The sequence below is a fragment of the Pantherophis guttatus genome, chromosome 2 (genome assembly GCF_059756535.1).
Source record: "Pantherophis guttatus breed Tessera chromosome 2, ASM5975653v1, whole genome shotgun sequence".
NCBI lineage: Eukaryota > Metazoa > Chordata > Lepidosauria > Squamata > Colubridae > Pantherophis > Pantherophis guttatus.
Window position 1 is genome coordinate 59,330,434 of NC_142064.1, and position 60,948 is coordinate 59,391,381.

Sequence of the window (60,948 nt, forward strand, 5' to 3'; positions counted from 1 at the left end):
TTCAGTACCAAATTGTAACATACACCTCTGCTCCAATAAAGCCATGATGATGGAATCAGTTCAGTGCAGACGCTTGAATGTAAAGTTTTGTTTTAATGCAAGTATTCAGGAGAAGGGAAGAGATATAACAAGGAGGCCGATAGAAGAGAATATTTGTTGTTCAGGATTGGCAGGGAGGAGGGTTAGAAATTGTCTCAAGGACACAGGTGTTATACAATCAGCATGTCATATGTAAGTTGTACATTAAGAAGCACTATTATAGTTCAAAATAATGTAACATCATCCCCCCCCCAGAAATTATTTGAAATTCCATTTGTTTCCCTCACTCCTCATTTTGGCCATTGTTTTTAAATTTCATTGTGCAAGCCTGCATGTGGAATGACCAGTGGTTCAAATATCATCCACTCTTTGCCAACACCTTGCCGTTAACAAAAGCAATGTTAAGGTCATCTTGTTCCATTAGGCAGCAACTAGAGAGTTTGTGTTTGCAGGAACTTCACAGGCTGCCAATTTAAACAACCTTTATGTCTCTACAAGAAACCCAAGAAGTCTATAATTTTATACAAATACTAAGAAATGTTATGTTCAAAAACTCCCCTGTTATTATAGAACAGTATAACCCCTACAGAGAAAAGACAGTTAAAGAGACTGAAGTCTTAACTAGGATGATGGTCAGTAAGGGTGTGCATATTTTGAAAACATTCTTGAAGAAGTGTTTCGGATCTCATTCCTGCATGTGCACAGCATCCCTTTACTATTTATTAATATAGTCTACTTTTGGAAGGGATCCACATGAATGTGAAAAAAAAGGGGCAGCTGCTTTAAAGTATTCCATTAGCTTTAATGAGTAAATTTCTTAAAGCATGGGCCCCTTTCAGGTTCAGGGAAGCATGCAAAAAACATGGGCAAGTTTTGTGGAGAGCAAAGGCGTATAGTTTAGCACTTCAAAATACTTCAAGAACTTCTCAAAGTCTATGGAGATTCTCAGTCATCCAGGTCATGGTTGTCCCAAAGGTACTTTTTCCCCCCAGGAGGCAACTGGATTTTCTTGGTTTTTTCTTTTGAAGATGTTTCAAATCCTTCCATTCCCCACCATCCAGTCAGAGGTGAAGAAGCTTCTTGGATGAGAAGCAAAACCACTTCAAAAGAAAAAACAAGAAAGTCCAGTTGACTCCTGAAGAGAGGGGAAAAAAAACCACTATGGGACTTCAAGAACTTCTTCCAAAGTATTTCTGAAGTAGATACAGCCCTAGTGGACAGGATAGCTTCATGTGATGCATGATTAATTCTACCACAGAAGAATTGAAAGAATATACTCAAATGTTGACAGTTTCTAATGAGGACCTAAAAGACTTCTATCAAAAGTGTTTAGACTATTGACAGTGAAACCACACAGAAACCAAGATATCAGATGAGTGTATAGGAGCAACCTATAATCTACAACTAAATGGAAAACTGGTTGATTTCAGCATCAGATAATGGTGAGTGTGAATGGTGAGAGAATGCTGTTACACAGGGAATCCAAAGTGTGTAGCAATGGAATAAGTCCCCTGCAATCAATTACATTTTTAAGACTGCTTTTCCAACTTCTGAGAAGGACATCAGATGTTTAAGGCCTGGGGCTCCTCAAAGTCTTAGTCAGTGAAGCCAGTCATTCAGAGCAGGTCAGTCTCAATCTATATGAGGATTCCAGTTTGGAAAAAAGCCATCTGAAAAGATGAGTCCTACTGCAGTCAGATATTACAGGCTATGATTCTCTGCATGAGTGCAACATTTCTGTATTGAATTTCAGAGGACATCATTATCCAAACCCATCCAATACAACGAACCCATCCACTACAGCAGTGGTGAAAGACTGGAGAGGAAAAAATGTGATGTCAATTTAAAATCAGGCCCGTTTAATTTCAAGCTCCAAGGAATCCAACTGAGCCATTATAATCAAAAGCAGTTCTCTATTCATCTCCATTTCAACAGTTATCACACGCATAGTAGCCTAAGCACAGAACACACACTTGTGAATATTATCAAAATGATGTTGATAAGATGGGGCATAAATATACAGAATATACTGTATACAGAAGTGTTTACAGTATTTTAAAATCATCTTGTGCTGTATGTTTTTGGAGATGTTAGTCACAGAAAAGGCAGAACCATATCTGTCCTTGTAGCAGCTGAAAATACAGAAATGGGAAGCTTTGAAATTGAAATTCACAACAACTAGACCTAGGCTGCGAAAACTCAGGTAACACCAGATGGCCACAACAGGAGTATTTTGCATCTATTTGCTGCCAAAAAGTGGTTTTCTGCGTCTTTCTAGTCCAGACATTGTAGCTCAACAATATCCTCTTTCACTGAATAGCTATTAAATAGTGCCTTCTTTACAATTCAGTTATTGAATCTTTCTAGTGATATAAGTTATCCTTCAGTAATGAAGAAAGAAATAATAAAGCAGTTATGCTTCAATGGTCTCGACTAAACCCAGAGAGAGTGTGACTGGCCCAAACTCACCCAGTTGGCTCCATGCTTAAGGTGGGACTAGAACTCCTGGTTTCTTTCTCAGTGCCTTTAATCACTATATGGAACTGGCTGTTGAAGTTGGAATGGCAACAAAGAAAGCATGCTACTTGGTGCTGGACCAAATCACCAGGAGGCAAAGTTGGATAATATGAACTCCAATAAACTCATCCACTCAGATTCAGTAATAAACATTGTTAGTCTTCTCATCTTCAAATTACACATGGAAATTGTCATATAATGGACTGACCTAGTATTTAAAAATAGCAGAGCAAGATCAGAAGATATACTGACCTGAACAGACTGCTTTACCCCTGAAAGGTAGGGGAGACACCAAAAATAAAATAGATGTCAAGCATCTACAATTTTTCCTTATTTTAAAAGCCCGTCCTTCAATAATGTGCCCATCCCTGCACAAAACACTTCAAGAGAGGCACCCCATTCTGTCTCTACATTCCCCACCCTCGTGCCTACAGCGAAACACTCAGTATAATCATGCATTCATAAAGCTAAATAGTACAATGACAAATGTCTGTAGAGATTCTCAGTCATCCGGGTCATGGTTGTTCACTTTCTTGTTTTTTCTTTGAAGATGTTTCGCTCCTCATCCAAGGGATTCCCATTATCCTGTCAAGAGCTGAAGAAGCTTCTTGGATAAGAAGCAAAACGTTTTCAAAGAAAAAACAAGAAAGTCCAGTTGCCTCCTGAAAAAGCACCTTTGGGACTACAATGTCAAATGTATTTAGAAACAAACCAATATGATCTGATGGGCCTTGCATTTAACTTGCCAAAGTGGCAACTCAGTTGGTACCAAGGGCACTGAGTGCTTTGCAATTCTTCCCCACAGGACCAATAAAAAAAAAAAGCAAATGGAAAAGGCCCAGTCACAACCCTTAACTTCTGAAGGAACGCTAGTAATTCCATGCTCTTCCCAACAGTCTTTCTTGCAAGCAAAGGAGCACTTAACAGTCCAAGTCGACGCTAACCATCCAAGGATTGATTCTTTTTCTTTCAAAGGTAGACTTCTATCTTCCTCCATGCAAGCTCTATTTATGTAGTATTATGCAAGCGGTTTGACTGATTTCTGAGTAAACATTTTTTTAGAACAGACTCTAATTGTGTTACCTTCTTATTCATTCTACTTAGAAGAAATGATAAAACTTTTGAAAGTTATTCTTTAAACAGGGAAGTGCGCAATCACCAACCTATCATACATTTTTATTCCATAGGTAGACAGGATAATAAGCAGGGAAAGTAATTTTATCTATGCCTTTTGACAGTCATGAGAGGAAGAGATTATTGATAAAATGGATGCACAAAGGATAATAGAAGATTTTCTGAAGACTTTACAAAGCCAAAATCAACCTAAACTCCATTTTTGGTATTTCTTCCCCTCTTCTGCTTTTCTCTTCTTTTTTACTTTTTTTCTGGACAAGCTTCATGTGATGTTATCTGTATAGTCTCCTCCGAGGCAGAGAAAAGATACATTATGTTCAGACATTTAAAATCAAACCACCCGAACTTTCTGTCAGCAAATGCAGCTCTGGAAACAAAATTCTTGTAACTGAAGGAGCACTCAGTAGTCTCAAAGACAAGTTATTGTCTCTGGTTTCTCTAATCTTCAGTGTTCACGCATTGACCCCATGGTAAAAAATTTCACATGTCAATTCAGGCTCCTTTATTTTGATATTATTTTCATTGATCATGATGGATGGGAGGAAGGAACGATTTGATGACTGTTCCAGAGTTATTAGGAAAGTACAGTAGTGTAATTTGGATTCTTGTTTGAAATCCCTATATGATGCAGTTATCTGTAGGATTAAAAACATTTAAAATCCTTTGAGGCTGAAAATCACTGCAGAAGAGCACGAAGAGCAGAGGGAAAGTTTTAAAAAATGCAACATGCAAAAGCAAAATACGTAGTTGAATATTCAAGGACATCTTTGGATGAACTAATTTGAAATTCATGGGGATGCATTCAAAATGAAAGTGAAAATATTTTCATTCTTTCATTCATACACACACTACACACACACACGTGTGTGTGTGTGTGTGTGTGTGATACTTGTGTGTGTGCATATGTATCAGAGGTGGGTTTCAGCAGGTTCGGACCAGTTCTGGAGAACCAGTAGCGGAAATTTTGAATAGTTCGGAGAACCGGTAGTAAACATTCTGACTGGCCCCGCCCCCATCTATTCACTGCCTCCCATTTCCCAGCTGATCAGGAGGAAATGGGGATTTTGCAGCCCCTGGAGTGGGCTGGGAATGGAGATTTTACAGTATCCTTCCCCTGCCACGCCCACCAAGCCATGCCCACCAAGCCATGCCACACCCACCAAGCCACACCCACAGAACCGGTAGTAAAAAAATTTGAAACCCACCACTGATATGTATGTATATATGTATGTATGTATTGTGAAATAACTTCAGATAACCCGTGATTCCCTGGAATAAAGAAAACCTCTCATAAAAACTTATTTTAGCCAGCTTCTCTGTATATCCCAGCAATTTATGATAAGGTAGCAGCAATATTTTTAAACCAGCCTTTCAAAACAATTCTGAATAGTCAGCTTTTCTGTGGGAATCCAGATTCGTCCTTCCACATTGCTGAAGCTCCCACACACACCGAGTTCTAATGTTAAAGCCTCCGCTTACTTGTTGCACATTGGAATGAGAATGGCATTGGGACTATGAAGATGGAAATGAATATGGCTTGCTTTCATACTTCACAGCATACCAGTTGCAGGCCTTCCTTTCTGAATGCTGACAACTGGTTAGAGGTGTCCATGAAAGGCTTCGGGAATAGAAATAACTGGGATTTATTATGGTTTGAATTTATGAACTAGATGCTGATCAGCTGAAGTAACTTCCCAGTGTTGATAAGGAAGCTTTCACAAAATTCTGAGTCAGCCTAATCACTCTGTTCAATATGGAAGAAAAACAAAAAGAGTATTCAAACAGATGTGGTAACTATCACAAGGGGGGAGTGAATGTATAAAAAAAGAAAAACAAGAAGAAGGTCATGAGGATGTCATCATTTCCCACCTCTCCTCTCTCTCCCCTTTTTTTTTTTGCAGGGATCAACACAACACATTTAAAACTGATTCAGAGTTTTGATCACATTTTGAATAGTTGCCTCTTTATACCTGTGTGTACACATGCCATTTCTAGGAATTAATTTACACATAATTCTTATAGCATGCGAACTTCTGTGAAGATGATTTCTGTCCAAGGTTAAGTACATCATTATTTATTGCTTCAGGAGGAGCAGGATCAAAGTACGTGAAGAAGTCAGCCCTCCCACTCGGTCATTCATGCTCTGACCAAAGAGTATATCCAGACACCTGCAAGGCCAACTCTCTCTTATGACTCAATGTTGCGTTTCAAAGGGAGTGAACTGCATGGAGAACATATGAGTAGGTCATTCCGCGTATTGATTAGTCTGTGTCCTTTGCAATTTGTGAACTCCCTCTAATACTGCCTGGCAAAATACTTTTGAAATCAATTTCTTAGTGAATAAGTTAGATAACTGTATGTTCTGTTTCATTTCAAAGCAACTTATCGTGTTTGAACTTCTTCATATTTGATTCATTAATAATCTTTCATAAATATAGTAGAATGGGCAACTACAACAGTCTAAGTAGCAGCAAAAAGATCCAGGCAATTCTACCTCTGCATCCATCCTGATTTTTGCAACCCAGATATGGCAGCTCTAGAGTTGAGATAGTTGGATTGCTAGCACCACACATTTACTTGTCCTTTAGATAATTAAAGAAAATTCAGGAGAATGGATCTATTATATAGAAGGCACGGTTTGCCCTGTCCAGTTGTGTCTGACTCTAGGGAATGGTGCTCATTTCCATTTCTTAGCCGAGGGAGCCAGCATTGTCCAAAGACATTTCTTTGGTTATCTGGCCACTTGACTATATGCCATGGTGCATGGAACACTGTTACCTTCCCACCAAAATGGTACCTATTTATCTACTCATATTTGCATGCTTTTGAACTGCTAAGTTGGCAGGATACATATAAACAATTATTCATAAGGTTTATAGCAACACTTCTTCCAAATAAGCAGATGCCTTAGAGCATATCCTATCTTTACAGGCTAAGGTACAGGTGCTCATCTATAATGTCCACTTATAACAATTTGATAAACAATTGAAACAACCGTTGACAGTTCTTGTTCAATGTGGAATCCGCCCAACAAGTGAGGATTTCCTAAGGGATTTAGATCCTACAGTGTGTTGTTTAGAGCAGACCAGGAGAAGAAGATCCTTTTCAGTCATCTCCCCCGCATCTAGAGGTATTATCCCCAGAAAAAAGAATAGCTTCATCCCTATTACTGTAAATCTCTGCCCCTTCTGTGGGGCTCTGGGAATGAATTGGGCATGTTATTTAGCTATTCCCAAAGCTGAGAGGAGGAATCCAGGTGCATTGATGGCCAGTGTTTATTTTTATGATGGATGTTGCTGCTGGTATTATTATGACATATTTAATTTTTTTATATTTTAATTTTAATTACTGGAAGTTGGAATTGTGATCAGGTTTAAGGATTAAAGCTGCATAAAACTGGAGAAAGGGGAGGGGACTCCCATAGCATAAAGCACTGAAAACAATCCCCTTCCCACAGATCTGCCATGGATATGTATAGGTGACAATATGTAACTCAATCAGATGTTCTCTGTTTCTAAGAAATAAGGGTGGAATATACATTGAGAAATGGAGACTTATAAATCAAACTACTCCCTTGTCATGAAATTAATCTGTTCAGTGCTAGACCTATCTAGAACAAATTGGGTGTGAACTCGTTGACCTTTCTAGGTAGAGCACAATGTATTTCTTTTATTTCTCAATAGCAAACTTGCACTTTAGTCAAGAATTAGCAAAACCTCCATTCAGACACCTTCCCCTTTGCCCTACATAGCTCACTGTATAAATAAAGCCAGAGTAACATTTCCAAGCAAGACCTTAAAATTCCTTCATTTCCTGCAATTTGGAAAGTTTACACTGTGTCTGTCTAAGTGGATGAACCATAAAATGACCCAAAAAGAAATCATATAATTTTTGCAATGAAAATGTTGTACAATCTTACCAGCTTCTAGAATAAAGATTTATGCAGTGAAAAATGAATACTGTACTGTGCAAAATTGGTCTCAGAAAGAATTAAAAATTTTCTTACCAGGCCTATATCTTACTCTATAGGATATCAGTCACAATGCCCCTAAAGTCTGCCCTCTGAAGTTTTGTTTGTTATTCCAGAAGAAACATGTGATGATGACAAATGTTGCAAGTGTTCATACTACCCTGAAAAATGATAGGACCTTGAATAACCTTCAATGCTATCATAGGAAGGAAACTTGACATTGTGATTAGCTACCAGCTGCTCTCTATTGAATTACCCGGTAGAGGGCTTCTTCAAAAGTTTTGTTTACAAACACTAAATTGAAGAGTATCTAGTACAATTCTTCCTGGTACGATTTCCATTTCACTGCAAAATAAAATGATGAAGATCATTATCCCTCCTAGTATTTCCATACAAAAGATTCAGATGTTGATGACAGCCAATTTCAGCAGTCACCACTTTGACACTTCCATGTTTCATTTTCAAAGCACAGAACTACTACAAACTATTACAAAATCTCCAATGGATTAAAGTTACTGGGTTAGAACAATAGCAGTAGCACTTAGACTTATATACCGCTTCCCAGTGCTTTACAGCTCCCTCTAAGTGGCTTACAGAGTCAGCATATTGCCCCCAACAATCTGGGTCCTCATTTTACCGACCTCGGAAGGATGCAAGACTGAGTCAACCTTGACCCGGTGAGAATCAAACTGTTGGCATGAAGCAGAATTAGCCTGCAGTACTACTGCATTCTAACCACTGCACCACCACAGCTCTTATTTTACACAACATAGATTGTCTTAAGTATGTCTAAGTCTGATCACAGTATGATGGTACCAATAAAGAAGAATATTTGTAGCTCAAAGTTGAAATGAGGGATCCTTGATGCTCTTTGAGCTTGGTTGTGTTCTTTCAGGCTTTCATTACCCAATTTAGGTAACATTATCACTGCTGGAACGAGTTGGATGTCTTCTCCGATTATATTCTAGTGACTTGTCCTATCAGTGTTGGTGTGAGTGATCTTGGAAGAATCTTAGTTCTTTAATTGGACTGTTTACTGTTAGTTTCCTTGGCAGTTCCTTGATCAGTGTATTGTTTATTTCTTGATTTTTAGTCTGATGTTAATCTTGGAGTTAATCTATACTCATCTGGGTGTTGATTGCTGGTGGGGAGGTTTTTTGTTCCCTTTTTGGCTTATTGATTGTCTCTTTTGCATAGTATGTAAATATTGTTTATGTCTATGTGTCTATTAATGGCTAATTTGCATGATGGTAGCTATCCTCAGGTTGGGTATACAAAGGGAATCCAAAGAAAATTAATTTATTAACCTATTCCTCCAATTGTTTGCTATATTTCATGTTATTGTTCTGTCTTTCAGTTGTGCTATTCATTGTAAAACATGCTTTCTATTACATTTGTACAAAGAACATTGCTATTGTCATGGGATAGGCTGGGTGCAAATTAATGAATGATGAGTTGTAAACAACTATGCCAATGAAAGTACTGTACAACATATGTACATAACAATGGTTATGTCTTTGTTAAACTTAAATGAAAGCTTTGAACATTTTATACGGAGAGTTCTAGTAAAGGAAATTGAAAACATCTTCTTCAAAACACTATTCCTCATATGTGCAGCCCTGAGTGGTATTATACCAACAGTTTATCCTTAGTATTCTAATCCTGGTGTCCTCTTAGTATGTTGGAATAGCAGGTCTTAGTTATTTTTTCAAATCACTTATCTGAAATAAATAAAACTTCTTTTTCTAACTGCTCACAAGTAAGCATTCACTTTCATTCTTAGGTCTCCAAATGGTCCAACTTCTTTATCTGTCTTGTCTCATTCTCAATTATTCATGGAGCTCAACAGAATATCTTTTCCCCCCCACATCACATCTTTCAGAATGTTGCACAATTTATCCCAAACTCTAATTACTCCACTATCGGCATTTACACAACAACGTGGTACAGTTATCACCTGCCTATGGATTCCTATTTTCATACCTATCCACAACACTGTAAATTCCTATTTTTGGATATAAGCTTTAGGATTTTTGTTTATAATCAAACCTACATCATCACTTTCCTGGATATTTTCATAAAATCCAGAACAGGCCATTTTCATTTAAATGAATTATATTCTTCTCCTTGCTCTTAGTTTCACAAATATGCAATATGTTTTTTATTTTACTTCCTAATTCATGCTGTTTATCACGTTCACCTCATACACTTCATGTTCCTCTTCCATATAACCCTTTTTTAAGATACAAGTTATCCTTGGCTTACTATCACAATTGGGACCAAAATTTCCATTTGTAAGCAAGGCTGTTGTGAAGTGAGTTGTGTCCAATTTTATTTTTATTGCCATGATTGTTGGTAAATCATGAAGTCATTAAGTGACTCTGCTTCTCCTATTGACTTTCCTGGATGGAAGCTGGCTGAAAAGGTCACAAATGGGGGATCACATCATCCTGAGACATTGCAATTCATGCTGATTGCCCAAGCACTGAATTTTGTTCATGTGACTGTGAAGATGCTGCATTGTAACTTCAAATGGTCACTAAATGAATGGTAATGGTTGTTAAGTCAAGGACTACCTATACAGAGTTGATCTTTGTCTATTATATAATAGAATTATACTCCAACAGGAATAAGGATCAGGACAAAAAGCCTTAAAGTACATGTACTGAATAGTTTTATTAGGCCATATTAAAAGATAATAATTCAGCAGAAGTATTCACAGAGGTTTTCGAGGCTCTAACAAAGATTTGGTGGGGGGGAGGAAACATATTGGAGGCCCTGGAGTTTCATATTATAATCCCTTAGTTTAAAATCACAGTAAAATGTGAATCTTTCAGTTGTAATTTTGCAACCCAAGATCTTATGGAACAATTGCCCATAAAAATCAGATGATTGTAATCAATGTGTCTTTATAGCTGAAGATGTGGGGTTCAGGTGATTATCACAATGCTGGTATAGCTGAGAGATGTTGTCACAAAAATCATGTTACCTAGTCAGGGAGAAGCTTTGTATAGGAGCCACCTGACTGAAAGTAGCCATAGATTACACATGTCCTTTGGATATTCCTGAAAAGCTATTTGTTCCTCTGTATGCAAGAGAAAAGAGGTTACTGTTGTCCTCCCAGATCCAAGAATAGTACTATAGCAAAATGGTTAGAAGAGAGGAGAAGATACCCAATGGGATTTTTTTCAATGCTCCAAAGTTATTCATGCCCAACAGAAACTCAGTTATATCTAGCATCTCTCTTCCTTTATATGAAGTGCTTGTCCTTATCCATAAAATAAGACAAGTCTGATGATGATAATGTTATCGATTCAGTTGTGTCCGACTCTTGGCGATTCAATGGGCAAGGTCTCTCCATATTTTCTAATCTTGCATGACTTCTTTGTCTTTTTCTATGCTCTGGCTGGTGTCAGGTTTGATGGTGTCCAGCCACCGTATTCTTTGGTGGCCTGGTTTCCTTTTACCACTAACTTTTCCAAATATAAATTTGTTTCTCCAGTGAAACAAATTCCCCTGAATTACATGGTCATGGTCAAAATGAGTGAGATGCAATTTTGTGATTTTAAGTCAAGTCTAACAGTTAATATAAGGCAGGAATGTGAAGAGCCATGTTTAAACCTACCGGGCAATTTTGACCAATGACTTATTTCCTGCCTATCCATCAGAGGTGAAATCCAGCGGGTTCTTACAGGTTTTGGAGAACTGGTAGCAGAAATTTTGAGCAGTTCGGAGAATCAGTAGCGGAAATTTTGAGTAGTTCGGAGAACTGGCAAATACCACCTCTGGCTGGCCCCAGAGTGGGGTGGGAATGGAGATTTTGCAATACCCTTCCCCCAGGAGTGGGGAGGGAATGGGGATTTTGCAGTATCCTTCCCCTGCCATGCCCACCAAGCCACACCCACCACCCCACGCCCACAGAACCGGTAGTAAAAAAATTTGGATTTCACCACTGCTATCCATGTATATACTTATAATTGGAATATACAGTAGGATAGCAGGAAAAATAATGCCTGCTGCTTTGAGTTTTTAATAGCAAAGATAAGATACAAATGTAATATAAACTCCTGCCCCAAAGCCTGAATAACTGTGGCTGGTCAGTGTAAAAAATATACTCTGCTACTTGAATCAGTGACTTGATCTTTTCCCTGAGGCAATTAAGGCAATTGCCCATGGTTTGAACTGTCTGCATCCTCTCTAGAAGGATTCCTGGCCTTTCTATAACAACAGTGAGCCAAATCTAATCATGCAGTGGGGTTGTGTTTTTTTTGTTCTCCAGGGCAGGAAAAGGTTCACTTGTAGAATTTCAGCCTGATAACCGCTGTTAAAGGCACAGGACTTCGATTAGAAGAAAGTTGCAACTGTATGACTCAGCAAGAGCTTTTGGTCTTTGGAAGGAGGAGGGGTAAACCCAGCGATTGCTAATGCTGAATTCACGACTTACAGAAGCCAGCTGAAATAATTATAGTAGCAAGAGTGGGCAGGTATCAAATATTCTTGGAGATGTTTGCATTTTTCTCCATGGTGGTTTGATATATATATATATATTTAAATTTGGAAAAATCAAAGTCAGGAATCAAATGCTCTCTGAACAAACAGATCTGTTGGCAGCTCTCGCTTGGAAGGAAGTTGTTTCTGACAGACAAATAGGCCCCAGAATTGCTCAGAGAAAGAGAAACTAAGAAATTTTAGTTTCTCTATTACTTGCTCCAGGAGTTGCCGGGAAGGGCAGGGAAAGCTTTCTCAGTGATTTATGTAAGTGTGTTTGGTAATCTGAATTTGTGGCTGCTGCCTGTTTATTTCTCTGAAAACAAGGTGGCTATGGTGAGTAAAACTTTAGGTGAATCAAGGGACTTTTTCTCAGCTAAAATAAGAGGCTAGGGTTTTTCCTGCTTTATTATTCTCCTGGGTTCATGAAGATTTCAAAGAACTGATATCTAAAGTATATATCCATCACTAAAGAAAACACACATATCACTTGAGCTAAATTAAAATACTCAGTTTTAGAAAAGAAATCTAGTTTCTAGGCTTCTGGATTAGGAGTATACAGAGGTGAGACGACCATGGGATGCAGAAAAACAATCTATTGTCATGAGTAATTCAGAAGTAGAGTACAACACTGGGGAGAAATAACCAGGTTTCTTGCCATTGTTGAGCGCCTGTTGATTTTACAAGAAAGAAGAACCTGAAGGATGGAAAAGCAAAGGTCTTAAAGAGAGCTACAAGGTGGGAAATTCTAGAGATCTATTTGCTGGAGACAGATTCTTGTCCAGGTGGTGCACTTGGAGTATAATACTACTGTATTGTTAGGCAAAGCAGCCCTTTTGGGAGGGACAACAGAGCTGGGAAAGTCTCTTGTTAAGGAGAATGGAATGTTGAGATCATCAGGTGACTGAGAATGGAATGTTAACATTTCTCACCTGATTACTATGCAATTCCCTTATTAGTGCTGCCCTTGGCCTCTGTTGGAGCTAATGAGCAAGGGTATTATTTTTTCCCATATAGATGGGTTTGTAGAGGGCTTTGTCTGAGGGCAGGAAGGATCAATTAGGGTCTGGTAGGGTTAGTCAAAGAAGAGCTGAGTTTGATTCTGGTCATGTCCAAAAAAACATGGAGGAGAAAGAATATAGCCTCCACTTTGTTAGATTTATTTTCTGTACCACATCTAGACATTCTTTGCTGCATTTCTGGATCTTTGTATGTCAGATTTAGGAACCCTAAGCTCTTTGTTTGTATCGCAGGCTACTTGGGTTAATGCTGTAATCAAAGTGAAAAGCCATTGCTTTTGCAAACAGTGGTTTCTACACAGGAACAGAAATCATAATTGTCCAAAGCTACAGCATCATGTGAATTTAAATAACGTACATAGCTTATTTGGCAATAAAGCTATTGCCAAAGAGATCCAGCAGAGATGAAGCTATGAAAGGATTTATGGTATTTATATGGCTGAACATGGTCCATAATAAATTTAAAGTTTTATGGGATTCTTGAAAAGCATCCTTGAGATGGAATGTGAAGAGCAGGTACAAAATCCAGTACTGGGTTTCTGATGTGAAATGTTAATCAGAGATGCCATATTTACATAACACACTTAATAATAACATATTTTCAGTAATGAATCATCAGTGAGCGAGAGCATGATGGAAGAGGTAACGTGATATCTCCAGATGTTTTGAATTTCAGTCCTGATAAGTTTGAGTTGCTATATCAGAACTACAAAAATCTGGAGACCATCGAACAGCAGAGACAAAAACTGGAAAATTCTAACACTTTTCTGCCATATAGTGATTGTCCAGATTTTTGTAGCCCAGATGTGGTAGGTCTATATTATCTTCACCAAAAAGACTAATGGAAAGAGATGATGTACATTGTACACCAAACCATAAAAGACAAGTACCTTGCACAGTCATATATTTCAATTAGGATGATTGTATTGCGCCTCCATCATATCCAACTGAATAGACATAAAAGTGGGATGGAGAGAGAATCATGCCCACCGCCCTGAGTTTCTTTGAGAAATCAATGATATTTGGGGGAGGGGAAGTAGAGAAGTCCTTAGAATGTACTGTATACCACTCAATGACATGTATACATTTATGAATTAGCCTTAAGAGTACAATTATAGTCCAATATGATCCATATTTTGCTGATCAGATCCCCTCACATACACACACACACACACACACACACACACATGCTTAAAACATTGCATGGTTTAAGCCTTTGACTTTAGCATGAAGAGTGGTGATTAGTAATTCTGAAAAGTATCATCTGTATTTTGGCTGGAAAAAAAATCTGGCCAACCAATTTTCTATCATGGTTTTCTTCTAGTGGACTTCCAGGTTTTTGCAGCCCAACCACGGTACATTTACTTTACTTTCTAACATGCTTCCGTAGTATAATAGCTTAATGTAAACCATGCACATGTAGATACTGGATTTGATCTTGCTATTAATTATCTGAAATAACATGTCCGTTCATGCAATTCAAAGCCAGGAAAAGAAAGCAAGCAGTCTTCTCATCTGGAGTTTCCTGTTTTATTCCTTATCAGTTAAAGGCAGCCTTTTCCATGTCAGTGCTTCCCAGATGTCCTAGACCACAGCTCCAAATTTTAGTGGCATTTACTAGAGAGGATGGGAGCTTTAGTCCAACACTCCTGGAGGGCACCAGCTGGTTTAAGGAAGGCTGATTTAGGGACTAGTTACAAAATATAATATCCATTGTGCAGACGTATGCTATTCTACATAGGGGGTGAATAGGGAGTGATGACTAAGTGGCCTGAAGACAAAGCAAACTCAAAGATGTCCACTTCCTGATCATTTGTGTGCTCCTTATGAATTTATTTCATTTTTAAAAAATCTGTATGCTGAACTTCAAAGCTAAGATACCATAGGGCATACTCACTTGATAAAATTTATAGTAAAGTAAAGGTAAAGGTTCCCCTCGCACATATGCACTAGTCGTTCCAAACTCTAGGGGTGGTGCTCATCTCCATTTCAAAGCCAAAGAGCCAGTGCTGTCCAAAGACGTCTCTGTGGTCATGTGGCTGGCATGACTAAACGCCAAAGGTGCACCAAACGCTGTTACCTTCCCACCAAAAGTGGTCCCTATTTTTTCTACTTGCATTTTTTACGTGCTTTCAAAAACTGCTAGGTTGGCAGAAGCTGGAATGAATAATGGGAGTTGACCCCATTACACAGCACTGAACTGGCAATCTTTCCATTGACAAGCTTAGTGTCACTGAGCTACCGTGTCTTGTAAAATTTATAGTAAGGTGTTTCAAATATGTAAGAAACTGAAGTAATTGAAGTACAAAAGATTAAAGTGATGAAACAAAAGCAGCACCCAAGTAATTTAAAGATTTATAAATAATAAATACAGTGAAAATCACCTTTATTAATTGATTAAAATATCTGGAGATGGGATGGAAATTGACTTTGGATACTTACCACATTAGATAGCCCCTAATAAGCCTAATGGAACCAATTAAAGTTAAATAACAATATACTCTCTTCTATGATGTGTTTGTTCCCTTTTGGGGTGCAATAAGGAATCGGATGCTTCATTGGCCTTATTAAAAAATGGAAAAATCATGGCACATAGAAGATGACCATATTAGACAACAAGGTAGTGAATTATATAAAGTCAGTAGAACTCCCTCACTTCCCTCTACCAACTTCCCCTCCCTATCTCTTTTCAGCAAGCAAAATCTTTGACTCTTCTGCAGTCAGATATGATACAACTGACCAAGAGCAGCTTCCCATTTGATTCTTAAGGACAATGGTATGCACAAAGCTAAATAAATGAACCAGTTCACTAGTATGGAATGCCTCTAAAGCCTTTGTCCAAGAGACAAAGTCTGCATGCCATTCTGATCAGCGGATTTAGATTTGGACTTTGCATACTGACTGGGGAATTCTGGAAGTTGAAGTCCACACATCTTAAAGTTGCCAAGATTGAAAACATTGGTCTGCTGCCTCTGACATTACTCTCTGCCTTAGCTTTGGTTTTGAAGAGATAAATAACTGAAAATAATATATCTAGAAGGTAAGGATAGGTAGCTGTTGCACAATCCTTTTGTGTTTTGCACAGTATGTCATTTCTATACATTGGTTTTATTTATTTCATGGTAATGTATTGCATATCCAAATATGTGTACACACATATCCCAGTTTTCCTTGAGCTAATTCCCAGTCTGTAAAATCAGATCCTGACATACCTGATTACACTTTGAGGGATAAAATAAAATATTGTGCAAGTGTATCAGAGATCAGTTCTTACTGGTTGTTACAATTGGCTGGGCTCCATGGGTCTAGATGATGTAAATCTTTGTATGGATGGATGCTTTTAGGGTCCATGTAATGAGCTGAGAAGGTAGATGCTATCCTTCCCATCTTATTACTGATCAGATAGGTCATAAGACACGCTTCTATTCAACGATATGAATCAAGACATTATGTAATTTGATAGCACTTTTGCTGCTGACATTTGTTGAGGATGATATTGATACTGATGGTATTGAGAACCCTGATGACCCTTTCCTACTCCTTTTATCTGATTAGGCATAGGCTCTAGAGCACATGTGGGAAGCAATCATTATCCTGAGAATCAAATCACAATTGATCTAACACACTTTGGAATCAATTGTGGAAGTCATGGGCATGCAGCGTTCCATGTATGCATACCTCACGTGCCCACATGTCATTGGATAAAATACATCTATAGGCATGTACTGTATGTTCTATTTGTACAATTTCCTTACATAAAGAAGCATGTAGATTGTGTAAATAAGTCCAGACAGTTTCTAACATGATATTCTATACACCAAGGTGTCAACCAGAGATCTGATTCCATATTTCACCATGTGTAGATCTAGAAGCCTACAATGTAATCAGCATTATCGCTTGCAAGACAGGAAATGTTACATCCCAAAGCTAAATATAATTTCACCTGTACACTCTACTTATGTTGCCATTACACACACTTTGTTTCCATATAATAGCAATAGCTATAGCACTTAGACTTACATACTTCACAGTGCTTTACAGCCCTCCCTAAGCAGTTTTACAGAGACAGCATATTGCCACCAACAATCTGGCTCCTTGTTTTACTGACCTTGGAAGGCTGAGTCAACCTTGAGCTGATGAGACTTAAACTGCTGGCAGCCAGCAAAAGTAGCCTGCAGTACTGCATTCTAACCACTGCGCCCCTATGGCTCTTAATAATAGCATCTCCCAATCTGCTGCCATATGTGGGTCACTGGAAGTGTGTTACTGAAACTATGAGTATGGTATACAGTATTCTACAAGACATGTTATTTGTTGCTACCACTATATCTCTCCACTTTCCAGTCTCTAATACACCATGGAGCAAATAGTGAAGCATATTACAGTCATCCATTCTAATGGTGTGTCCCACCTGCACTCTAATAATCAGAGACTCAATGCTGGTGAACTTTGCATCATCCAAGATTTTTGTGTTGAAGAGACAGTCTTGCCAACAAATGCCAAGAATGGAGTGCACAGGACACATGTGAAATTTCTCCACTGTGATGTGTCATTGATACAGAGTCCAGGACTCACATCTACATAGAAGAGAAGGGATCATCATAGCATTGTAGACTTTCAGCTTTGTGGCAATATAAACGTGTTAATTGAGTGCTCTAATACGCAGTTGTCCCAGAGCCTGACTGACCTTGCTGATCTTGGGAGTCCATTTCTTTGTCCAAAGACCCATTGTTCAAGAATTTGAAGTTATTTACATTTGACAGCTGGATGTCATCAACAATTATTTTTGCTTCTATTGGGTTAGTATGTATGTATGTTTGTATGTATGTATGTATGTATGTATGTATGTATGTATGTATTTATTTATTTATTTATTTATTTATTTATTTATTTATGTCATGTATTTATATGCCGCCTTTCTCCCAAGGACTCCGGGCGGCGAACACAAGTTAAAAAGCATGCAACAATAAAATCCCCTTAAAACCAAATAAGTAATAAATAATAAAATATTAAAACCCAGAATCATAGTCAGCCCATTTGGCATGTGTTGGTAAAGTAATTCAGTCTTGTTCAGGTTGATAGTCAGGCTGAAGAGCATAGCAGTATCTTAGATGCTTAGAGTTCAGCATCAATTGTAGAACACTGTCTTGTGCATCAGGAGTGCACAATCATCAGCAAAGATGGTTTTTTTTGAATGACCCTATGAAGGTACTTTGTGCATCCAAGCAGCAGAGATTAAAGAAACAGCCATCTAATAGAAACCTGATATACACTTCCTTCTTCAGACCTTGGACAGCATGTGACAACTTGCAAGGAAGAACAGATTGAACAGGACTGGGGCTAGCAAACAAGCCTGCTTCACTCCATTAGAAATGGCAAATGCAGCTGACATATCACAATGGTAAAGGACCTGTTCTATCATTCCATCACGTGTCTCAGGAGGGTCCAGAGAGTCTCCCTGTTTACAGTGTCAAAAGCTTTTGTTGGGTCAGTGAAGACATAGTAACGAGATTTGTTCTGCTCAATGCACTTTCCCTGGACTTCCACTTTTTTTTCTTTTGCATTTTTTGTTACTGCTATGATAAAAGCAGGAATGAAGGACCAAACCATTGTAGTCATTGCTGAAGTCTGTGTTAATTTCAGCCAATATAGCCAATGGTTAAGGATGATGGGGTTCGGCAATAACTGAGAAAATGGGTTGCCAAGTTCACATCTAGATAACCAGAAAGCCTGTATATTTACTGCTCTTACTTTAAGGGTTTGGGGACATCTCCAATCCAAAATGTGTGTGAGGGCCAATGAAGTTTATAGAACTGCCTGGATTTTCTATTGAATAGATGTGTTCTAGGATTAGTGTGCTAGTACATTTTGGAGTGGCTTATCAAGAAAAACAACCACAGCTTTGATCTTCCATTCACCAACCTATTCTATAGTACATCTTGTCACATGGTTGAAACAGTGTCACCTCAGGGCAGCAAGTTCATTGAATGTTGTTTTGTTTTCCTGCTCAGACAAATGAAGTATAACTTTGCTCTTGACAAGTATAACTAGTGGACACAACAAATTGCCTCTCCAGTTATAACACAATATGCCTGCTTTGTTCTAAGGTCTTCTTTCCATCTTATCAGCTCAACAGTTTATTAAGTTATTTCAGGCCACTGCTTTTGACTCATGCTCTGCATTAAGTTATTCCAGGATAGTGTTTGTTTTTCCCTAGTTCTTGGGTACAGACCACATCAGGAGAAATGTACAAACTAGCAGAATCCTGTAAAGTCCTTGAAAAAATATATTCATCAACCTAAAAGTAACTGAGGTCTCCTATGCAACCCTCTGCCTAAGGCATGGTCAAAAAGTTACTTTAGCAACTTCATCCAGGTGTTCACCGATGAATATTTAGTCGTAGCCATTTGTGGAAAGGCTTTAGAATAGTTTGGAGCATCAGCACATCTAGTAATAAAAGAAAGAGCTTGAAATGATTCAGAATTTCTCGGTTTGAATTTATTAGTTCATATATAGGAAATATGATTCACAAATTGTAGCACAGATTCCATTTGAGTATCAAGAACTAATGGAATTTCATTTCACTGAGTCTTTTACTGATGTAAATTATCCAGTTGCCCTTGCATAGTGTAGAATTTGGATGACAAAAGTTTAACTCATAATAGGAAACCGGTTTGGCAAGGGAGTTGAGACACCAGGCTAGGAACTGGGAGGTTCTAGTCCCACCTTAAGTTCTAGTCCCACCTTAAGCACAATGCCAGCTGGGTGACCTTGGGCCAGTCACTCTCTCTCAGCCCTGGGAAAGCAACAGTGGCAAACTGCTTCTGAAAGACTTTGCCAAAAAATAACCTGCAGGGATTAATCCAAATAGTCACTAGGAGTCAAAAGTGACTTGACGGCATACAGGTGCAGGTGTGTGCACACACTCGCACACAGAATCATAATTACATGTGAAAGGGCTAACAGTACACTATTAATTTGGAGTATATATTGTTTACATGGTGCAGTGCCCTTTCCTTATGTCAGCTGCAACACCAATTAAAAGGTTTTTCATAGTTAGTGAAAGCATATACCAAATGGCACCATGGGGAATGTAATATAGATAATCATGCCAGGAATAGTTTTAAATGCCAGGGCTGCAAATGATTTTTCTCCCCAAGATGCAAACAGCTATTCAGGTCCAAATGTAAGGATAAATAATATCAGACACTGGTGAGATAGCTTCACAGTGCTCATTCACTGGAGTGAAATGAAGAAAGGAGAGACAAAATGTTCAGTCCCCAAAGGCATCTAACTACACCTCTTTGAGTTCTACAACACAATTTTTAAGATGTGGCTGACCTTCTATAGATTAAAAAATAGTGAAAAGGGTGTTTACTGCTTCATAATTCAAACCATAATGCCAAGGCAAATAAACCATTCCTCGAAGAACCAAATGTCCACATTGTTTATTGATTTTGTCTTTTAAAAATATTGTTCCAGCAACTGAGAAGCTGAAATGATCATCTTGTTGCAGCAAATGGCAGATGGACAAACGAGCAAACAGCTTGAAACAGTTGCAAGTTTTTGGCACTCCATCTGCATATTTCCAGTGCAATTCTATCCAATGCTTCAGCCTAAGTCTGCTTGTATCTATCGAAAATCAACTGTGTAGGATAAAATGTGTTTGAAGAGAAAGATGGGTATGAAACATTGCTCCAATGCTTTTATCTTTGAATGAACAGTGCTCGTGTCAATGTCAGGCATCTGATACTACAAAACCATTTTTGTAATGTTTTATTCCTTCAGTGTTTTGAATGTTCAGCTGGCCAGTAACATGTGCTGTGCCCTCAGTGCACAACAAAGGCGACCTACATTAGCAGGACTCATTAAACATGCAGCTCTTTAGTCCTGCAAGCTGTTGTGAGAAGCAGCTGTTGCAATGTGGTGGGTAAAAGGTCAAGTCACTTCAATGGAAGGCATTTCCTTTGTCCAGCCACTCACTGCCTAAATCTTTCCCAGATCCAAAACTGTGCTGCTCCAAACCTTAAAATTTTAATCTGTATACAAGGTATTGTGTTGACTTACAAAAATAACTAAGTCCCATTCATTTTTAATCATTATTATAACTTTAAATTTATTTCAGGGAGCTCTGGTTATCTCCATAGAATATACTAAGCAGTACATTTGAACCACAGTGTTTTGGAGCTACACACTGTAGAAAATGCACTCTTATTTTAAAAAGCAACAAGTTTACAGCCCAAGAGACTGTGTCAGACAATTGTGCCTCAACCCCTAATACCGGAGTACCTCCTGTTACACCTTTTGAAGATTTCCTCTCTAAATATAGAAACATATAAAACTTTGATTGCAAATCCATTTCCCAACCACCCCTTATAAGCAAGACCATCACTACAAAGAAGTTAATCTTCAAAATTTATTACAAAATATATAAGATCTTCGACAGCAACATCAATTTAAATTAAAAATTATTGCAAAATTGATCTTCAATGCAGAATATATAGTCCAAAGGCCTCTGACAGATCAGTCTTCATTGAACTTTTTATATCAATACAATGGTACCAATGTGTACTATGCTTAGAGTCTTTTGGGGACTTTTTAAGTACCCCATCAATCATTCCTGATTACAGTGTCCACATGCCATCTGTATTCAGTTTTCCAACTTTCTCCCCTATTTTGCTACCACAAGCATTTCATCTCACTTGGAAACCAGCAAGAGTTTTTCTTTTCTTCTGCTCCTTAAAACATGAGATACTTTTTCAGCTCCAGACGTGCCAGCTTCCTTACACCACTGCAGTTTAGTGGGGACTTCCTGTTGGCATAAGCCATCCCCGTCCCTCTTCTCTTCTCCACAAGATCCCATGGTGTGCTGACGGAGCGACTTAATCCAAGCTGTTGACTGGGCTAATCCCCAGATTCAGCCACTTGTTGGGTTGCCCAGATGTGTAACTCCAGGTTGAGGGAATGCAACAAAAGGTGTGAACCTCTTCTATGCATTGGATGGTCAGCCTCCATCACTCAGGAAGGGCAATATTGGGCACCCAGTCGTTCACATTTCGACTCTCCTCACAAAACAAGTTCAACTTGTCCAAGGCTGGATCTTTCCAAGCATCCTCACTGGGATTCTACAGTAAAAAAAATAATAATACAGAAGCTATTAGTGAAAGCGGTCAAAGTAGAAACCATTTAGTATTTTTATATAAAAACATTTTCCTAACTTGTAATAATAAAAGTAACTACGATATCCCAAATATCAGCTGTAATGCTTTTGGTATGGAAGCCAATGTACTTTTAAAATCCCTCAGTATTCACATGCTATTTCAGGGCTGTCAACTAATGTACAAAATTGGTTCCCTTGAGAATAAATCTACTGCTGGAAACTCTTCAGTTATGGTTTTGGAGATATATATATATATACCATCTCCAAGAATCTCAAAAAGTTGCTCTAACAGTCACTGTTCTGGCTAAGAAATATGACTAGCACCACAGAAACAACTCTCAGGGTGGAGGGAGGAAGAGAGAAGTAGGGGAAATCCCACACTCTACCTAATCCCTGCATAAAGGTCAAGTATTAAAAAGTCACAAACATACCGGGAAATTTTGCAAGCTCAAGGGACCAGCCCTCTCTAAGCAAATACCAAAAAAAAAAAAAAAAAAAAAAAACCCCCACCACTTACCGTAATGAGAATGCAGTGCAGATCTCGGGGCTCCCCAGCTTCCTCTCCTGCACCCACGATGGCAGCCAGTTTCTGGATGTCGTTTATTCTCACAATGTCGATATCGTTTTCACAGCAGAAAGCCTGGATGAGGGTGAAGTGGATCTGGAGGGCAATGTCTCCCTCGTCTTCCTCATCTGCGGCCAAGACGCAGAAAGCCACGGTATCTGGATCGCTGCAGAAAAATGAGGCGGGGGGGGGGAGCAGATTAGCAAGGATCCGGGGATACTTTCCAACCACGAGGGAGGAGGAGGAGGGGGGGGGGTGAAAGGAGCTTAAAGCCCTCGCTCTCAAAGGAACCAAGCTGGCTAGTTTAAAGGCCGTCCCCGTTGTTTGGGCTGCCAACAACGGCCAGCCCAACACACCCGCCGCAAGATCGAGCAGGATACTCACACATTCATCAGCTTGGCCGATTCATAGACGCCGGCGGTAAGGCAGCCACGGCGCTGGGAAGCGACGAGCAACTCCTGGAGAGCTTTGCCGGCGCTCTGCATCCTGGTTCCGCTCGCGCTAGCGGTGCTAGCGGTGCTACTGCAAAGAGAAGCGGGGGAAGAGCTGGGTCAGTGTCTGGAAGAAGGAGCCGGGGTTACAAACAGACGCGCCCGCTCTCCGGCTCAGCCTCGCCACCTAGGCAGGGAACGGCTTCGCGCGTGATTCCCCCCCCCTTTCCCCGAGCGTCAAAGAGAGGAGCCTCGTCCTCTCTTTCTTTCCCCGGGGGCTCAGCCTTCAAGAGCAGTTCCGACGGGTTAGTTAAATTAGTTACCTGTCGCTCGTTTCAGGCATCGACTCCTGGCTGTGAATTTCCTCCAGAGTCATAATGGTCCAAAAGAGAAGGGAAAAAATTTTTTTTAAAACACCAGAGTTATCCACACAAGGGCTGGCTCCGCAGTTTGAAGGGAAAAATTTAAAAATAATAATAATAATAATAATGATGATGATGATCTTCCGGAAAGCGGTCCGACAAAAGAAAAGGAAAAACAAAACCACCCCAAAAGCCGAAGTTTCCGTCAGGTAAATCCTCCTCCTCTCAAGTCTCAATCGCGTCTGACTGCCGAGGAGCCGCGCTTGCCCTTTATATAAGGGCTGCGACGCTACCGTGCCGGCAGCTGCCGGAATCTCGCCTCCTCTGATTGGCTGAGCCCTAGCGTGTATTGTTATGTTAAGCCGACAAGTCGGGTAGACCCGGCTCGTGCCGGGAGGCCACGTGGGAGGAAGGGGGGCTTGTGGAGTGTGGGAGGGGGGGGGGCAGAGAGCGGGTAAATGGCGTGGAAGGGCCCCCGGTGTGGGGGTTGGGGAGGGGGGGGGAGGATTTTCAATGCCTCGAATCTGCCACGGCTGCTTTTGTCATGATGTTACTAGGCAGACTGCGGCCGACACAGTTTCATCTTTGAAGCGGGCGGAGGGAAGAGCGGGTGACTCAAAGAGAGGAGCTTGTCTTACTTAGATGGGCAAACTTGTGGCATAAGTTCCGCCAACCGCGCTACCACGCGATACGAGCTTTCCTTGAGGGTCTTTCTTTCTTCTTCAGAAGCGGCTCCCTTGGCAAAGTCTCTCCTCCATCCTGTTCCCAAATCAAGCAATTTGTTCTGTTGCCAAACCCAAACTAAAGGAACAAGGCGTGGGCGCTCCGTCGGGGGGTCCCCCGCATCTGCATCTGTCCCAGAGCTCAGGTTTCTAACGGCTAGGATCTCCAAACGCCGCGGGGCTTCTTCTTCTTCTTCTTTTTTTTTTTTGCAGAAGCAATCCGACATAGGTTTTTTGCTACAAGTGGAGACTGAAAGCGGCCGGAGGAGGGGGGTGAGGGGTGGGGGCAGGGGAAGTTCCTGCAAAGTTCACCAGAATGAGAGTGGATCCAATCCGGCATGTCTAATGAGCTGCTGCTGTGAGCAGATTGTGGAAGGCACACGCTGCTCGTTTGCATTTCTATGGAGACCTCACACAATAGCAGAGGTCTGGCGTGTGGCAGTTTGGAGGGCAGACAATTGAGGCTTTCTCTTCATAGCTGCACTGTCCACCTGCCACTGGCTGAAGATTTGCTTTGGGCGGAGGGAGGGGCACAGGGAGGGAGGGAGAGGGGGGGAACAATTGCATTACTCTCTTGGGTCGCCCAATCTGCTCCTGCTGATGAATGTCTCCACTTGCGCTGCACACACACACATTTCCAAAGTGCAATTGAATTTGAAGGCCTTCGGAGCACGCGATCCCGTCTCCTCCTCAAAAGGCTCCGTTATTCGGCCTTTGTCTTTGCCCTGGGGCCATGCTTTCATCAGGCTTTGTCTTTGCCCCTAGGCCAAGCATTCAGACATTGCAGGACATCGTTTAAGCACACTTGGCCTGTGGCCCTCTCCGCTTGACTGGGCCAGTCTTAATGAAGTGGAAAGCAGAAAGGGCTACACCTGTTCTCAAAAAGGTGGGCTCCCAAGTTCATCTTTGGAAGTGAGAAATGAAGATTCAGATCCAAGTGAAAGGAAGTTCTCTGTGGGGACCATGGTCCATTTACAGAATTCATTGCAACAAGGTACAAGAGATATCAGCTAGGAAGATAGAAGGCATATCTTGGACTATGCTGACTCAGGAATTCTGGGAGTCCACAGATTGCCCACCCTGTCTTGAACAATGCGGTTATCAGTGGTTAGTAGGCTATGCAGGATGGCTAAGTATTCCAATGTTAGTGAATGGGGAGCAAAAGGTGCAAGTTTTATACTGTACTCCTGGCCTGCTTGCAGAATTTCCACTGAAGGAATGGATTGCTCTTCAGGCTGGAAGAGTATTCTTTGCAATTAATGAGAGAGAGAGAGAGAGAGGGAGAATCCAATTGTTTCTTTATTGGATTATTTTTTATATAATTTTTTTTTTTCAAATAGAGAAAAGAGCACAAATAATTTCTTTTGAATTAAAGAAATGAACATTCTATTCATGCTGATGTCTCCCCCTGCTGGTTTTTTTCCCTTGCCTCTTATCTTTCTTTTCAGCAATTTTAGGTTAACAGCGCTACCTGCTGGATGATTGATGTGCATCTTTCAGATTGCAATAATTGACTAAAACTTAAGTTTGTAGGAAAGAGATGAAAAAAGCCTCCCAGTGGATAAAATGCAGGCTTTATTCTGTTTACAGCAGATTAAAAAGCCCATGTTAACTCTTTTTGCAAATTCTCTCTACCTTCTGGGGTTTGTAGTCCTTTTGTTCTGGCACATGAAAGCAGCTGTTTGTATGTATTGGTTCCTTCGAAAGGAGAACCTTTGCTATGTGAAATAGAATTGTGCCACCTTGTGGATATACAAGTCATAGCTTCCAGGAAAAAAATGGATGCAATTTAACTTACAAATTCATAACCAAGTTCTATTATAAATATGTTCCCAAAAGTATTTCAATTACATACTGTAGATAAGAAATGTCATAAGTTAATACAGTCAATTTATGTAGACATCTTGTCTGGTCCTAGCCAGCACTCTTTCTAAAAAAAAGAGAGGCAGGTGGAAACTTCCAATCAGAGCAATTGTACTAAAGAGCAAATAGGACCACAGACATTTATCAGCAAAAGAGAGAGAGAGAGAGAGAAGCATGCTGGTCTCCCACCTCCACAGGTATTGTGCCAAAGTGAACTTAATAACCATGTGAGGAACCTAGGGATCCAAATGTTGCAAAATGATATGTTGCTTTTAGAGCATAGAGTATTTAAAGAAGGAATCCAAATTGTCAGTAATAATTAGCAAGACTTTACCAATACTAATCAGTATGGAAAAAAACCTGAGGACTGGGTGATTTTCAATTAATTGCAGTGTTGATTAAGTCATGGATTTGTGCTTGGGGCAATGAGGTCTAAACTCTGAAGAAACCAGTTTATTCCACGGAAATAAAGGTAACTGAACTAGAGCAAAGAAACATGCAAATAAGAACTTATTGGGTCTGGTTGTTTCATCCAATTCCCAAGAAACCAACTGTTAGGGAGAACAAGGTCTTAAGGGAGAAGGCAATCATTTCAAGTGTAAGAATGTTTCAGGGAAATGGTATTTGATGATGAATTCATTGTCTCATATCAAGGGTACTCTTTTGGAAATGAACAACTTTTGGTTGTGGGTAATTTAGTCTTTACAAATTATCTTTTGAGTCAAGATGAGAATTTTCGTTTAGTGTTTAGTTGCAAAAGAGAACAGAGGTACTTTCTATAACAGAACCTTGGTGGGAAAAATTGAAATAGTGGAACACAATGAATACTAGACAGACTTTAAAGAAAGAACAAGATTTAGAATGCTATTATATTTATATCAAAGAAAGTATGCAATTTATTATAGAAGACATTGCAAGACAGAATCACAGTAGATTGCAGTAACTGGCCACCCATATACCTTGGATCTAGAAATATATCTGATCAAATGCAAATTTAACAAAAAGGAGCCAGAAAGGCACACAAAGAGGAAATTATTGAAATATTGATTTTTACATATATCCTCACATAGCTTTGGAATGTTTAAGCTCAGGCTGCAGACTCTTCTGCAATAAAGTTCCTCATCAAAGCTCTCTCAAAACTCATGGAAAAAGAGGACCTGTCCTTTAATGCAATTTGATTGGGGAATTCTGGGAATTACAAAATTAGGTTTGGCTTAACCTGTGGATTGAGTGACATAAACAATCTGAAGTTGTTAAATTGATTTAGTTTTTATTGTTAAAATGATATTGTTTCTCATGTTAAACAAATGCAGGCAATGAACGATAATACCATTATTATATCATATTACTAATAACAAAGAAATTGCATAGCATATTCAGTGGCCACAAATTAAAACAACAAATCCAGATCACCTCTAAGTATCTTTTAAACTGGGTTCAGATTGAAAGATGGAACAGTTGGTTTTCTGGAAAAGCAATTAAAAGTACACAACTAAGATCAATAGTGCAATATTACACAAAGCTCAGGCATTTGTTCAGCTGGAGAGAATTTTATGTTTGGCTCATTCATTTAAGAAAGAAGGGCTGCATCTGATTTCTTCCACCCACAGCAGTCAAATAGTAAGGCTAGAACTTTAAAAGGCATATTTAGAGGTAGGTTGAGCAGCTGGGAGGTTGTTCGGAGACCGTATGCTTTGCCTGACCTAAAACAAATGACACAAAAGAGAGGTTTCAAAGGTCACCAAATGACTTTTTCTCGGTCGGCATTTCTCTGGCTATAAAAGGGCCATTAACGAACATTTTTTAGAGCACTGAGAGAAGGAAAAGGAAATAATAGATTCAACAGGGACATATATCTTCCCTTTCTGTTGAATATGATACACCCACCAGCATCTGGGTTAAAAACAAAAGGAATGTTGGTTTTCTTTAACAGAACCTCAACTGGAAAAAATGAAAAGTTCAGTTCACATTTCTTTCTGGGTTAATGAATCAGTGGGTATGCCTTTTCAGAAAATCAGAAGAGAGCATTTAGGCCATCAGATCCAATTTCTTACTCAGTGCACCTTTCCAACCTAAAACATATACAACAGATGCATGCTTGAATGTATCCAAAGAGGGGGTGCTTAATAAATAAATAAATGGAATGTTTAATAAACAAGTAATATAATTATTCATAGAAATTCATCCTGATATTACAGTTACAGCCAAAGCCTAATTTCTAATTCTGTTCAAACTTAAAATTTCAAATTGTAATATAAACAAAGTATCTTAAATCAGACTATCATATTGGACACTTGATTCCAATGTTGAACTTGGTTACTGTTAAAGTTCTAGTTGAAGTGGAGTCTACCTTTCTGTAATTTAAACCAATTATTCCAAGAAATGTTGACCTTCTATGTAACAAACTTTCAGATACTTTATAAGTACTTGATGACCCTCCTTTCAGTCTTCTCAAGGCGAAACAGTACTGCCTTAATGTCTTCATACTTTCTTCATAAGACATAGTTTGCAGGTCTCTGATCATCTTCTGGGCCCTTCTTTGAACATGTTTTAGTTTATCCAACTCATTATAAAAGTGTCTAGTTTTGGCCACCCTACTTGAAGTCAGTTCTGCCCAATGCAAATAAAAGAGTATCATAATATGGACTAGACTCTAGTCACAAGAAAATGATGCAGCATAGAAAAGAGGGAGACATAACAGAAAGTCATCATACAGGACCTGAACCTGGATTTTTAAAAAAATAGAAGAAGAAAAAAAACTCTTGGGGCTAAACAGGGTAAATGCTTAAAGTTGCATCAGCTTGGTAAAGCTATTGTGACCTCTTTTCTGCTGTGTCGCCATTATGATAAGGTCTCCATTGTGAAATCATCTCTTGATCTCCAAGGTCAGAGAGGCCCTTTGATAGTCTTCTGGGCCAGTTGTACCTGTGAGCTTTTGAATGACTTCTTTTCAATATGTTATTACATATTTATCATTATTGATTAGCTAGGATGCTTGAATTTATATATGTGTGTATGCATTTTTTATTTATCCATTTTCTTCATAAAGGGAGTAATTTATTCCCTTGATTTAATACATTACCTTTTTACAGCTATTTGTTGATCATGTATAAGTATTTATTATTTAGGTCTGTTTGTTGATTGGTTGGTTTTGAAAGACAAGACAGTGAAAGATACACAAAATGTAAGTACATTTTTTTAAATGGCTTCTATATTCCAGAGCAGTGTGGAAAAGGAGATAAGAGCAGTAGCAGTCATAGGGAGCCTGAACTGTCTGTTCAAATACATTTTTTTTTTTCTCTGTGGCTGCTCCCTTTGACAGCCCCCAGTTATGAGAAAAGAGTTCTCCTCTCTGTGGAAATATATCCCAACACAATTAAAGAGAGTGACATACTCACAATCTCAAATCCCAAGGAAGCATCTGCTAAAAAGCCATTAGGATCTTTCCATCATACTTGGTGTATTGAATTACAAATGAATTGCTATCGTGTACTGTAGATGAAAGTGCATTAATTCCTATTGCTCATCCCTTTCCCCTATTGTTCTAGGATAGAAGTGTGGTCCTTCTTTCGTAAAATGACATCAAAGGTTTCCCCACTTCGGAAAGAAGGAAAAAATAATCAAGAAAAACACACCAGCAAACAGGACAACGGGGGAGATATTCCACCAGCATATTCCCCTGATATTCAGATAAATAATGGAGAAAAGGTATATATATATATATATATATAACTTCTCCCAATGAGTGGGCTATCTTTGGAATGGCAAAGTGGTGCAAGTTAACATCACACGTCATGACATCATTGTACAAGTGATGCAAGTTATATAACCTGCTTTCTTTCTAGATTTACATAATTCACAACAGGTGTCTGATATCATGGCTCAGGTGGCATTACTACTGTACATTTATATCTCTCCCCAGTAGTATAGTAAAAATAACAATATGGCTGGGGTAGGGGTGGGTTCTAAAATTTTTTACTATTGGTTCTGTGGACGTGGCTTATTTTGTGGGTGTGGTTTGATGGTCATGTGACAATTCTTTAGGATTTAGCAAAGGTACTGGTCTACCAAGCTTTTAATTGCTTGTAGAGCTGTATCGGTCTACCCATTTGTTCTTGGAGCGATCCAGTCTACCTATTTGTTTTTGGAGGCACCGGTCTACTCATTTGTTTTTGGAAGCACCAGTCTACCCATTTGTTTTTCGAGCGTTCTGGTCTACCACCACACTGCCTTTTAACACTGATCAGCTGTAGGGCGGCCCTTTGAAGCACCGCGGCAAAAGTTTAAACAGTTTTTTTCCTTCTAGCCGATCAGCTGGGATTCAGGAGGCAGTGAATAGATTGGGGGCGGGGCCAAATAAAAGGTAAGAATAACACGGGGGGGGGGCGGGAGGACCCAGCTCCTGAACAAAGAGAACTGGTTCGGTGTTGTCATATCGTCACTGCTACCGGCTTGGCCGAACTGGGCCGAACCGGGAGGAACCCACCGCTGGGCTGGGGGCGGTGGTGGATTGCTACCGGTTCTCACCGGTTCGCGCGAACCGTTAGCAAAAGTTGAGCCAAGGTCACAGAACCGGTAGAAATGGCCGGCTGGCTATGCTCCCAAACCGGTTGCCTGGTTACTCACCCCGGCCGCCATGTTTGTCACCGCCATGTTCTTCATGCACGCGCATCCCATTACTAGTTGAATGGGATGTGCATATGCAAAGAACATGGCAACAACGGCAGCAGCTTTTTCTGCTGGTACTTTTTGGAGGCCTGGCTAGGAATCTCAAATACTGATGAGAATGAACATTGTGTTGTAGCTAGTGGTAGATCAGCCCCCTGTAAACTCCGTCTCTCGAGGAGCCCAGCTGCTTGCCATTCGCCAAGTCGCCTGGACTCCCAATGATGGGATGGGGTCCTTCAGGCACTTCGTTTGGCCGCCTGTTTAGTAGCTCCAGCCAGCGGCTTCCACACAAACATTCATTCCTGGCTGTATTTGAGATTCCTAGCTGCAGTTTTCTCGTGAGCACCATTGGCCGGGAGAGTTAGGGAGAAAGGCCAATGCTGCTCATGAGTAAACTGCAGATTAGAGGCAGCCGGCAGATTGCTGGCTTGCTTGCTTGGCTGCTTGTTGCCCAGAGCTCGCAGGTAGCGAACGAAACCTCTGTGCATCGAGGATGCCGAGCAGCAGCAGGAAGAGCATGGACCTCCTGAAATGCAGGAAGCGGCTGTCAGCAATGCCCTCAGGCAAAGATGTAAGTGGGGAGGCTCAATCTCCCTTAGCAGATGTGAAACGCTGGCTGACACTCGACAAGACCGCGCTCCTCTTCCTCCTAAACAGAAGCGCTCACAAGTAACAGGATATATTTTTGCAGGATTGCCCCCATCTAGTCTTCAGTATGTGGCTCGTCAGCGTCCGAACATCAGATTCCCACCAACTAGCACCAGTTCCCCCCCCCCGAGAGAGAAAGAGAGACAAGAGACACACAGAGAGAAAGGGGGGGAAAGAGAGAGACAGACACACAGGGAGGGGGGGTAGAGAGAGACAGAAACACAGAGTGGGGGGAGAGAGAGAGACAGACACACAGAGGGGGGGAAGAGAGAGACAGACACACAGAGGGGGGGAAGAGAGAGACAGACACACAGAAAGGGAGAAAGAGAGAGACAGACACAGAGAGGAAGAAAGAGAGAGACAGACACAGAGAGGAAGAAAGAGAGAGACAGACACACAGAGTGGGGAAAGAGAGGCAAGACAGAGAAGGGGAGAGGGAAAGAGAGAGAGATGAGAAAGAAAGAGACAGAAAGAAAGAGAAAGAAAAAGATGAGAGAAATGAGAAAAAGAGAGAAGATGAGAGAGAGAGGGAGAAGGAATTGTTGGAAACTGGCAAAAAACATAGAAAACCTCAGTTACATGACCATAAGTGTGTGTGTGTGTGTGTGCATGGCTGTCAAAACTCCAAAAACAGGTCAAGTAGCTCTGGGGAGGTCAGTCATAAATTAGAACACTTGCTAAGCAACTGGCCATTAAGTGAGGACCACTTGTATTTGGTTTGCCTTAAGGGTTCAGAGCTGTATGGAATCTGATTTCCTTTGTCCCTTTGGGGGATTGCAAAAGGTCCGGATGGGGGAATCCTCATAGGGGGAACTAGGATTGTGACCACTTAGCCATACCCACCTAGCCACATGACTGCCAAACCACTCCCACCCAGTCACATGACCACCAAGACACACCCACCCAGTCACATGACCACTAAGCCATGCCCACCAAATAAGCCACGCCCACAGAACCAGTAGTAAAAAAATTTAGAACCCACCACTGGCTGAGGGGAAATATTAACAACTAGAAACTTGCACTGATAACCTAGCTAAGTGTCAGCCTATGCCTACCTACAGCTGCAAAACTGCAGGAGTCAGATTTATGGTGGCTATTCTCCTTAGCCAAGTCAAGTGATCAGCTGCCTCTTGGGTAGCAGATTCCTGCTTTCCTGGTGATAATGGCAGTAGAAATTGAACAGTCTGCATTGGTTCTGCAACAGGAAGGAGGAAAGCTGGCTTCCTTCTTCCTTCTGGTAAACTGGTTAATTCAGGTTGGGTGAGATTTTGCAGTCATTTGCTGCTAAACTATTGACACTAATAAAAACAAAGGGAATGTCGTGTGGTCAGTGAAATGTGGCATTAGTCATTTGAGGTGACTGAATTCCTGCCAAACAACAGCATTGAAATGTGAATTCCCCATTTGGCATTTTTCAACTGATTTTAGAGGACCATGATTAGTGGCTGAACTAGCTAGATTTTACATTCTGTTGAGTATCAGGTCAGACTTCTACATCAGTGGGGATTGCCAACTTGGGTTTTGAATTGCCTGCATTGCCTGTGCATTTACCAATTATAACTCTTTTGCTCTCTTTGATTATATAAGATATAAAATTTTGAAGTTGGTGGGGGGAACGATTTGAGCTACGCTAGCCATTCTTCCATTCCTCCTGCAGTATTCCAGGATATCTTCTTCATTTTCTTCCACTAGGTCATGTGTATTCCAAAATCATTCTTAATATTGAATTAAAAATAATTAATTAAATTATTAAAATTAAAATTAAATACATCTGTGAAGTTATATGTGGCAATATGTCAAAAGCACATGATGGACTTATTCATTAATTTTGCTTGATTCTCTACCTCTGAAACAAGGAATTATGTGTCCAAATCTTAATGAGATAGCGCTAACAGAACAAGACGTATGTACTGCTTCGCAGTTCTTAATAGCCCTCTTTAAGAGGTTTACAGAGTCAGCTTATGGACCCCAACAATCTGGGTCCTCATTTTACCAACCTCGGAAGGATGGAAGTCTGAGTCAACCTTGAGCTGGTGAGAATCGAACTGCCGAACTGATGGCAACCTGCAGTACTGCATTCTAACCACTGCACCGCCACGGCTCAGGAAGGAAAGAAGGCGAAAATCTGCACCAACTTCAACTTTCAATAATTGTAGAAAGCATACTTTGATCCTTTTTAACTTTCTGACTAACATTCTGACTTTTGTAACTTCCAGGGCATTGATATATTTATCAACTTTTTGAATGCCATGAATACTGTCTATGGCCCACTGGCAGAAAAAGGAAAAATAGTAGAAACAATTGTAGTAAGTGCATTCTTCTGTACCATTTGTACCAACAGTATCAGAGCTATGATGATATCAGTCATATAATGGTAGTCCTCAGGTAACAGTAGAACTTGGGATCAGAATTTCTGTAGTTAACTGCTGTGGTCATAAAGCACGATGTCAGATAACTTCCAGTTGCCATTGTGAAGCAAATCACTACAGGTTGTTAAGCAAGGACATCATGTTGGGTGCCATTTGCAACTTCCTGCCAGCTTCCCTATTGTCTTTGCTTATAGGAAGCCAGTAAAGAAGGTCACAAATGGTGACCTTGTGGCCATGGGATGTGACCGACGTAAGTATAAGAATTGGTTGTGAGTATCACTTACTCAGCACATTGTAAGTTTGATCAACTATAAAAGTTTATGCACACAGAAATGTATGCCTGCTTACTTTGTGTGGAAACATTGGTGATCAGTATAGAAATATCAGTTTATTCTGTTCCTTTGGAGAAGAGAGGGTAGCAGAAGGCAGTGAACAGAAAATACCACCAATATGCAAAGTCAGTGATGTCGGTAAACATTTTTGGACTGATCCCAGTAGCCTAATAGGGGCTGTTACAAGTTACATGTTAGAGGTTTTGTTTTCTTGACCCAAACCCAAAAGACACAAAACATGAAAATTTGCACAATTGATCTGATTTTTGACCCTTCCTTCAGTGGCTGGTGTGGGTGAGGATGTGCATGCATGTTTTACAAAAGGAAAGCTTACAAAAACTAGTACAGAAATGAGTATCAGTAATAAAACGATTTTCTATTTTACACATCTATTTTCTATAAACTCTTTATCTACAATATATACTGTAATGTCCAGTTTCACTATATTCTCATATCTTTCTATTTTTTTTATGATTCAAAAATGAAATGATTTTTTAAAATTGCTTTTGAAATAATATGAGCAACAACTTTTGATCATATTCACCGGTTAAACCTCTTTCTCCTTTGTGAAAGAAGCTTTAAATATGAGTGTAAGGATTTACATGTTTTGAAATAAAAAGCAAAAGGGTGTGTAATGTATTGATTCTGGAAAGTTAAAAATGGATTAAGGAATCAAGTGGATTTGGAATAAGAATTGAAATTAATTACAGGTAGTCCTCGACTTATGACCACAATTGAGTCCAAAATTTCTGTTGTTAAGCAAGACATTTGTTAAATGAGTATTGCTCCATTTTATGACCTTTCTTGCCACAGTTGTTAAGTGAATCACTGCAGTTGATAAGTTAGTAATACGATTGTTAAGTGAATCTGGTTTCCCCAATAATTTTGCTTGTCAAAAGGTTGCAAAAGGTGATCACATGACCTTGGGACACAGCAACAGTCATAAGTATGAGTCAGTTTGCCAAGCATCTGAATTTTGATCAGATGATCATAGGGATGCTACAAAGGTAAGTGTGAAAAATGGTCATAAGTCACTTTTTTCAGTGTCGTCGTAATTTTCAACGGTCACGAAATGAAATGTTGTAAGTTGAGGACTACCTGTATAAGAATCCTTCCCATGGGAAGCTGTGGTTATTTTGTTTTTGAGGGAAAAATTGATGGGATTTTGAATGTTGGACACTAGAAGAAACCAGAAGAAACTAAAGCTTACAATTAAAGGAGACGAATAGCAGTGATAACACATGATAGCAGTATTCCAACATCTAAGGTGCTACCTCAGAGAAGAGGAGGTCAACTTATTCTTCAAAGCACCTGAAGGCAGGATAAGATACAATGGATGAAAACTAATCAAGGAGACAACCAACCTAGAACTAAGGAGAAATTTCCTGACAGTTAAAACAATCAGTGGAACGACTTGCCTCCAGAAGTTGTGAGTGCTCTAACACTGGACGTTTTTAGGAAGAGATTGGACAACCATTTGAAATGGTATAAAGATTCCTGCTTGAGCAGGAGATAGGACTAGAAGGAGATTGGACTTCAAGTTCCCTTCCAACTCTGCTGTTCTGTTCTGTTCTGTTCTGTTCTGTTCCGTTCCGTTCCGTTCCGTTCCGTTCCGTTCCGTTCTGTCTCGTCCGTCCCGTCCGTCCCATCCCACTCCACTCCTCAGAATTCCTCAGAATTAGTATGATGATACAACATGGAACAAAACACCTTAGTGTGTAGAGATTTTTATGGAGGTCTGTAAACTATGAACTCTGAACATATTTTTAATAATGTCAAACATCATAGATGGATGGTGTGCAATTGTTGTTAAAGAAGAGGAATGAGCTATACCAGATAAGACTGAAATGTACTTAAATGTGGATTTATACATAACAAATTGCAAGAACAAAAGATGAGGTAGTGGAATATACAAATGAAACTGGGTCATTTTTTGATATTTAAATAGGACATATAAGTATTAATCAGAAGAGTGATTTGAATAATTTTTTTTTACTTAACTTACAAAGCAGTTTTGAAGGATTTGCTGAGAGGAGTCAAAGAGAAGATGAAAAGAAATCAAGTTTGGGGACATTATTTGAAAGGATTAAAAGACTTTAAAATACAGGGAAGGAATATAGAGTTGACTTAATTGATCAAATAGACATATAGTTAAAGTAGGCATGTTTTCAAGTAATTTTTTCTGGACTTTTGCTGACTAGGAGTGAATGACAAAGCTCTAAGATTATATTTATAGTTATGTGAGTTATAGTAAAAAGAGAACATCTGTAATTTTTAAGATACAGTAATAAGTTACCAAGTTCTTTGCTATTCTATTTCTTCCCCCTTTTTCCTTTCTATTTTTTATTCTATTCTTTTAGTTTATATTTGTATTTTTTAATTACAGTCATTAATAAAATCATTTCTTTAAAAAAGGGAAAGAAGATTGGGCCATTAATTTTTGCTTCTACTGGTATGAAAACAGATTTTGGTGCAGATTATTTTCTGTGAGGGGGGAAAAAGGTCTGGAAAGAGAGAACAGCAGCTTCCTAAAGAAAAGAATATATAGAGTAGACTGTAGCATTTTCTGTTTTGGAAATGCTGGAATATCCTCAAGAAGTTTTAGGAACATGGGCTAATGCAGTGGTGACATTCAAATTCTTTCCCTACCAGTTCTGTGGGCGTGGCTTGGTGTGGGGGGGTCCTGTGACTGAGTGGGCATGGCCAATTCAATGTCACATGGCCATGCCCACTCAGTCACAGGACCGATCCACCAAGCCACGCCCACAGAACCGGTAGGAAAAAAAATATGTGTATGAGCACGAGAAGGATTCATAGTGAATGCTGTGACAGAGAGAAGCTGAACTTTTCTCCTTCCATTCACAGTGGAAGCTTCTCCCTTTATGGTCCCACCCAGCCCCCTCCCTCCTGGGGACTACTTAAAGGGACAGGGTGCAGCAGCTCCGCTATGAATGGAGGGAGAAAAGTTCGGATTCTCTCTGCTGCATTTAACGTTGAATTCTGTGGCACAGAGAAGCTGAACTTTTCTCCCTCCATTCACAGCAAAGCTGCTGCTCCCTTTATGGTTCCCCTGGCCCCCTCCCTCCCAGGACTACCTTAAAGGGACAGGCTGCAGCGGTTGGAAGAGGTGAGCGGCAAGCAGGTGGGCATGGGCAGGGCCAACCAGGGGTGATTTTTACCAGTTCGGCAAACTGATTTAAATCGTCCCTACCAGTTCGCCTGAGCCGTTCTAATCCGGTCAAATTTCATCCCTGGGCCAATGCCTGTAATAGGCACAGAATTAATTTTCTGTTCTCTTGTTATTTTCTTCTAGGAAACCTTGGAGGAACACTATAATCACCCTCTTGCTCTTTTTCTTCTGATAAATTGTATGAATGCAGTTGCTAACTTAAGGTGGGTTTTATCTTCAACAGTCCTTCTATAAGGAATATTAAAGTGATGTGGTTTAAGATTAAAAATAGTTCTCTGGATGACAGAGAGCTTTGCTTTTCAGGAAAATAAACAGAAGTGAAAAGGAAAAAGAGCTAACAAATCAATGAGGACGTACCATAGTATCCATAAATCCTGACAATTCAACAATTGATGGCAATAAATTGAATACTTTCCAAAGAACCAAATTTGGTTCTTCCTAATCCAAAGGATTTAAAGATAAATTCTGGATCTTCAAACTTATTGTTTACAACAATCTCTTTTTTAAAAAAATGTGCCTCAAGCAACTTTACCTCCTCCCCCCACCAAAATGGACCAAGTCTGTTCATTTGTTCATATAAAGATTTCTACTCCCTTTTCTATGATAAACACACAGTAAATTGCATGTATTGCAAAAATGTAAGAAAGAAAATATTAGAATATGATACTGCATATCTACATGTAAACAGAATAATGTTGATTTCAACAGAGCTGCTCCCTCACAAGAAGGAATGTGAACTGTCTAGGACAGTGGTGAAATGTAAAATTTGTTACTACCGGTTCTGTGGGCGTGGCTTGGTGGGGATAATGTGACTGGGTGGGCGTGGCCAACTTTTTTTTTTTTTTACTTTTAAAACCATTTTTTCTACAAACTCTTGAGGAGGTTGTAAAAAAATGGTTTTAAAAGCCTCCGACGATCAGGCAACACAGCTGGGATCGTGAGAGGCTTTTAAAACCATTTTTTCTACAAACTCTTCAGCCAAAGAGTTTGTAGAAAAAATGCTTTTAAATCCTCTCACAATCCCAGCTGAGCTGCGCGATCATCAGAGCCTTTTTTTTTTACTTTTAAAAGCATTTTTTCAGCCGAAGAGGTTGTAGAAAAAATGCTTTTAAAAATAAAAAAAAAAGCCTCTGATGATTGCGTGGCTCAGCTGGACATGGGGGGGGCAGGGATTTTTGCTACCGGTTCTCTGAACCACCCGCCACCATCGCTACGGGATCGAGTAATCCGGTCCAAACTGGGAGCATTTCACCCCTGGTCTAGGACCATGGTCTTATAGTGGATTCATGAGCAGATAATTAGGCTTTTGGCAGCATCAGGAGCACAGCGTCTCTCCTAATAGCAGACTTTCTGTATATGTGTATAGCTACAAGCTCTGGTCAGCATCTTGTTAACTCAGAATCTCACACCTCCTGCCAGCAAAATCCAGCCACCCATAACTCCAGACCTGGAAACACGGTTGCTGAATATTGTTTTAAGACGTCTCATAGGAAATGGACCTGAACGGCAACTAGAAATCTGTGATAAGGTAAATTTCTATTGAAATTGAATATATTAGAATGTGTGTCTATCAGATCTATGATACTTGTCTGATTAAAAGTGCAAATTTATATTTAATCTTGAACTAGAAGAAAATTTTGCATATTTCAGGTAAATTGAAGAAGCCAATATACATACTCCATTATTGTTGCCACATGATTCTTACGGTATAAATCTTTTTCCAAAATAGGATTTCATTTCATGAAGCAAAACAATATAGTTTTCTGTACGGTAGCATATTCCTGAGAACCTGTTTGGCACAGTGCTTTAAAATAATATTCTGGGAGACCATGAGTTCTAATCCTGCCTTAGGCATAAAGCCACCTGGATAACTTTGGGTCAGTCAGTCTCTTTCAGTACCAGAAAAAAGGCAATGGCAAACAACTTGTCTAAGCAATCACCAGAAGTCAAGACTAACTCAAAAGAACAACCACCCGCATAACTCAGATGTACTATTTCTAGAGAGCAACACTATAATTCAGCAATGATTTGCTCTTGTTTTCCTGCAGACCCTATATAGACAAGCTTCCATGGCGTTTGCAGCAATGCTTAAGGGCTTGTTGGCTGAGGCACCAACAATAGAGCATCTCCATAACATCCTCGGGGTAAGTATTTAAAAAAAGGGGAGGGTGAATAATAGTCCGTAAATAGACAGGGGAAAGGAAGAACCAACCAGGTTCTCATCCTCACTTCAGCTTTTTGTGCTGTAGGAACAGAACAAAATAACAGAGTTGGAAAGGACCTTGGAGGTCTTCTAGTCCAACCCCCTGCTGAGGCAGGAAACCTATGAGAGCAGGCTTGGGATGCGTCATTGAAACTTGGCTGGGCAATGATGGAAGGGTATCTCCTTCAGAAATTTGTCTTTCATGTCACAGCTACCCCATGGAAAGACATGTGATTAAATTATTCTGAAATAGGTTTTCTTTTCTTCTTCCACAGCATTTCACAAAGTATATAACATCCAGCAATCGTCTAGAAAAAGTCCAGGCTATCAAGGCCACCAATTATCTATTTATGGAAGCTTATCATAACCTTGGTCTTCATTATGATGTAAGTACCTCATCTTTGTACATGAAGATCTAGGATGGGAAACTGTTATAGAGATGAGTTCAAAACATCACTGCTTCCACTTAATCTATGATTAAGTGGCAGCAGCCCTGCCCGAGCTACTCAGCGTCATCGCCGCGGTGGCGGTTGAGACCCCTAGGCTTATGGTCATGGGGGATTTCAACTTGCCGTCCGTGGGTGAGGCATCTGAGGTGGCTCGGGAGTTCATGGCTTCCATGACAGCCATGGACCTGACCCAGTTAATTCATGGCCCTACCCACACGGGGGGAAACACGCTGGATCTGGTTTTTGTCTCTGGACAGTGGTTGAGTGATCTTGAGATAGGGGATATAGTTACCGAGCCCTTGTCATGGTCAGATCACTCTCTCCTTCGTCTTGACCTCTGAACCGCTGCACCCCGCCGCAGGGAGCCGGAGCCGGTAAGATGGTTCCGCCCCAGGCGCCTGATGGAACCTGATAGGTTCCAGATGGAGCTTGGGCCATTTCCTGAGGCTCTGGCACACGCCTTGGCTGGAGACCTAGTGGCCGCCTGGGATAGGGCGGCCGCTGGAGCTCTGGACCGGGTCGTGCCTTTGCGGCCTCTGACCCGGCGCCGATCTCATTTGGTTCCTTGGTTTACTGAGGAGCTAAGGGAGTTGAAGCGCTGGAAAAGATGCCTAGAGAGTAGTTGGAGGGCCAGTTTTTCTGTATCTGGCTGGACACTGGTAAGATCTCATATTAGGAATTACCTAGTGGCGATAAAAGCAGCGAAATGTAGCTATTTTACTGCTCTTATTGCATCATCAGATAACCGCCCGGCAGCCCTGTTTAGGGTGACCTGCTCCCTGCTCCACCAGGAAGCACGGGAGGACCCCTTGGAGGGTAGAGCAGAGGATTTTGTTCAGTATCTGCATGACAAAATCACTCAGATCCGGGAAGATTTGGACTCCGACTGGGTAGTCTCAGGGGGAGGGACTGGGGCAGGTCTTGAGAATGTTATCTGGGATGAGTTTGATCCTGTGACCCCTGAGGACGTGGACAGGATTCTGGGTAGACTGAACGCGACCACTTGTTTATTGGACCCGTGCCCCTCCTGGTTAGTGCTGGCTTCCTGGGAGGTGACGCGAGGCTGGCTCCAGGGGATTATAAATGCTTCATTGGGTGAGGGTGACTTCCCCGCCACCTTGAAAGAGGCGGTGGTGAGGCCTCTCCTCAAGAAGCCTTCCCTGGACCCAGCAGTGTTGGCTAATTATTGTCCGGTCTCCAACCTTCGTTTTGTGGCGAAGGTTGTTGAGAGTGTGGTTGCACGACAGCTCCCCCAGTACCTGGATGAAACGACGTATCTGGATCCGTTCCAGTCGGGCTTCAGGCCTGGGTACAGCACGGAAACGGCATTGGTCGCGTTGGTTGATGATCTCTGGAGGGCTCGGGACAGGGGCTGCTCCTCTGTCCTGGTCTTATTAGATCTCTCAGTGGCTTTTGATACCATCGACCATGGTATCATGCTACACCGGCTGGAAGAGTTAGGGGTGGGGGGCACTGTTCTACGGTGGTTCTCCTCCTTTCTCTCTGACCGGTTGCAGTCTGTGTTGGCAGGGGGGCAGAGGTCGTCCCCGAGGCCCCTCGTATGTGAGGTGCCACAAGGGTCGGTCCTCTTGCCCCTTCTGTTCAACATTTATGTAAAGCCGCTGGGCAAGATCATCCGTGGTTTCGGGGTGAAGTTCCATCAGTACACTGATGATACTCAGTTGTACATCTCCACCCCAGACCACCCCAACGATGCCCTTGATGTGATGTCCCGGTGTCTGGAGGCCGTGCGGATCTGGATGGGGAGGAACAGGCTCAGGCTCAACCCATCCAAGACCGAGTGGCTGTGGTTTCCGATGTCCCAATATAGTCAGTTGACGCCATCGCTGACTATTGGGGGCGAATCGCTGGCCCCCACGGAGAGGGCTCGCAACTTGGGTGTCCTCCTGGATTCACGGCTGTCTTTAGAAGAGCACCTGACGGCCGTGACCGGGAGGATTTTTCATCAGGTTTGCCTGATCTGCCAGTTGCGTCCCTTTCTGGATCAGGACTCCCTACGCACAGTCACTCATGCCCTTGTCACCTCCCGCCTGGACTATTGTAATGCTCTCTACATGGGGCTCCCCTTGAGGAGCACGCAGAGGCTCCAGCTGGTGCAGAGTGCGGCCGCGCGGGTGGTTATGGGAGCAACATGGCACTCCCGTGTAACACCTCTCCTGCGCGAGCTGCACTGGCTCCCGGTGGTCTTCCATGTGCGCTTCAAGGTTTTGGTTACCACCTTTAAAGCGCTCCATGGCTTAGGACCTGGTTATTTACGGGACCGCCTACTACCACAAATAGCCTCCCACCGGCCGGTACGCTCTCATAGAGAGGGGCTCCTCCAGGTGCCGTCAGCCAAGCAGTGTTGACTGGCGGTCCCCAGGGGGAGGGCCTTCTCTGTGGGGGCACCCACTATCTGGAACGAGCTCCCCCCGGAGATACGGAGGATCCCGGATCTGCGCACCTTCCTCCGTGCTCTTAAGACCCTCTTATTCCAGCAAGCCGGCCTGGCCTAATTTTTCTCCCCTTTTTAAAATTTTAAATTGAAATTTTAATTGGTTTTAAATTTATTGGGATTTTAATTGTCATGGGCCAATATTATTTAATTTGGTTTTAAATTGTTTTAACTTTTATATTTCTGTATTTTATTTTGTGCCTGTTCACCGCCCTGAGTCCTTCGGGAGTAGGGCGGTATACAAATTTAATAAAACATAAAACATAAACATAAACATATGACATCTACAGCAATGGAAGGCGCTCCTAGAGATGGCTTTACAGAATTTGATGCTTGCCACTTGGAGACAGCAGGTCAAATTAGTATTTTTCCAGTCAAACCTTAATTATCAGACCGAAAAAAGTAATAGGAATAGAAAAATTATTATTATTGGATAGAAAGTAAGAAGTGTTCAAAGGTTGGTTGAACATTTCTAATTCTTCAATATTTTCTCTTCATTCTTCCAGGCTTATGAAATGAGAGAATATTTGGGAAAAATCTGGCACTGTCCTAATAAAGAAAAACAATGAGAAATTTTCTTTCCTCCTTATCTACCTGTTCTCTGTCTGTCTGTCTGTGTGTCTGTGTGTCTGTCTGTCTGTCTCTCTCTCTCTGTCTCTGTCTGTCTGTCTTTCTGTCTCTCTCTCACACACACACACTTTTTGCTTTCTCCTCCTTGATTTCTTTGGTCCTACCTCCCAGCTTTCTCTTGGTTTTCATATCACAGAGGATTCACCTCTAATCCATTTTTCTTAGCTGAAATGAGATAATTATATCCTTTAATAGCCAAAGCCTCGGATTACAGTTTGGTGTCTATAGACAATTCCTCTGCTACCCACCAGGCTTTCTGTTTTAAGATTTTTTTTTAAAAAAAATGTTGATTGATTCTAAGTAAATTGTTTGTGTACATGCATGAATTTTGGATATTTTTTTATTTTTACTTTCTGTGATCATCATAGCAGGAATGCCTACAATATACAGTACTTTCCAAATTCCACATGTTCCCACAGTCCTAAAAGGAGTTAGGAACTATTGCTACAATGTTCTAGTGCCCAATCCACATTAGGGATCAGGGATGTTCATAGGAAGCGATGAAAAAAGTTAAGATGGCGCCTGTGCCCATAAAAACCAGCTAAAGCTTTGATTGCACTGTCACAGCTGCTATATTGACTTTTTTTATCACACCTTGTAGACACCTTGCAAGGGCTTCTTTGGTATATTTGAGTTCAATATAAAGCAGTATTTTTTCAAGTGCAGTTGCAACTTAATGGGTAGATGTCAATAAAAAGTAACTAATAACAATAACCCTTTTTGATGGGTGGTTTGGATTTGATACACTCAGTTCTCATCATTTCTTGGGGAGAGGTGGAAGAGAAAACTATAATCATTAAATTTTATACTATACATTATACAGGTAGTTCTTGACTTACAATATTTCATTTAGTGACCATTCATAGTTACAACAGCACTGAAAAAAGTGACTTATGACCATTCTTCACACTTATGACCGTTGCAGCATCCCCATGGTCACATGTTCAAAATTTGGTTCGGTTTTTTTTTATATTCCTCTTTCATCATGATCTGCAAATATTTTCCTTAACCAGAATGCCTACATTAGTTCTTATATTGTGAGATAAAGACAGCTTTGGTGTTGCTTGCGATGATAAATTTGTTACTCTTGACATCAATTTAGATTTGTTTCTTTTCACTGATAAGTAGAACTGTTTACATATATACTGTAAGTATTTTTAAATGCTATTAATATCCTTGTAGGGAGTAATGTGGAAAATCTTTTTTAGGAAAAAAATTTGTACAAATGTAGAATTATAACTTCTAGATATTTCAGCTTTAAAATGGTACCACCCTAAATTTCCATTAACTCCATTGCTTTCCTCTGCAACACTATCAGTTTCATAGCATACTGTGATACTATTGAATCTGAATTATAAAGAAAATTCCAAGTTATATAGTCAATGAAGATTACTCCCATTTCAATGTACACAGAACCATCTACTTTGGGTGCATATTTATCCTCAGGTGTTAATTCCACATAACCCAGAAGTACTTACTAAGTAAACATCCCTGGCTAATTCCTTGAGAATAAATACTGTTGAACTTAATAGAGCTTTTTTTTTTTTTTGAGCATTCAGTTATAGGATAACATACTTTATCATTAAAGTCCCTCATTTCCTCTTAAATAACATTCCTCAATTTCCTCTTCATTTAGGCTGTGTTTGATTTTAATTCCCATTATTATCCATCCCAAAGATCATGCTGGGAATTCCAGAAAATGAAGTCCAAAACATCTAAAGTACCAACTGAGGATGGCTGCCCTACAGCATGGAGAACTAGTCTATTCCAGTTTTCCCTGTGTCATACAGAAATACAGCTCTGTAACTCAAGTATGTCAAGATCTGATCTGGCTACATAAGCTATTATTGATTCCCTAATCTATTGAACCTTAATTTAATTACACATAGACTATGCTACTACAAAAAAAATTTCCAGTTGCTAGGAGACATGCTAGGGAGAAAGAAAAACGGATTTTCTCAGATTGAAAATATAAATATTATATTTGACCATTAGATGGCAGAAGAGGCATATTCTTTCTTAATCCCAAAGCCTCAGGAATACAATGACATTGGGTGTTCCAGCCTGAAAGGAAGCCCTTTTTAATAAACTTTTAATGGTTTCCTAAAATGTTAAATGAACACCCAAAAGTTTAAATGTAAAACAGCCAGATTCACTTTTGCCCCATTCCTACAAATGCTTTGGTTTTATGTTTATTCAGTCTATAAAGCTCTTTTTTTTAAAAAAAAAATAGTATTTATTGAATTTTCCAACATTTAAAACACAAAACACATTTATACTTATAACAGCTTTTCCATATTGGTATCCATAACTTTCATAACAATCATATTTACAAAAATTATATTTATATACATCACTATACTATGTTATATCCTTATTTAAATCATAATAATATCTACTCACAAATCAATATATAGTTCTTATAAATTTTACATTCTATATATTATACTTTTTACAAGTTATACCTTAAGTTTTACGTTTACTCTCAAGCCAGGAATACCATCTATTCCAAATTTGATAGTATTCAGTTTTTCCCCTCTCCTTCATTTCCTGTAGGCTATTGCTTAACGCATTGTAAGCCGCCCTGAGTCTCCGGAGAAGGGCGGCATATAAATCCAAAAAAAAATAAAAAAAAATTCCATAGACAGTCTGTCGTTCATAGATTTTCCTTATTACCATGTGGTCTGTTTCCAATTCTGTGCTAAAGCAATTCTACTTGCCGTTAATATATGTAGCACTATGTATTGTAATTTTTTCCCCATTTTCCCAACAATAATACCCAAGAGAAACAATTCCAGCTTCAACTCTATCCTTTGTTCAGTTATGTCTTCCAGCCACTTTCTTATCTTACGCCAATACTTTCTGGCCTTGGGGCAGGTCCACCACATGGCTCTATAAAGCTCTAAGTGAAACATTCTATCTTATTCTAATAAAGGAATCACCACACTTGCTTGAAGTATTTCATTGATATATAGCACAATCTTATCCAATTTTGTCTACTGATATATTACTGTATGTGTATTTCACTGTTCATGTAGGAGCTCAAGAAGGTAAACTTGAGGATTTCATCTCATGTTAGTTTCATAATAACAACCCCGTTGGAAGAAATGCCCATCTGGGTTCAGTTCCAAGTGGGAAGAAAGACACTGGAAACATGGAGACTGTTTGGAAAGATGGTTTAATGGTGAACAGGACCACATGGTTTGAGGTCCTGGGCAAAAAGAGCACATGGGTCAGAGAGGGAGAGAGATTTATACCCTCTGTTGGGCTTTGAACTTGCTTCCTCTTCTTGTGGCAAAAAATGTACCCTGATTGGTTGTCAGACTCCCATGGGGCCATGCAGGGGTAACCTTGTAGGTTGTCTTGAGTCCCATGCTTGGTTGAATCTTGCTGGGTGATGTAATCTTCCCAGGTGCCATGTGATGAGATGGATAGAAGGCTAATCCTATTATGTCCTGAGAGTAAAGGTCTTTTGTGTTGTAGATAAGCTGGCCCAGCCTTTCTGGGGCTATTAGCAAAGGTGGGGGCTGCTTTCCAAGAGCATATTTCTCCTTTTCTCATCCAGGGAGATATAATATTCTGCCTTTTTAATATTTCCTAGAATATTTCATTCTTCTAGGAGAGGGGTGGGTGCTAACTTTCTACAATGAAGTGGTTGGGCTGCAAGACAATAAGTCTGTAAACTCTTTAGTTAAATTGAACCTGAAGTTGGATTTCCTAGTCCTGTTGATGTGTTGTATAAACATTACTATGTAAAAATTGGAAAGAGAGTATGAGGTGGGAATGGCTAACCTCAATACCTTAAACATGGCACCAAGAGCTTAAATTGGCTTTCACTCTAACAAAACTCTTCAATGAGAGGAAAAATGAAGGTCCAGAATAAAGTGTAACATAAAGCTCCTGATCTGACAGAAGTAAGATAACCAAAAGCAGTCAGTTCACAATGCTGGCTGAGTTGCACACAAGGAAAACCTTTTTTAAAAAATTGTGGTTCTACAAATGCTTCATAGAGCACATTTACTTATGAATAAACATGCACAAGGTTGTACCCATATGCCTTAAAACATTGTCGTGTTAAATGAATCAAGTATTTAAACTTTCCCCCTGCCCATTAAAGCTTTTTGCAAGTTGTACAGATTCATTCTCCAAATGTTGAAGTCACAGACCTATTCCTAACTTCTGAATGTAGGGACAATTAAATGATTATGGCTCCCATTTGATGACTGCCAAAGATGCAACAGATCATTCACAATCTGCTTACTATATAGATCAAACACACTAGTGATAAGCTTCCCCGGAGTCTACTGAACCTTGTGTGACATCTCGTCAGCTAAATAAAAAGTTATGAGTAACTGTTCAGAGACTTCCATTTTAAAGGCCTAATGATGGATGGATTTTGAGTCAACAGCTGCACTAACAGCTGTAAATACTGATAGGAGGCTGTCTTGGCATAAATATGTAAGTTATCTGTCTAAAACTAAGAAACAAAGAAAACACTTTAATATACTGTTTCCACGGTAAGACGGGAATACCTTTTGTGCTTTCATATCAGAACATTACATTCATCAAAACATCATTCAAGAATATTAACTGTCTCCACACCGCATGTAAACTGAGACTTTGATATCATAGAGATAGCCAAAAAATGAAATTTTATGCATTGTAAATAATTATTTGTAGCTATCCAAAAGATGTTAATCAGATAAACTCCTTCTAGTGAAAAGTTCTTTCTTTTCTTTTTTCTTTGAATCATTTGGAAATTTTCTGGCACATTTCCAGCAAGGCTAATTAGATTCAGAGTAGATTTAGATTGCATTAAAGGCTCTTCTCAAATTTGCTGGGAAGAAAAAACATGCAAATGTGTGCCTCAGTTTTGGGAATTATAAATTCCAGCTGTTATGGTTACATTTTTATATTATATTTATCTACAGTATTGCCTTTATCTATACCATTTTTCTGTGCCCACTGGCCTCTAGATGGTTGGAGTACACTTCTCATGACATATAATAATGTAATATAACATATATGGAAGATATTAAGCTGGGAAAACCTGCTTTAAAGACTAAAAGCTTTTGTAAAGTTAAGCTTGATTCCTGGTGACTCTAAGCACAAGTCTAATTAGATTCTTGCCAACAATGTGGAACAATATTTCTGCTGCCTTTTTTCCATTTTTTAAAAAAAATATCCATAAGTCATATAGGAGAAGTAAAAATAGAAATCATCTTATATTCTACCCTAGATATTTGTCCAGATCTGTTCCCCTATATTTACTTTAAAATAATGTTTCTCAATTTTGGCAAGTTTAAGATATATGGACTTCAACACCAGGAATTCCCCACTCTGCACATCTTAAAGTTACCAAGATTGGGAAACATTATTTTAAAGTAAGACAAGATACAATATACAATATACAATTAACTGTGTCTTGACAACTGCATGTTAAGAGCTTCTTGTATCCCTTTGCTTCCATTTAGTGGTTGGTTGGATTTCTGCAGCCCACATCTGGTAGCCCTAATCATAGTGAAGATAGCATTTTGCACAAACTGCTAGCACTCTGCAATTATTTCCTTGCTAGTGGCCTGCTCTCAGGTATTGGTGCAAACATACCTTGGGAATCTTAACACTAGAATCCCCCCCCCTCATTTGAAGGCTGCAAGAATAAAATACTCCGCACAGAGTCATTTTTATCTTGCAGCCTTCCTGAGTACACTTTAGAGTCTCTCTTTGAGGGGGAAGTGTGGTTCAGAAATGTGATTGATAGAAAATAAATAAATAATAAACAAACAAACAAACAAACAAACCTGAAACTGATGGAGGTTTCATATCTACTGCACATATCTAGTTGGCTATGCCTGAACAATGAAGGATGAGAGCTGGAGTACCAGCAGGGCTTCCCAAGTGGAAGGATGGAGTTTCCCATTACTTTTCTCCTCTCTACCCTGATGCGGAGTCATGCATGCATATGCAAAGACACACAAAATGCAATTTCCTTCCTCCCTCCCTCCCTCCCTTCCTTTTTCCCCATCCTCAAATTATGTAATTTTCAGGCAATTTTATGAATATTGCACAGGACATCTGAATACTGTTAGACCAGATTGAAAATATGGGCATCTTTCAGGGGGGGGGGAGGGGAAGAATCATGTATAAAAGAGGTGTAGTTTCAACTACAAACTCCACATGCCACCATGCAGATTTTGCTGATTTTCCCCGTAGATGGCCCGGGAAACTTTCTCCCCTTCCAAGCTGTTGCCTTGAAATGAGATTTCATCTTTCAAGGAAACAAATACAAATTATTTGTAATGAATAGATTCCTCAGTTCAGACCAAACTGTTGTCTAATAAGCATCAATAAACAACGGCGCCAGATGAAATCAAGAACAGAGCTTGGCTACACCTGCTCTGATGAATGCAAAACAAATAGCACATCAAACAAATAGCATATCACCTAAATGTGCATTGCGCTCTCAATAATCAGATGACTAGCAGATAGGAAAGGCTGCTCTAAAAGATCATTGACTTAGGAGGTAAGAGGTTTCTGAGACTCTATGCAGATAATTTGTGTAGGCTGCAATCTCAAATTTTCTGACAGCTGAACCTGTACAAGCAAGAATGAACTTGCTTGAAGTAGACACACAATTTATTTGATGCAGCAAACTATTATCATTCCAAGTCAGCTGGATATGAAGTTGTCTCATTAAAATCATTTCCTACCTCACCCATGGGCTGTTCAACCCTTCACAGCTAGATGATATACAATTAAAGAATGTATTGCCTGCAGCGCAGCCACACCTTGGTTCAGTCAACTAAAGATTAGTATGTCAACTCGGGGGCCCTGCACCTATTTTGAAATTTACTACCCCTGCAAAATTGCGCACGCACACACCCAAATTTATATTTGGATAGACATTTACTCAGAAATAAGTCACAACCAGCTAGGATTTTAAACAAAATGAACAAATGCATTGTTCATCATGAAAATCAGAAATGGCACTTCCTTGTTCACCACAGGGAAAGTATTGGACAGGTTAGCTTGCCTCATGTACTCAGTATGCCTATAATATGAAAAGTTTGATTAACTTTCAATTAACCAGTGGAATGGCTTTCCTCCAGAAGTTATGGGTGCTCCACAGTGGTGGGTTTCAAAAATTTTTACTACCGGTTCTGTGGGTGTGGCTTGGTGGACGTGGCTTGGTGGGCGTGGCAGGGGAAGGATACTGTAAAATCTCCATTCCCTCCCGATCAGCTGGGACTCGGGAGGCAGAGAATAGATGGGGGCAGGGCTAGTCAGAGGTGATATTTACTGGTTCTCCGAACTACTCAAAATTTCCACTACCGGATCTCCAGCCCTGGTCAAAATCTCCTGAAACCTTGTCAAAATCTGCTGAACACCCAGTGTTGGTGCTCCAACACTGGAGTTTTTTAAAAAGAGATTGAACAACCATTTGTCTGAAATTTGTATAGGGTTCCCTGCTTGAACAGGGGTAATCTGGAAAACCACCAAAGTCCCTTCCAATTCTGCTATTCTATGTGAAATAGAACCTTTGCATACCATGAGGATAGAATTCTATCACTGCCATAACTATGAGTGGGTTATTATTCTGTATCCTACTTTTCTCTATACCTACTCTAGTTGTTTATATCAACCTATAAGTATGAGCCACTCCTCAGAAAAACCAGAAAGGCTAGGTAACAATTTTATGGAGGCATCCCTGCATGTATTTTTTTTTCTCTCACCCACGTTATTTTTTTTCACCTTATTGCACTATTATTTATGTGAAATAAGATGGTGGCGTTGCCTTTGCTAATTGTAACCTTTCTGAACATTATCAGTTGATAAGATATCTTCTGCCAAACACCCCATTGGTGTGAGTGGAGTATGTTGATATCTGACTACACCTGCAGAGGTCAGGCTTGCTATCTGTCATTTGATTACCTCCTCAAGCTCAATGTATATGATTGCTGGGTTAAGGAATGCTGCCAAGTAAGGCTCCCCCACTTTACAGCTTCCCTAGCCTGACAACTAGTTGTGTAGAGAGCTTGTTTTGAGAACACACTTAGCACTTTTTTTTTTAGAGTGCCAAACCTACTGTCAAAACAACTCCATCCAGGTCATTGGAACTGCCAGATAAAGCAAGATAACATAATTTCTTTGCCCTCCACACCTCCCAAATCAGCTACTTGGTGGGCTTGTTTTGAGCGTGGATTTAGCACTCCCAAAACACATTAGATTGTTGATTGGAATACTAGGACATGGATAGCAGGAGAGCCCAATTTGAAAAAGCAATTTCTTCTAGCTCCCCAAATTTAGCTTCCCCAAATTGGTCACCACATTACAAAAAAGATGTCAAAATTTTGGAAAAAGTGCAAAGAAGAGCAACTAAAATGATTAAAGGCCTGGAGATTAAAACATATGAAGAACAATTGCAAGAATTGGGTTTGGCTGGTCTAGAGAAAAGAAAGACTGGGGGAACATGATAACAGTATTCCAGTATTTGAGAGGCTGCCACAAAGAGGAGGGGGTCAACTTGTTTTCCAAAGCACCAGAAGGCAAGACAAGAAACAATGGATGGAAACTAAGGAGAGAAGCAACCTGGAATTAAGGAGAAACCTCCTAACAGTGAGGACAATTAACCAGAGGAGCAGCTTGCCATCAGAAGTTATGGATGCTCCATCACTGGAGGTTTTTAAGAAGGGACTGTATAGTCACTTGTCTGAAATGGTATAGAATCTCCTGCTTGAGCAAGAGAAGACCTCCAAGGTCCCTTCCAGCTCTATACTGATGGATTGATGGATGGATAGATGGAAGGATGGATGGATGGATTTATTGACTGATTGATTGAAATCAGAAGAGTCATGGAGGGTATTGCTAAGGGCTGGAAGGAAGAGGACTATGCTTGTACCAGCCTAACATAGCTGGTAAGTGATAATATGGTAAGATAATTAGCACTAAGATAATTTGGTGTAGTGGTTAAAGGCATCAGACTGGGGGAAACTGGGAGACCGTAAATTCTAGCCCTGCCTTAAGCATGAAGCCAGCTGGGTGAACTTGGGTCAGTCACTCTCTTTCAGCCCTAGGACAGAGGCATTAACAAACCACTCATGAAAAATCATTCCAAGAAAACTGCAGGGATTTGTCTAGGCACCCACCAGATGTCAAAAACTAACTCAAAGGCAATATTAATAGCAACTGAATTTGGACTGTACACTTTTCTTCACTCTTATGATGTATTCACTTCTAATCTTCTTAAGCACGCTGAAATCAAAAAGGCTAGAAGTGAAAACATCATGAAAGTGAAGATGTTAAAGTCCAAACTCAGCAGAGGAAACATCATCAAGGCAATTAATGCCTGGGCAAGTGTAACACCTATTCCATATACAGTTGGAATAGTGATCTGAACTCAAGCAGAACTAAAAGCCCTGGTAGGAAGACCAGAAAAATAATGACAATGAATCATACCCTTCATCCATATAGTGTTGTTGACAGACTCTATTTACCAAGGAGCATAGGTGAGTGTGGAATGCTACAAGTAGAGCAGACAGCTGAAGAAGAGACATTTGAAGAATATCTGAAGGACGGTGAACAAGATGCATTGAAGCTAGTATACCATGAAGATTAGTGAGTACTACTAACCTACAAGAAAGACCAAATGAAGACTAGAAAAGAGACCTGACAGATCTTTTTTGCACTAGTGGTGAAGAAATCACCAGATGTTGAGCTCTACTTGAACGAAACTTTACCTTTTAAGAAGTATTTTTATTGCTCCATTTTTATTTAGGCTAACGATATTACTTTCTGGACTTAACTGTAAGCCTCTACAACCTTAAAGAATAACACAATTAAATTCCTTCTCTACATTTATGATCAGCATGGATGAACCTAGCAGCTTTTGGAGCTCCTGTCAAGAAAAAGTATGGCTTGTGCAGCCATAGGGAGTCCTCCCCATTTTTCCTAAAGGCTAGCTGGAGTAGGAAATATATTGTAAATGTTATCTTGCCATTAATAGGAGGAAACCAATCAATCCCAGTCTCTGCCAATCAGTTGATCAAACTTTCACTTAATTGGTGAGGACCACAGCACTGGTTTACCACATTTAATGAGAACTGGAAGGAAAGTAACACTGTAGGAGAGGAATAAAGTGTGTATACAGAATACAAATAAAAGTGTGCATGGACAATAAGTAACTTCATCCTTGCAATTTGCAATGTGTTCAAAAGATTACAGGCCCATGCTACAGGGTGATATACCACACATTAAATCCTAATTCACTCAGTGCTGATACTATCAACCCTATACATTACTGTGTGACTTTTCTTTTTTACTTAAAGGCTCATCCATAAAGCAGATGGGAGCCATACTGATGCAGTCACCAAATAATCCAATTCCTCTGCAGCTTTTAACCTCTAGGTCTTCTCATTTCAAATGCCTATCCTTAGAAATGGTTTTTTTGCCCCTTCATTTTTTTTTTCTTCCCACAAAGTTAAAGACTGTGTTTTGGGCAGCATAATATCTATAGAGGTTTTCCTTGAAACTAAGAACAACTTTTTATATTACAGAGTACTGAATGCTTTAGTTATTTTAGCAAAAGCCTCATGGTTAAGGATGGCGTGGAGAGCTTGCTTGTTTGTTTTTCTAACAATTCTTGTTTTGTTTTCTGTTTTAATGCTGTGTGGAAGAAAATTTTCATTTTACTTCACAAAAGCTGCCAAATATTCTTTTTAAACATTAAGATGTAACCAAAAGATTGGGTCTTGGATAGTAGAAGGACAGTTTAAATCGACTTGCAAGAGATTTCCATTAGGAAAAGATGGGTCTTGTTGCAATTAAGCTAATCGAATCAGAGAAACACAAGTAGACTCTTAGGTCATCCTGTCTACCCTGAGGGGTTTGTGCCTCAAGGTTTTTTTGCTTCCACCAACCTAATTTCAAGCATTCTGATCTGCTAATACTTATTGTTCTTTGATAAATGTCCACTGGAGTGAATAATTTATGCTCCGTTGTATATATGTATATATATATATTTCAAACACGAGGCCTAAAAACCTCTTCCTTTCACTGAATTGCAAACCAAGCAAAATTATCAGCAACCCGTGTAACCTCCCTGATTCCCTCGCTCCCTGCCTCCCCGATATTGCTCTGCTAGAAACCCGAAGGCAGCTCCCTCTCAGGGGAAAAACAAAGTGGTTATTAGAGACCAAACGACAGCCTTGAATTGACTGTGTTACAGCATCAGTTGTTTAATATTGCAGGGTATCTTCTAGCATATATTTTTGTCCTTGTGCAGGTTATAATCATGTTAGGAAAGGCAACTACTGGCTGCTGAGACACTCCCTTTCCTGCCTCTAATCTGTACCCAATGACATCTGGTGAAATCCACAGAGGCCGAGCTAACAATCTCATTTCCGTGCATACCACGGCAAGGAGAAGGGATTATGTTGGCATTCCCTTAGAGGTGTAGACCTGCTGCGTTAATTGTTAACCCTCCTGTAGACTCTGCGTCAGCTAAGGAAGAGAGGAAATCAGTTATTTGGGTGCTTCTATGCCTTTACAGTACCTTGATTTGAAAGAATCTGAAGAGAAAAAATCAGATGGAGTCTGGTATCACCTTTTCTGACTAACACGTTTTATTAAAAGGCGTAATCTTTTGTAAATAAACATTCACTGTAGGTGGTATTTTCAAAGCAGTAGAGGCAAAATAATAATTCTCTTCTGCTAGTGCCTGAATCGAGACAACATGTCTGACTGATATGTGGTTGGCTTGTTTGTAGTCCAGAGTGTGATGTGGTATGAGCCAAGCCAACTAGTTATTTCAATAAACCATAGTTAACATGTCATGTAAACACAGTTATTCCAACCCACCTGCTATTAGAAGGATTTATTTTTTTAATGGTAAATATTTAATGATTGCCAACATCCGATGATGGACATGGCACAAGAAGAAGAAGAATGGTAGTTTTAAGCAGAATTGCCTATAAAATACAATTAGTAGAAGAGCAGTTTTTTTCTAGCCAGGTGATCTCTGAGTATGTTGGTCTACAATTCCCATTACATACATTTTCCAATTATGTGTGTGTGTGTGTATATGTGTGTATTAATATATAATATTTTTAAAAACCTCCCTTTTTATGACCCTGTAATTCCTTAATTCAAAGTAGGGTTGGGGCAACTGGATGGAGATGAGTGTTTACTGATTGGAAGCCCTTCGTGACGCCACATGGAGTTTGCAGCAGATGTTTTTTCTTTGCACCTTAGGATAGAAACATCGGCCTCTACCTAGGCTTGAATTCTTAACCTTCCGACTAGGAAGCAAGTGTCTTCACCACTAGGCCACCATACTGCTATAAATATACTATACATCTATATCTATATATCGTATTTTTAAGAGTATATGACGCACTGGAGTATAAGACGCACCTTAGTTTTTGGAGAGGACAATAAGAAAAAAGCTGATTGGCGGGTGGATTGGCCTCCCGCAATACCCCCAATCAGCTGTTCCCAGAGGTGAATTTTAGCAACAGGTTCATTGATTGTGAACTCTGTGCCTTGCTTTTTTTTTTTTTTTTGCTTTTTTTTCTGCCTCTGAAAGCCTCTGAAACAGAGCTTCAGAAAAAAAAGCTCTGAAGCTCTGTTTCTGAGGCTTTTTTTCTGAAGTTCTGTTTGGAGGCTTTTTTTCTGAAGCTCCGTTTGGGGGCTTTTTTTCTGAAGTTCTGTTTGGAGGCTTTTTTTCTGAAGCTCCGTTTGGGGGCTTTTTTTCTGAAGCTCTGTTTGGGGGCTTTTTTTCTGAAGCTCTGTTTGGAGGCTTTTTTTCTGAAGCTTCGTTTCTGATGCTTTTTTCAGCCTCTGAAACCTCCGTTTGAGAAGCTGGACGGGGCTACATTCGGAGTATAAGACGCACCCAGATTTTCACCCTCTTTTTGGGTGGAAAAAGGTGCAATTTATACTCCGAAAAATATGGTAACATATGTGTATATGTATATACATAGACAAATACACAGACACATAGACACACATACAACTTGATTGCACTTTATATACCACTGAGAGATATGAGTGAATTGTATCTAAAAGTGTGAAGTAGATACTCAATACTTATTTTTATATTAATGACTTAGGTTTAAAATTATGGACCAAGTATTACATATTTCAATTGATGTAATTCAAAATGAATATAGAGAGAGATCCATGTGGTCATGTCTTACCTGCAGCAAAATAAATAAATTGTAAAGAATCTTTGTGAAATTGCTCAAATTAAATGAACAAACATCAGAAGACTAAGAAACAAGCACTGACTTCTATATTGCTTTTGAGTGAGGCTTCCTGCCATTTCCTTTGAAGATAAAACACTTCTGAAACTTAACCTGCTGAAGAAACCAACAGCTATATGTCAACTGCTTTTTTTTTAAACTTCTCTTTAAGATTCCATATTGTGTAAACCCCATTCCAATTAAGGGGAAAAGATTTTAAAAGATAGGACAGGTTTCATGTTCCTCATTTGAATGCAAGGTTTGAAGTTCCACCACAACTCTTTGGAGGCTTCAAAAACCAGAATCTGAAAGCAAAAAGAAGGCCATTCTTCTCTGTGTAAGTTTTACAGAAGTGATATCCTTTATCTCTGAAAGCAAAATCTCCATTCCCATCCCACTCCAGGGAAAGGATACTGCAAAACCTCCATTCCCACCCCACTCTGGGGCCAGCCAGAGGTGGTATTTGCCAGTTCTCCAAACTACTCAAAATTTCTGCTACCGGTTCTCCAGAACCTGTTAGAACCTGCTGAATTTCACCCCTGTTCTAACCACTGTGCCACTGCAGCTCTTATAGCAATGAAATTAACTTCCTATCCTCCATTTTTACTCTCCATCATTTCCTAGTTAAAGATGCTGGCAAACCTGGTTGAATGGTGTGGAAGTTGGAGGATCATCCTCTTAACAGTAAGGCAGAGGGCTCTTCTGGTATATTTTCACCTTGTGAGATAAGCCAGTAAACATACGATTTAAACATTAAAATTGGGATGCTGCTTCCATTTTTCTGATCCTACAATGATAAAGGGGAGAGGTTTTACTATGGAAATAATAAGCAACCCATTGACCTGCCCCACTGCACAACCACACTAACAAGTGTTTCCAAGCAATCTCAGTGTGCAAGGGAACATGTTCCTTTAAAGATGGAAAGGAATTCACATTGATAAAGAATTCACTTTGATAAGAGAATAGAGGAACAAAACAGTGAGGTATGAGATAGTATAAGAAATCATATACCCCCCAAAAAATGTTCTAACTAAATGCATAAACCAAAGCAAGGTAAACCTATTCAGGGTTCTTGATATTTATTTTCTTGTCCAGTGACTTCATATACAAGATACAAGCCAGGAACTCAGGAATAGGCAAGAAAAAAAACAACAACTACGGGCCTCTGGCTAGGTTCTGTGCTGTTCAAAAGGGATGACTTTAATTGACAGATGTCTGTTTCCTTAGGCAATGAAGTAATTATTGTCAAAAAATTTTCTTAGGTAGGTGTGAATGAGCCAGGAAGTGGCAACCTTCCGCCAGTCAACTTTGTGTATTTGTTGCAAAGAAATGTTGGAAGAAGTGAATTGAGAGACCAGGCAATGGAATAGCTTTCCCAGACAATTCAGAAGAGGTTTTAAGCATAGCTGGCCAGCTAGGATTCAGTTTCCTCACAGCAAGGTTAAGTTAAAACAAAATATATTAGAGAACACCCACCAAGGGATTGATGGATAGAAGAAGCTGGCTCTTCACTCCTGCTGTAAATAACCTCATGTTCAGCCACATCTACAGACTTGGTTTTAAAAAAGCAATAATATCTGTGTATATGAGCATGATTATGCCTGCCAAATTACATGGAGGTTAGGGAAGTTAATACTGTGGGAATGAGATACAAAAGATATTTGTTGAATAAAACAAAACGATATAATGTCAAGAATAAATAGGCAATGAATGAATGTGTATTGAATAGAAAAGTGACCAGTGAAAAATAAATACTATAGGGTTGATGGTCATACAGTATAGAGAGAATGAACGAGAAAAGCAAGTATATGAATAAAAAATAAGAAAGGGAAATCTGGAAATATTGTGGTTAGAGGGAGTTATGTGAGCTTCAGAAAGGAAAACTGAGGAGTTCATGAAAAAGCATGAAAAGTCAAGGATGACTTGCAAAGACAGGAAAATATGAAGAGGTATACAGAATGGTTTGGGGTAAACCAGCGTTAGCTGTATTTCTTACCCTTTTATATCTCATGCCAAAATTAATTTGGCTGCCAAGTTGGGATTTCCCCTTTGTCCCACTTTTGTTTACAGAAGCCAAATAGGTTTGTGATTATTCTTTGCAATGCTCCATGCCAAATCTATGAGTAGTGTCTAAGCTTAGGAGCAATTAGACTACATGAATGGTACACAAATCTCTTTCCTGAAATCCAAGGCACACAGTGGTTCTTTCCAGCAAGTGGCAGGGTGGCAATCCATCTATCATTTGTTTTTAAAGCTGCAGCTAGAAGAAAGTAACACACCAGTCTTAAATCAAATCACATTTGCATTCACAATACAATACCCAACATTAAAAAGCACAAAACATGTTTATGGATAAATTATATTTTCCTTCCATCATTTCATGCACATAAACCCAGTATGTAATTCTGCCTCTTCACTTCCAATATCTGCTACTTCTGCTAAATAGCACTGGATTTACACTTAGTTTCATTTCCTCAACTATACTATTATAATAGATTTAAATGTGTCAATGTATTTCTTATAAGCTGTTTATGAGGCATATCTTGGTATTTGAGAATAGTACTTTACACTCCAAAAATATGTTCTCAGGTGCAAACCTAGCACCTGTCTCCAACTCTTTAAAGCTTCTATGTCATTTCCAAGGCTGACACAGGAGCTGCAGGGACCACTGCATAATTGTAAGAAAAGATGGCATCTTTAAAGATTTGCAGACAGGTATTATATATGTGCTCAAAAGTTCTCTTTGGCTTTACCCATCCATCTGACCATCCATCCATCTGTCTATCCACAGTAATTCATATCTACCAACTCAGAATGGGATTAACATTAAAACCAAAAAACCAAAAAAATGTTAGATCATAGTTTTATATAGATTAGAGAGCAATTTGTCACAATGGCCAGCCCCATGCTCTACAGGCAGGTTGCTTTCTCCAGGAACTGTTTTCAGAGCTGTATTACCTTTGTGCATTTAGCTATCAAAAAAACTCATGGTTCTTGTTATACAATTTCCATTAAATCATCTAATCCTGTTAAAACCAGCTAAGCTTGTGGGCATGTTCATGACACGTGGTAATGAATCCTACAAATTGGCAGGTCTTGAGCCTATTGCCAGTGTACTTAATTGGGTAATTCCAATCTTCTAGTATTGCACTCTGATGATTCTTCATAAGATGTTACGCAAGAAAGACTTCCTATTTGTTAACTGAGAAACCTATACAGATAATTTCTTTTATTAGCATGAGCAGATCTGTCTGTGTGCTATTGAAATGAATGGCAACCACTAGGCGTATGCATTAGAGTGCCTGAATCTATGTAGACATTGTGGTTTGTTGAACATATGACTACTAAAGAAATATGATAAATTATTCTACAGAAATGCAATAACTACATAAGCTAATACATTGGGATTCTCATTTCTCATTATGAAGCTAACGGAGCTACACTGCAAAATGCAAATTAAAAACCACAGGGAAAAATGTACTTCCTGTTTTTGAACCTGATATATGTTGGGAGCAACATACCCAAAACATTTTCTCTTCTTCCTCCATCAGAATCATTAAAATAACTGATTAGAAGAACTTTTGTTATCACATAATTTTAAAGCAATAAATAGAAAAAAGAGTGCATTTTCCAAAACATTGTTTCTCAAGCTTTCTGCATGATTCACTACATATAAGTTTAGAAAATGTGAATACCACCGACTGAAGCCCACTCTACCTCTGCACATCTTTGACTAAAGAACATAGATTTTTTTTCTTTGCAAATAAGACAGTGATAATGGTGGAATGTGTATATCCTTTCCCAACCCACTGATTTTTAAAGGTCTGTTTAAATCAAATCATGTTCGAAATATTCACTCCAAATTTACTAAAATTATTTTATCTATCTCATACCATAGAAACTACTATTAGCACAAACTTGCTGGAATCTTTGAGTAATAAGGAGCTACAAGCAAGTAGATGTCCAGTCCAATAAACTTCCATTTTAATATATTCATTATACTGGAACTGCTTATGCAAGGTCACAGTTCCACTTAGGAAATTATATATGGATTCACAGTTAATAACTGCAATTGAAACCTGTTAGCTATTATCAGTTTTCTGAATTTTAATACTCAGTCTTACCTGTAGTGTATTTCAGAAACCATCTGACTGGTAGTGATTGCTAGAAGGTTGGATTGGACTGCCAGATGACCTATCTTCTCAGTATCATTCTCGTAGCGTGTCATTTTTAAATCCACTTTCAAATCAGTTTTAATTGTGTCAGATAATACTTGTTCCCCTTCCATAATATTTTAAATACATTCTTTCTATAGATGCAGATATTCTTAACATTAACTTCTGGGTCCGTTGTTATCTGGATCCTTAGTCCATGTGTAATTTTCAAAAATCAAAGTTTTAATTACCCTTTTGCTGTTTATTCCAGAAAAAAAAAACAGTGAGTCCTTCATTTTTGTATTTAAAACTGGAAACTTGCTGATCCAAAAGTTCTAA

At 39.7% G+C, this 60,948-nt stretch overlaps 2 protein-coding genes and 2 long non-coding RNA genes across 5 annotated transcripts; 2 read left to right on the forward strand and 2 right to left on the reverse strand.

The window, feature by feature from the left end:
• Positions 1-21,569: 21,569 nt before the first annotated feature.
• On the reverse strand, positions 21,570-23,930 carry GADD45G (growth arrest and DNA damage inducible gamma). The gene is made up of 4 exons (XM_034410031.3): positions 23,647-23,930; positions 23,277-23,414; positions 22,845-23,058; positions 21,570-22,292 (listed from the first exon to the last, which is right to left on the reverse strand). The coding sequence occupies exons 1-4, from the start codon at positions 23,697-23,699 to the stop codon at positions 22,182-22,184; spliced, it is 516 nt and encodes a 171-aa protein (XP_034265922.1). The 5' UTR covers positions 23,700-23,930; the 3' UTR covers positions 21,570-22,181.
• Positions 23,931-27,523: 3,593 nt separating this feature from the next.
• On the reverse strand, positions 27,524-28,708 carry LOC117661351 (uncharacterized). Its single transcript, XR_004589966.3, has 2 exons — positions 28,621-28,708; positions 27,524-27,973 (listed from the first exon to the last, which is right to left on the reverse strand). It is a non-coding gene; the product is annotated as an uncharacterized LOC117661351 (long non-coding RNA).
• A 429-nt stretch (positions 28,709-29,137) lies between these two features.
• LOC148115124 (uncharacterized) lies at positions 29,138-39,038 on the forward strand. 2 transcript variants are annotated; one of them, XM_087886036.1, is made up of 5 exons: positions 29,138-29,454; positions 29,819-29,978; positions 33,803-33,892; positions 37,601-37,680; positions 38,844-39,005. In XM_087886036.1, coding segments are annotated over exons 1-5 (360 nt in total). In that variant the 5' UTR covers positions 29,138-29,452; the 3' UTR covers positions 38,872-39,005. The 2 variants fall into 2 exon arrangements, with proteins under 2 accessions (XP_087742162.1, XP_087742161.1); XM_087886035.1 differs by having other exon boundaries at positions 37,601-39,038.
• Positions 39,039-39,529: 491 nt separating this feature from the next.
• Positions 39,530-43,537, forward strand: LOC148115125 (uncharacterized). The gene is made up of 3 exons (XR_015732212.1): positions 39,530-39,621; positions 39,956-40,066; positions 43,091-43,537. It is a non-coding gene; the product is annotated as an uncharacterized LOC148115125 (long non-coding RNA).
• Positions 43,538-60,948: the final 17,411 nt, after the last annotated feature.

Coding starts and splice junctions, on each gene's coding strand:
- GADD45G (XM_034410031.3), bottom strand. CDS start 23,699: ATGACTCTGGAGGAAATTCACAGCCAGGAGTCGATGCCTGAAACGAGC. Junction 23,415..23,646: donor ATGCCTGAAACGAGCGACAG/GTAACTAATTTA, acceptor TTCTCTTTGCAG/TAGCACCGCTAGCACCGCTA. Junction 22,293..22,844: donor TGCACTGCATTCTCATTACG/GTAAGTGGTGGG, acceptor TTTTTACTGTAG/AATCCCAGTGAGGATGCTTG.
- LOC148115124 (XM_087886035.1), top strand. Junction 29,979..33,802: donor AGATAAATAATGGAGAAAAG/GTATATATATAT, acceptor TGTAACTTCCAG/GGCATTGATATATTTATCAA. Junction 33,893..37,600: donor AAATAGTAGAAACAATTGTA/GTAAGTGCATTC, acceptor ATTTTCTTCTAG/GAAACCTTGGAGGAACACTA.